Below are 72,089 nucleotides of genomic sequence, written 5' to 3' on the forward strand. Positions count from 1 at the left end.
CTTCGTGAAGATCCATTTATTCTCGATGGCTTGCCGATCATCGGGCAAGTCAACCAAAGTCCATACTTTGTTCTCATACATGGATCCCATCTCAGATTTCATGGCCTCAAGCCATTTTGCGGAATCTGGGCTAACCATCGCTTCTTCATAGTTTGTAGTTTCATCATGGTCAAGTAACATGACTTCCAGAACAGGATTACCATACCACTCTGGTGCGGACCTTACTCTGGTTGACTGATGTCTACTACACAACCTTCTTCTTGTAGACGTTGTTGGGCCTCCAAGTGCAGAGGTTTGTAGGACAGTAGCAAATTTCCCTCAAGTGGATGACCTAAGGTTTATCAATCCGTAGGAGGCGTAGGATGAAGATGGTCTCTCTCAAGCAACCTTGCAACCAAATAACAAAGAGTCTCTTGTGTCCCCAACACACCCAATACAATGGTAAATTGTATAGGTGCACTAGTTCAGCGAAGAGATGGTGATACAAGTGGTATATGGATAGTAGATAAAGGTATTTGTAATCAGAAATTATAAAAACAGCAAGGTAACTAATGATAAAAGTGAGCGTAAACAGTATTGCAATGCTAGGAAACAAGGCCTAGGGTTCATACTTTCACTAGTGTAAGTCCTCTCAACAATAATAACATAATTGGATCATAAAACTATCCCTCAACATGCAACAAAGAGTCACTCCAAAGTCACTAATAGCGGAGAACGAACGAAGAGATTATGGTAGGGTACGAAACCACCTCAAAGTTATTCTTTCCAATCAATCTGTTGGGCTATTCCTATAAGTGTCACAAATAACCCTAGAGTTCATACTAGAATAACACCTTAAGATACAAATCAACCAAAACCCTAATGTCACCTAGATACTCCAATGTCACCTCAAGTATCCGTGGGCATGATTATACGATATGCATCACACAATCTCAGATTCATCTATTCAACCAACACAAAGGACCTCAAAGAGTGCCCCAAAGTTCTACCGGAGAATCATGACGAAAACGTGTGCCAACCCCTATGCATAAGTTCATGGGCGGAACCCGCAAGTTGGTCACCAAAACATACATCAAGTGAGTCACGTGATATCCCATTGTCACCACAGATATCTACGGCAAGACATACATCAAGTGTTCTCAAATCTTTAAAGACTCAATCCGATAAGATTACTTCAAAGGGGAAACTCGATTCATTACAAGAGAGTAGAGGGGGGAAGAAACATCATAGGATCCAACTATAATAGCAAAGCTCGCGATACATCAAGATCGTATCAACTCAAGAACACGAGAGAGAGAGAGAGAGATTAAACACATAGCTACTGGTACATACCCTCAGCCCCGAGGGAGAACTACTCCCTCCTCGTCATGGAGAGCACCGGGATGATGAAGATGGCCACCGGAGAAGGATTGCCCCTTCGACAGGGTGCCGGAACGGGTCTAGATTGGTTTTCGATGGCTACGGAGGCTTCTGGCAGCGGAACTCCCGATCTATTGTGCTCTCTAGAAGTTTTACGATATGTAGGTATATAAAGGGGTGGGCGCGCCCCCTACCCTAGTGAGCACCTCCTTCATCGTCTGACGTAGGGTCCAAGTCTATCCGGTAGGTTTCCTTCCAAAAATAACTTCTCCAGTTGATTTCGTTCCGTTTCGACTCCGTTTGATATTCCTTTTCTTCGAAACACTGAAATAGGCATAAAACAACAAATCTGGGCTGGGCCTCCGGTTAATAGGTTAGTCCCAAAAGTAATATAAAAGTGGATAATAAAGCCCAATATTGCCCAAAACAGTAGATAATATAGCATGGAGCAATCAAAAATTATAGATACGTTGGAGACGTATCAAGCATCCCCAAGCTTAATTCCTGCTCGTCCTCGAGTAGGTAAATGATAAAAAAAGAATTTTTGATGCGGAGTGCTACTTGGCATAATTTCAATACAAATCTTCTTAATTGTGGTATGAATATTCAGATTAGAAAGATTCAAGACAAAAGTTTATATTGACATAAAAATAATAATACTTTAAGCATACTAACAAGGGTGCTCCTGGATGTTTTTAGGGTATATGGAGATATATAGGCGGAAGAAGTACGTCAGGGGGGCACGAGGGGCTCACGAGGGTGGAGGGCGCGCCCAGGGGGGTGGGCGCGCCCCCCTGCCTCGTGACCTCCTCGCAGATCCCCCGACGTGCACTCCAAGTCTTCTGGGCTTCTTTCCTTCCAAAAGTGAGTTCCGTGAAGTTTCAGGTCAATTGGACTCTGTTTGATTTTCCTTTTCTTCGAAACCCTAAAATAGGCATAAAACAACAAATCTGGGCTGGGCCTCCGGTTAATAGGTTAGTCCCAAAAATAATATAAAAGTGGAAAATAAAGCCCAATATTGCCCAAAACAGTAGATAATATAGCATGGAGCAATCAAAAATTATAGATACGTTGGAGACGTATCAAGCATCCCCAAGCTTAATTCCTGCTCGTCCTCGAGTAGGTAAATGATAAAAAAGATAATTTTTGATGTGGAATGCTAGTTGGCATAATTTCAATGTAATTCTTCCTACTTGTGATATGAATATTCAGATCCGAAAGATTCAAGACAAAAGTTCATATTGACATAGAAATAATAATACTTCAAGCATACTAACTAAGCAATTATGTCTTCTCAAAATAACATGGCCAAAGAGAGCTATCCCTACAAAATCATATAGTCTGGCTATGCTCCATCTTCACCACACAAAATATTTAAATCATGCACAACCCCGATGACAAGCCAAGCAATTGTTTCATACTTTTGATGTTCTCAAACTTTTTCAATCTTCACGCAATATATGAGCGTGAGCCATGGACATAGCACTATAGGTGGAATAGAATGGTGGTTGTGGAGAAGACAAAAAGGGAGAAGATAATCTCACATCAACTAGGCGTATCAACGGGCTATGGAGATGCCCATCAATAGATATCAATGTGAGTGAGTAGGGATTGCCATGCAACGGATGCACTAGAGCTATAAGTGTATGAAAGCTCAACAAAAGAAACTAGTGGGTGTGCATCCAACTCGCTTGCTCACGAAGACCTAGGGCATTTTTAGGAAGCCCATCATTGGAATATACAAGCCAAGTTCTATAATGAAAGATTCCCACTAGTATATGAAAGTGACAACATAGGAGACTCTCTATCATAAAGATCATGGTGCTACTTTGAAGCACAAGTGTGGTAAAAGGACAGTAGCATTGCCCCTTCTCTCTTTTTCTCTCATTTTTTTATTTTTTTATCTGGGCCTTATCTTTTTTTATGGCCTGTTTTTTTTATTTGGGCTTATTTGGCCTCTTTTTTTATTTATTTTTCGTCCGGAGTCTCATCCCGACTTGTGGGGGAATCATAGTCTCCATCATCCTTTCCTCACTGGGACAATGCTCTAATAATGATGATCATCACACTTTTATTTACTTACAACTCAAGAATTACAACTCGATACTTAGAACAAGATATGACTCTATATGAATGCCTCCGGCGGTGTACCGGGATGTGCAATGATGCATGAGTGACATGTATGAAAGAATTATGAATGGTGGCTTTGCCACAAATACAATGTCAACTACATGATCATGCAAAGCAATATGACAATGATGAAGCGTGCCATAATAATGGATTGGTGGAAAGTTGCATGGCAATATATCTCGGAATGGCTATGGAAATGCCATAATAGGTAGGTATGGTGGCTGTTTTGAGGAAGGTGTATGGTGGGTTTATGGTACCAGCGAAAGTTGCGCGGTACTAGAGAGGCTAGCAATGGTGGAAGGGTGAGAGTGTGCATAATCCATGGACTCAACATTAGTCATAAAGAACTCACATACTTATTGCAAAAATCTATTAGTTATCGAAACAAAGTACTACACGCATGCCCCTAGGGGGATAGATTGGTAGGAAAAGACCATCGCTCACCCCCGACCGCCACTCATAAGGAAGACAATCAATAAATAAATCATGCTCCGACTTCATCACAAAACGGTTCACCATACGTGCATGCTACGGGAATCACAAACTTCAACACAAGTATTTCTCAAATTCACAACTACTCAACTAGCATGACTCTAACATCACCATCCTCATATCTCAAAAACAATCATCAGGCATCAAACTTCTCATAGTATTCAACACACTCATAAGAGAATTTTATTATTCTTGAATACCTAGCATATTAGGATTTTAAGCAAATTACCATGCTATTTAAGACTCTCAAAATAATCTAAGTGAAGCATGAGAGTTCATCTATTTCTTCAAAATAAAACTACCACCATGCTCTAAAAGATATAAGTGAAGCACTAGAGCAAATGACAAACTACTCCGAAAGATATAAGTGAAGATCAATGAGTAGTTGAATAGTTATGCAACTATGTGAAGACTCTCTAACATTTAAGAATTTCAGATCTTGGTATTTTATTCAAACAGCAAGCAAAGCAAAATGACATTCTAAGAATGGCAAACATCATGTGAAGAAGCAAAAACTTAGGATCAACCGAAACTAACCGATAGTTGTTGAAGAAGAAAGGTGGGATGCCAATCGGGGCATCCCCAAGCTTAGATGCTTGAGACTTCTTGAAATATTATCTTGGGGTGCCTTGGGCATCCCCAAGCTTGAGCTTTTGTGTCTCCTTAATTCCTCTCATATCACGGTCTCCCTAAATCTGAAAAGCTTCATCCACACAAAACTCAACAAGGACTCGTGAGATAAGTTAGTATAAACCATTGCAAAAACCTTATCATACTCTACTGTAGAAAATCACTAAAATTATTATTCAACATTTCATACTAAATGCCTCTGCATATTTAATAGTCCTATCCTCAAATAGAATCATTAAAGAAGCAATCATATGCAAACAATGCAAACATAACAGCAATCTGCCTAAATGGGATAGTCTGTAAAGAATGCTGCAACATCCATACTTCCCTAACTCCAAAAATTATGAAAGAAAATTCCCACTGCAGTAAATTTATCAGATCTTAATATTCAAAAGGTTTCAACATTTTATCACATTCTGAATTTTCTAGGGAATTATTGCAACAGCGGTAAACTTTCTGTTTTCAAACAGCAACATGTATACTTGTAACATAGGCATAGTAAAGGCTATCAATGCCACTTTTATTGAAGTAAAATATGAAAAACATTGTTCTAAATAACATCAAGAAAATCCTAACAAAATAAATTGACGCTCCAAGCAAAACACATATCATGTGGTGAATAAAAATATAGCTCCAAGTAAAGTTACCGATGGAAGTGGACGAAAGAGGGGATGCCTTCCGGGGCATCCCCAAGCTTAGGCTCTTGGCTATCCTTGAATATTACCTTGGGGTGCCTTGGGCATACCCAAGCTTAGGATCTTTCCACTCCTTATTCCATAGTCCATCGAATCCTTACCCAAAACTTGAAAACTTCACAACACAAAACTTAACAGAAAACTCGTAAGCTCCGTTAGTATAAGAAAATAAATCACCACTTCAAGGTACTGTAATGAACTCATTATTTATTTATATTGGTGTTAAACCTACTGTATTACAACTTCTCTATTGTTTATAAACTATTTTACTAGCCATAGATTCATCAAAATAAATAAACAACACATGAAAAATAGAATCTGTCAAAAACAGAACAGTCTGTAGTAATCTGGATCAAACGTATACTTATGGAACTCATAAAATTCTCAAATAAATTGCTGGACCTGAGTAATTTATCTATTAATAATCTTCAAAAATAATTAACTAAATATCACTCTCCAAATAAAAATGGCATCAATTCTCGTGAGCGCTAAAGTTTCTGTTTTTTACAGCATGACCGCAAAGATTTTCCCCAAGTCTTCCCAACGGTTCTACTTGGCACAAACACTAATTAAACACATAAAACCACATCTAAACATAGGTTAGATGGATTATTTATTATTAAACATGAACAAAAATCAAGGAGCTAAAATAAAATTGGGTTGCCTCCCAACAAGCGCTATCGTTTAACGCCCCTAGCTAGGCATGATGATTTCAATGATGCTCAAGAATTGAAACATAAAGAGAGCATCATGAAGAATATTACTAGCACATTTAAGTCTAAACCACTTCATATGCATAGGGATTTTGTGAGCAAACAACTTGTGAGAACAAGAATCAACTTGAATAGGAAGGTAAAACAAGCATAAATTCAAAACTTTAAGCACATAGAGAGGAAACTTGATATTATTGCAATTCCTACAAGCATATAGTCCTCCCTCATAATAATTTTCAGTAGCATCATGAATGAATTCAACAATATAACCAGCACCTAAAGCATTATTTTCATGATTTACAAGCGTAGAAATTTTATTACTCTCCACATAAGCAAAATTCTTCTCATTCGGGATAGTGGGAGTATCATAAGAGACTTGGATACTATAAATTGTTTCCACATTAAAAGAGTAATGTTCAGAAAAGGGGTAACCATAATCATGACAAGTTTTATAAATATAATCCTCACTAATTTTTATAGCATATGTGTCATCACAATAATTATCATAAGTAGGAGGCATGTTATTATCATTATAAATTTGCATATCAAAACTTGGGATACTAAAAATATCATCTTCATTAAGCGTAGCATCCTCAATCTTGGGACAAACATTAATTGCAGCAAATATATTCTCAAAAACATCATCTTCATCATAGCATCCCCAAGCTTGGGCCTTTTCATATTATAAGCATAATCACTCTCATCATTAATAGTATGGATAGCACCAATAGTATAGCAATTATCATATTCTTCCAAGCAAGTGCCAAAAAGATTTTCAAGATCATAAGAAGTATCATTATCTTCCACAATTATATTTTCATGAGGCACAATAGTAATAGGAGCATCACTATTTTGGAGAGATATCTTTTTACCTCTCTTCCTTTTTCTTTTCTTCTTCTTCACCACATCATGTGTGGGTTCAATCTTCTTTTTGGAGCTCCTTATTAATGAGATTGGTTGAATAGGAGGCTCATCCTCGTTACCTGATTCATCATAAGAAATAATAGGAGGATATTGGGAAATCTCTTCCCTTTCATTAGTATTCTCTTCATCCTCTATTTGTTTTCTTTTCTTTATGTAATTGGCAATATAAGGATTTTCAATGCAGTTCACCGCACAATACATATAAATTTTCTCTAGATCAAAATGAAGAACCTTATCAAGGGAAAATTTTGGAATATCCTTAGTTATACTTTAATTTCTTCATAACCCAAGAGCAAACTAAGTTCATTATGATGTGCAAGGGAAATCAAGTCATCACAATTTTTGGACACGATACAATCATGAAACAATTTGCATTGGGTACTAAAATGATCACGTTCATTGCAAAGTTCACAAGTAGGGCTAAGAAAAAATAAATTTTCAGCACATTCATCTAGCTCTTCTTGCAACAATTTGGTTTCTAAGTACTCATGCCTCTTGCAATATCTATCTTCCCTATTTGGTGTGTCTTGCAAACCCAATGTACTCCACAAAAATTGACATGTTTATAGGACACATTTTCATCATAACTAGTGCAATCATCATTAGTACTATGGATATTCAAGGAGTTCATACTAACAACATTGCAATCATTAAAATATTTAGTGCCAGACATTTAATATATTTCTTCTTCTAGCACTTGAGCACAATTTTCCTTTCCATCATACTCACGAAAGATATTAAAAAGATGAAGCTTATGAGACAAATTCAATTCCATTTTTTATAGTTGATAAATTAAACTAGCGATAAAACAAGAAACTAAAAGACTCGATTGCAAGATCTAAAGATATACCTTCAAGCGGTAACCTCCCCGGCAACGGCGCCAGAAAAGAGCTTGATGTCTACTACACAACCTTCTTCTTGTAGACATTGTTGGGCCTCCAAGTGCAGAGGTTTGTAGGACAGTAGCAAATTTCCCTCAAGTGGATGACCTAAGGTTTATCAATCCGTAGGAGGCGTAGGATGAAGATGGTCTCTCTCAAGTAACCCTGCAACCAAATAACAAAGAGTCTCTTGTGTCCCCAACACACCCAATACAATGGTAAATTGTATAGGTGCACTAGTTCGGCGAAGAGATGGTGATACAAGTGGTATATGGATAGTAGATAAAGGTATTTGTAATCTGAAATTATAAAAACAGCAAGGTAACTAATGATAAAAGTGAGCGTAAACAGTATTGCAATGCTAGGAAACAAGGCCTAGGGTTCATACTTTCACTAGTGTAAGTCCTCTCAATAATAATAACATAATTGGATCATAAAACTATCCCTCAACATGCAACAAAGAGTCACTCCAAAGTCACTAATAGCGGAGAACAACGAAGAGATTATGGTAGGGTACGAAACCACCTGAAAGTTATTCTTTTCAATCAATCCGTTGGGCTATTCCTATAAGTGTCACAAACAACCCTAGAGTTCGTACTAGAATAACACCTTCAGATACAAATCAACCAAAACCCTAATGTTACATAGATACTCCAATGTCACCTCAAGTATCTGTGGGCATGATTATACGATATGCATCACACAATCTTAGATTCATCTATTGAACCAACACAAAGGACCTCAAAGAGTGACCCAAAGTTCTACCGGAGAATCACGACGAAAACGTGTGCCAACCCCTATGCATAAGTTCATGGGCGGAACCCACAAGTTGGTCACCAAAACATACATCAAGTGAGTCACGTGATATCCCATTGTCACCATAGATATCCACGGCAAGACATACATCAAGTGTTCTCAAATCTTTAAAGACTCAATCCGATAAGATTACTTCAAAGGGGAAACTCGATTCATTACAAGAGAGTAGAGGGGGAAAGAAACATCATAGGATCCAACTATAATAGCAAAGCTCGCGATACATCAAGATCGTATCACCTCAAGAACACGAGAGAGAGAGAGAGATCAAACACATAGCTACTAGTACATACCCTCAGCCCCGAGGGAGAACTACTCCCTCCTCGTCATGGAGAGCATCGGGATGATGAAGATGGCCACCAGAGAAGGATTGCCCCCTCCGGCAGGGTGCCGGAACGGGTCTAGATTGGTTTTCGATGGCTACGGAGGCTTCTGGAGGCGGAACTCCCGATCTATTGTGCTCCTGGATGTTTTTAGGGTATATGGAGATATATAGGCGAAAGAAGTACGTCAGGGGGGCCACGAGGGGCTCACGAGGGTGGAGGGCGCGCCCCCCTGCCTCGTGACCTCCTTGTAGATCCCCCGACATGCACTCCAAGTCTTCTGGGCTTCTTTCCTTCCAAAAATGAGTTCCGTGAAGTTTCAGGTCAATTGGACTTCGTTTGATTTTCCTTTTCTCCGAAACCCTAAATAAGGCATAAAACAGCAAATCTAGGCTGGGCCTCTGGTTAATAGGTTTGTCCCAAAAATAATATAAAAGTGGAAAATAAAGCCCAATATTGCCCAAAATAGTAGATAATATAGCATGGAGCAATCAAAAATTATAGATACGTTGGAGACGTATCATTGACCTACGAAGTTCGGTAGTAACTTGATCTGAAGTTTCATGATCATCATCATTACCTTCCTCACTAATTGGTATAGGTGTCACAAGAACCGGTTTCTGTGATGAACTACTTTCCAATAAGGGAGCAGGTACATTTACCTCATCAAGTTCTAATTTCCTATCACTCACTTATTTCGAGAGAAACTCCTTCTCTAGAAAGGATCCATTTTTAGCAACAAATGTCTTGCCTTCAGATTGTGATAGAAGGTGTACCCAATAATTTCCTTTGGGTATCCTATGAAGACACATTTCTCTGATTTGGGTTCGAGCTTATCAGGTTGAAGCTTTTTCACATAAGCATCACAGCCCCAAACTTGAAGAAACGACAACTTTGGTTTCTTGCCAAACCACAATTCATAAGGCGTCGTCTCAACGGATTTTGATGGTGCCCTATTTAACATGAATGCAGCCGTCTCTAAAGCATAACCCCAAAACGATAGCGGTAAATCTGTAAGAGACATCATAGATCGCACCATATCTAGTAAAGTATGATTACGACGTTCGGACACACCATTCGCTGTGGTGTTTCGGGTGGCGTGAGTTGCGAAACTATTCCGCATTGTTTCAAATGTAGACCAAACTCGTAGCTCAAATATTCTCCTCCATGATCAAATCGTAGAAACTTTGTTTTCTTGTTACGATGATTTTCCACTTCACTATGAAATTCTTTGAACTTTTCAAATGTTTCAGACTTATGTTTCATTAAGTAGATATACCCATATCTGCTCAAATCATCTGTGAAGGTGAGAAAATAACGATACCTGCCGCGAGCCTCAATATTCATTGGACCACATACATCAGTATGTATGATTTCCAACAAATCTGTTGCTCGCTCCATAGTTCCGGAGAATGGCGTTTTAGTCATCTTGCCCATGAGGCATGGTTCGCAAGTACCAAGTGATTCATAATGAAGTGATTCCAAAAGTCCATCAGAATGGAGTTTCTTCATGCGCTTTACACCAATATGACCTAAACGGCAGTGCCACAAATAAGTTGCACTATCATTATCAACTCTTCATCTTTTGGCTTCAACATTATGAATATGTGTATTACTACTATCGAGATTTAACACAAATAGACCACTCTTCAAGGGTGCATGACCATAAAAGATATTATTCATATAAATAGAACAACCATTATTCTCAGATTTCAATGAATAACCGTCTCGCATCAAACAAGATCCATATATAATGTTCATGCTTAACGCTGGCACCAAATAACAATTATTCATGTCTAAAATTAATCTCGAAGGTAGATGTAGAGCTAGCATGGCGACTGCGATCACATCGACTTTGGAACCATTTCCCACGCGCATCGTCACCTCGTCCTTAACCAATCTTCGCTCAATCCGTAGTCCCTGTTTCGAGTTGCGAATATTAGCAACAGAACTAGTATCAAATACCCAGGTGCTACTTTCGAGCTCTAGTAAGGTACACATCAGTAACATGTATATCGCAGATACCTTTGTTCACTTTGCCATCCTTCTTATCTGCCAAATACTTGGGGAAGTTCCGCTTCCAGTGACTAGTCTGTTTCCAGTAGAAGCACTCAGTCTCAGGCTTAGGTCCAGACTTGGGTTTCTTCTCCTAAGCAGCAACTTGCTTGTCGTTCTTTTTGAAGTTCCCCTTCTTCTTCCCTTTACCCTTTTTCTTGAAACTGGTGGTCTTGTTGACCATCAACACTTGATGCTCCTTCTTGATTTCTACCTCCGCAGCCTTTAGCATTGCGAAGAGCTCGGGAATTGTCTTATCCATCCCTTGCATATTATAGTTCATCACGAAGCTCTTGTAGCTTGGTGGCAGTGATTGAAGAACTCTGCTAATGACACTACAACAGGAAGATTAACTCCCAATTGAGTCAAGTGATTATGGTACCCAGACATTCTGAGTATATGTTCACCGACATAACTATTATCCTCCATCTTGCAGCTGTAGAACTTATTGGAGACTTCATATCTCTCAATCCGGGCATTTGCTTGAAATATTAACTTCAACTCCTGGAACATCTCATATGCTCCATGACATTCAAAACGTCATTGAAGTCCCGGTTCTAAGCAGTAAAGCATCGCACACTGAACTATTGAGTAGTCATCAACGCGCGACTGACAGGCATTCAAAATGTCTGTAGTTGCCAGCGCAGGTGGTACACCTAGCGGTGCTTCCAGGATGTAACTCTTTTGTGCAGCAATGAGGATAATCCTCAAGTTACGGACCCAGTCCGTGTAATTGCTACCGTTATCTTTCAACTTTGCTTTCTCAAGGAACGCATTAAAATTCAACGGAACAACAACATGGGCCATCTATCTACAACAACATAGACAGGCAAAATACTATCAGGTACTAAGTTCATGATAAATTTAAGTTCAATTAATCATATTATTTAAGAACTCCCACTTAGATAGATATCCCTCTAATCATCTAAGTGATCATGTGATCCAAATCAACTAAACCATAACCGATCATCACGTGAAATGGAGTAGTTTTCAATGGTGAACATCACTATGTTGATCATATCTACTATATGATTCACGCTCGACCTTTCGGTCTCAGTGTTCTAAGGCCATATCTGCATATGCTAGGCTCGTCAAGTTTAACCTGAGTATTCTGCGTGTGCAAAAATTAGCTTGCACCCGTTGTATAAGAACGTTGAGCTTATCACACCCGATCATCACGTGGTGTCTCGGCACGACGATCTTTTACAACGGTGCATACTCAGGGAGAACACTTGTACCTTGGAATTTTTAGTGAGAGATCATCTTATAATGCTACCGTCAATCAAAGCAGAATAAGATGCATAAAGGATAAACATCACCTGCAATCAAATATAAGTGATATGATATGGCCATCATCATCTTGTGCCTTTGATCTCCATCTCCAAAGCACCGTCATGATCACCATCATCACCGGCGCGATACCTTGATCTCCATCGTAGCATCGTTGTCATCTCGCCAACTATTGCTTTTACGACTATCGCTACCGCTTAGTGATAAAGTAAAGCAATTACATGGCGATTGCATTTCATACAATAAAGCGACAACCATATGGCTCCTGCCAGTTGCCGATAACTCTATTACAAAACATGATCATCTCATACAATAAAATATAGCATCATGCCTTGACCATATCACATCACAACATGCCCTGCAAAAACAAGTTAAACGTCCTCTACTTTGTTGTTGCAAGTTTTACGTGGCTGCTACGGGCTGAGCAAGAACCGTTCTTACCTACGCATCAAAACCACAACGATAGTTCGTCAAGTTAGTGTTGTTTTAACCTTCAACAAGGACCGAGCGTAGTCACACTCGGTTCAACTAAAGTTGGAGAAACTGACACCTGCCAGCCACCTGTGTGCAAAGCACGTCGGTAGAACCAGTCTCGCGTAAGCGTACGCGTAATGTCGGTCCGGGCCGCTTCATCCAACAATACCGCCGAACCAAAGTATGACATGCTGGTAAGCAGTATGACTTGTATCGCCCACAACTCACTTGTGTTCTACTCGTGCATATAACATCTACACATAAACCTGGCTCAGATGCCACTGTTGGGGAACGTATTAATTTCAAAAAATCCTACGCACCCGCAAGATCATGGTGATGCATAGCAACAAGAGGGGAGAGTGTCGTCCACGTACCCTCGTAGACCGTTAAGCGGAAGCGTTATGACAACGCGGTTGATGTAGGCGTACATCTTAACGATCGACCGATCCTCAGTACCGAACGTACGGCACCTCCGCATTCAGTACACGTTCAGCTCGGTGCCATCCCACGAACTCACGATCCAGTAGAGCTCGAGGGAGAGTTTCGTCAGCACGACGGCGTGGTGACGATGTTGATAAAGCTACCGACGCAGGGCTTCACCTAAGCACCGCTACGACATGACCGAGGTGGATTATGGTGGAGGGGGGCACCGCACACGGCTGGGAGAGATCAATGATCAACTTGTGTGTTCTAGGGTGCCCCCTGCACCCGTATATAAAGGAGAAAGGGGGGAGGCCGGCCGGCCCTGTAGGGTGCACCAGGAGGAGGAGTCCTCCTCATAGTAGGAGTAGGACTCCCCTCTTTCCTACTCCTACTAGGAGGGAGAAAGGAAGGGGGAAGGAGAAGGAAAGGGGGGTGTCGGTGTCAAAACCGGCGGATCTCAGGTAGGGGGTCCCGAACTGTGCGTCTAAGGCGGATGGTAACAGGAGGCAGGGGACATGATGTTTTACCCAGGTTCGGGCCCTCTTGATGGAGGTAAAACCCTACGTCCTGCTTGATTATTCTTGATAATATGAGTAGTACAAGAGTTGATCTACCACGAGATCGGAGAGGCTAAACCCTAGAAGCTAGCCTATGGTATGATTGTATGTTGTCCTACGGACTAAAACCCTCCGGTTTATATAGACACTGGAGGGGGCTAGGGTTACACAAGGTCAGTTACAAAGGAGGAGATATACATATCCGTATTGCCTAGCTTGCCTTCCATGCCAAATAGAGTCCCATCCGGACACGGGATGAAGTTTTCAATCTTGTATCTTCATAGTCCAACAGTCCGACTGTCCAGAGACCCCCTAATCCAGGACTCCCTCAGTAGCCCCTGAACCAGGCTTCAATGACGATGAGTCCGGCGCGCAGTGTTGTCTTCGGCATTGCAAGGCGGGTTCCTCCTCCAAATACACCATGGAAGAATTTGAATACAAGGATAGTGTCCGACCCTGCAAAATAAGTTCCACATACCACCGTATAGAGAATAATATTTCCACAAATCCAATCTGCTGACATGTTTTGGCAGCATGACATCATGCCATGGCCCGGTAATTATTCGAACCGTTTTTCCTTAACCAGCCCCGCACATAACGCGAGGCTGTTTCTTGACACGTCTTGTCAAAGCAGAGATCGTGTTCCCCTTATCATGGGATCCTCATTAATACGGGCGTGGGTAACCCAACCGTGCCTAGGACTCATAGATTTTAGGCAAGTCCCAAACGGCCACGAGGAGGACGCTTGATATTCACCCTCTTTATAAAGGGACAAAGCTTTTACTTCTTCCCTCCCGTGCTCAATCGAATCCTTCCCCCGCCTCGAGTTCTAATACCCAATGCCCAAGTCAGGTGCTTCGGACCTTCAATCATGTCCGGATCCAGCCTTCAAGGCCGGTGGATGCCCTCCTCCGTCACGGAGGAGGATATCAAGAAGTTGAGGGAGGCCAGATACCTGACCGCCGAAATTTCGCATAGGCTGCCCGCCAGAGGGCAGGTCATCCCTACTCCCGAATCCAACGAGAGCGTTGTGTCCGTCTCCCACTTCCTCCGAGGACTAGGCCTCACACTGGATCCTTTTGTTAGGGGTCTTATGTTATATTACGGGATGGATTTTCATGACCTAGCCCCGGATTCCCTCCTTCACATATCGTCATTTATTTTCATTTGCGAGGCCTTCCTCTGCATTACCCCTCACTTCGGCCTGTGGCTCAAGACCTTTGATGTGAAGCCGAAGATGGTCGAGGGGCAGTACGCAGCGTGCAAAGGTGCTATAATAAGCAAAATTGCTGGCGCTCCATGGCCGAAGGGCTCCTTTCCAGAGGTGTCCGGACTGTGGCAACAAGAGTGGTTTTACGTCACAGCTCCCGGAAGTGCCAAGTGGGTAGCCGCCCCCACCTTCCACTCGGGCCCTCCACCACAACTGATGTCATGGATCAGCAGGGGGCTGAGCTGGGGACCAGCCAAGGATGTGCCCATACTGCAGAGCCGCATCCGAGATCTCTTCGAGGGAGATTTTAGTCTAGTTATGGTGATGCAAGTCATGCTGGTTCGTCGAGTCCAGCCTTGCAAATGCCGGCCCCTCCGCATGTGGGAATTCAACCCGGAAGGACCGCGCACTATTCAGAATTTCCTCGGCCTGACGCACGAGGAGATGTACAAATCATTCTTTGGACCCCAAATAGAGTGTCCGGACACTACCGAGGATGTGGGCCTGAGTAGCAACCGCACCGCAGCCCAAGTAAGTAATCCCATGGCCGAACACACTGTCCTTTTCTTTATCATGACATCATTCTGAAGAATCACTCTTTGACCAGGACTGGATAACAAAGGCGAAGATGATCCGGTGTCCGGCCCCCCTTCCTGAAGGCTTGGACAATCCGGTGCTGGAAAAGATGCTCGAGCCAGCACCTTGCCTGGTTCCCTCAAAGGAAGATGAAGGGGGGAATAAAGAGGGCGAAAGCGGGCCTCCACCGCTACCTATTCCAACCGAGGGAATGTGCGTCTCCGTGAGGGCGGACAACCCAGGGGAAGAATCTGACATTCTCTCGCCCCAGGGAAGGAAGAGGACTACCTCTGAAGATCCGGAAACCAAGGTTTCCAAACGGGAGAAGAAATCTCCACCAGAGGGTCCTGCCTCGGAGGGTGCTCTTGCCGCATAATGTCCGCGCGGGGATCAGCCCTCTAATGAGCTGTAAGTAATCAAAAAGTACTTAATAGTGAAGATATCCTACCTTACTTCTGAGGAAAAATAACTAAAGCGTTTATCTTATAGTTCGGATCTTAGCCCTTCTCAGCAGAGCTCGTCTTCGGGGGATCTTCTTCCGGAGATGATGGAGAGCGAAACGCCTCCCCCGGACTCCCCAGCTCAAGAAGCGGGCGGCCTTGAAGTGTCGTCGCGGAGGGTCTCTCCGGATCCGGCGAGGCCAGAAGACAATCCTATGGCCACCCGAAGTCCCCAGTATCCGGCTCTTGAAGAGAGCAACCAAAAGAGTCCGACACCATGTGGTATGCGGTCGGACATACTGAGGGATCTGCTAGAGCGAGCGACTATCTCAGAAGAGCACCGTGCGTTGATGGGTACGGTGGTTGAAAGGATTTCGTCCGTCGAAAGCGGGTTGCATGAAGCCTTTATGAGTCTACTGACGGGTTTTGAGGAACGTGAAATGATGTACATTTTTGACAGTACCGCACATTTTAAGGTGTGCCCTGTGTAGATAGTAGCCCCTGAGACTCTGGTTGTCGTCGAGAACGGCGGAAAACAGAGGATCGTAGTCCCAGGTAATAACCAGACCGCCTTTATGTGTAGGTGGTTAAAGCTCCGATGGCTAGCCGGACTGATGGGTTTGCCGGACTAAAGTGGCAACTGGATGCGGCAGATGCCGACATTGTGCTTGTCAACAAGCAGCTTGACGAGGCTCAGGGTGAGTGATTTTTCTGGTGATCGTCACATAATAAGAGCAGCATGATGCCAGTATCTTTAATATGTTGTGACTGCAGATGGAGCTGCCACCATGGAGGCCCATCGGGTGGAGCTTGCCCGAGCCAAGGAGCAAGTAAGGAGTAGTAATGCGGCCGCTTTAAAGGCGGCCGAAGAGTTAAGAGCCGAAAAGGCCGCGCATTGCGAGAGCAAAGAGAAAATGGCCAAGATGGATGTAAAGTTAAAAGACACTGCCGACCGTTGCCAGCTTCTTGAAGAAGAAAACCGGGCGAAGGCGACGGACCTGGAAAAGGCCATGATAGAGACCAAAGACACCCGCTCTGCGATGAGAGCAAAGAAGGAGGAGCTGCATCAAGCCGGGGATATCGCGGCTGGGAAACCCTTCATGCTGCGGAGGAAGTTTGGAGATCCTCAGTATGCCCCTCTGGACCGGCTGTGGAGTTCGGCGGACGCATATCTGGACTTGGTGGCGAGTGCTGTCGATGCGGCCGAATACTTCCGAGATCAAACAGATCATGAAGTGGACAAGCTATTCTGGTCACAATTTAATATTCCAGAGCCTCTGCTTCCATTGACTGATCGGCTTGCCGAATGGGCCGAGCTGAATAGATTGTCCGGACTCGCCATGAGGTATGTTGTGGATCATCTGTGGTCGGAAAGGCCATAGCCGAACAACTATTTTAGTTTGGTGCAGCAGTTCCTTGGTGCGGTGCCGCGCATTAATGCGATGAAGAGGTCGGCGTGCATAGAAGGCTCGCGGATGGCCCTTGCCCGTGTCAAAACATACTAGGCGGAGATGGATGCCACCACTGTCGTGGCGCAGGGTTCGGCCATAGGCCAAGTGGCCGCGGAGCACTATTTTGAAGAAGTTCTTGAAGGCGCTCGTTCGATAGAGGCCCAGTGCTCGAAGAATATTATGTTTGAATGACATGTATTCCCATTGTAAAAACAATGTTTTATTAAGTTTATCAAGGCTCTATTTATACTTTTGCCCGAAAGTATTATGATGCCTCTTGTGCGGCCGTTTATGTATATATGTATATAACCTGAAAGATTGCAGTCGTCGGCTTCAGCCCCCATGCATATAATGCGGGGGTGTTCACAGAAGACGCATGTTCACACTTGATCCAACGTCTTGGTCCATTAAGGAGGTGATAGCACAGCGAACTAGACAACCGGACTATAATGCTTTACCACTTTCACTTAGCTAGAGGAGTTTGACAGTGGGGCTACTATATAGCCCCTGGTGGCTCCGCACTCATCCAAATTCGGGGTGCGTACATGCCTGGCCGGGAAACGGCCCTTCGTTAAGGCGGAGGAATCCCAAAGATTCCAGTAGGTCATCGAGTGGTTGACCAGTCTCACGTATATCATGACAGTCAGTTTTCGGCTTTCTCTACTGAGGTGCTCGTCCGGATGAACCAGGGCACAATCGCAGTAGTTCTCCTGGTGCCGCCTTAGCCGATAGAGCGGAACATAAGGCAGCAAAACACAGGAGCCGGGCAAACCCAACATTTGACCAAAGACATGATTCGGAGCTGATGCATATAAGGCCAAACTCGCGACGCCGAACACTCCCTAAGGTATTCGGTCTTTTTGGTGTAAACCGGGCCTAAACAGTGCCCTTTGTAATAAGCCCCTGGTGTCCAGGTACGTGCAATATTCTGACGTGGCCACATGCCAATACGTTAGCATCCTTCTCAATTGTACTGAGAATCCGGGGGATGTGTATCAACAGGAGACAGTAAAAAAGGTTTACGCAGGGTCTTAATCTAAAAAGAATCCTTGGAACGGGTCCCTGCTGCACGTCTGCGCCTGTGTCTCCGTTGTGCCGTATCCTAGACGAGTGTAGCACGATGGTCATTTGTAAAAGAGAGGAACTTAGTTGAAAAGTTGTCATGCAAAAAGGTAGGTTGTACAAAAGAAAATATGTACAGTTCAAGATGAGTAAAGTTGAGCCTAATTTCCACTTGTTTGCGCGCGTTGAGCCCCTTGTATTGTAATAGGGGTATAGCCATCAAACCTGTATCAATTACATATAACTGCGCTAGACTCGTCCAACCGTGTCCGTGGTCTTAACGACCTGTCAGATGCTTTAGTTAGTGAGGCCGTTTAGTGTGCGGCTGCCTCGGCTGCCGAGGCAGCCGCACGGTCTTCCGCGCGCAAGGAGCGCTCAATATCTCCATTTACTGTAATGATGCCGCGTGGACCGGGCATCTTAAGCATGAGGGATGCATAATGCGGTATTGCGTTAAAGTGAGCGAAAGCTTCGCGTCCGAGTAGTGATTGGTAGCCGCTTTGGAACGGAGCGATGTGGAAGGTTAATTTTTCGCTGCGGAATTTATCGGGGAAGCCGAATATAACCTCTAGTAGCAGGGAGCCCATGCAAATGGGCTTATGGGCCTGGTGTTACTCCTTTAAAGGTAGTGTTGCTATGGCTAATTTTTGCTGCGTCTTATCCCCATGTTGCGGACTGTGTCCTGATATATCAGGTTTAGACTGCTGTCGCCGTCCATCAGGACTCGTGTGAAGTGGCATCCATCAATTATTGGATCTAATGCCAAGGCAGCCCATCCTGCACGCGGACACTTGCTGAGTAATCCCGATGGTCAAAAGTGATCGGCTGGGACGACCAGTGGCAGAACTCCGCGGTGATAGGCCCTGGGGCATGTGTCTCTGGGAGTGCCGCTTTGTTTATCCCCTTTATCATGTATAACACGTTGACTGTTTTGACTTCTGGTGGGAATTTCTTCTGTTCCCCAGTGCTTTGCTTGCGAGGCTCGTCCTCGTCTTCGCTTGGTGTATCCTTCCCCTTATGTTCGGTGTTGAGCTTGCCGGACTGCTTGAAGACCCAACATTCTCTATGGGTATGATTTGCAGGTTTGTCGGGGGTACTATGGATCTGACATATTTGGTCCAGAATCTTGTTTAGGCTGGATAGTTCGTCTATGTTGCCTTTGGAGGGCGGCTTTTGCTGACCTGGCCGAGAGCTTCTGAATTCGGCGTTTACCGATGTGCTCTTCGAGCTGTCTTCTTTATTCTGGCGCTTGTTTTTGCTGCGTCGTGATTTCTCGTTTCCGTCCCTGACTTCGGATGTACTTGGGTCACTGGTGCTGCATCGGGCTAACCAGCTGTCCTCGCCCGTGCAAAAGCGGGTCATGAGGCTTGTTAATGCTGCCATTGTTCTCGGCTTTTCTTGGCCAAGGTGTCTGGCAAGCCATTCGTCTCGAACGCTGTGCTTGAAAGCTGCTAAGGCTTCAGCGTCCGGATAGTCTACTATTTGGTTCTTCTTAGTGAGGAACCTGTTCCAAAGCTTTCGGGCTGACTCTCCTGGCTATTGAGTTATATGACTTAAATCGTCTGCATCCGGTGGTCAGACATAGGTCCCTTGAAAATTTACCCGAAAGGCGTCTTCGAGCTCTTCCCAGCTTCCAATGGAGTTTTCGAGGAGGCTTTTAAGCCAGTGCCGAGCTGGCCCTTTGAGCTTGAGGGGTAAGTACTTGATGGCGAGGAGATCGTCTCCTCGAGCCATGTGGATATGGAGGATATAGTCCTCAATCCAGACCCCAGGGTCTGTTGTTCCGTCGTACGCCTCTATGTCTACGGGTTTGAATCCCTCTGGAAATTCATGGTCCAACACCTCATCGGTGAAACATAGGGGGTGTGCGGCACCCCTGTATTTGGGTGTACCGTGGTGTTCAGATGTTTGTTGTGTTGTATTGCATACTGGAGCGCACTTGCGTGGCCCGTATATGGATCTGGTTGCGCCGTCCTTTTGATGCGAGCCCTCGCGTGGATAGCGTACTGGCTTATGTGTGGCATCGTTTGCGGCTCTATATTGGCCGCGAGGTCGTCTATCCGACCGTATGGCCGTTTTATTTTCTAATTGCGGGGGATCTAAGGTGTGTGTCTTGCTTCGGGTAGCTCTTGGTGTGGCGATTACCGCCGTAGTTCGCTGCAATGTTGAGTACTTCACTCCATCTGATTCTGAGTGTGTCTTGCACAGCCCTAAGCCTTTGCTTCTGCTTTTTCAGACTCCTTGTAGTGGCAACAAGCCTTTGATGGGCATTCTGTTGCTCCGGGCGCCTGTCCGGTGTGATATCGTCCGGACTGTTATCTTCGACGGAGTCAGGTTGTTCGGTTTGATTCTCCGTGTTTCCCTGGTTGGGCGATGGTTCACCCTACTCTATCGCTGGGTCTATGTGACCACTGTTTCTGCCGAGGCAGGATTTGGAGCGGCGCTTACGCTGCCACTTTGACTGCTTCTCGAGGGAACAACCCTTCGTTGCGTCCTTTCATTCCTCGTCATCGTTTTCTTTGGGTGTGTCCACCATGTATACATCATATGATGAGGTGGGCGTCGAGTGCCCTGTGGGCAGTGGTTCCTATTCGTCTCCTGCATCGTCGTCCATACCGTCGATGTCTTCGGAGTCGAGATCGAGCATGTCGGTCAAATCGTCGACAGTGGCTACTAAGTGGGTGGTGGGTGGGCGGCGAATTTCTTCGTCATCCGCACCCCAATCCTGCTGGACATAGTTCGGCCAGGACTCTCCTGACAAGGAGAGATACCTTAATGAGTTCAGTATGTCGCCGAAGGGCGAGTGCTAAAAGATATCCGTGGAGGTAAACTCCATGATCGACGCCCAATCGGATTCGATGGGCATGGGCGCAGGCGGTTCAGAGTCCGTGGCCGGGGAAGGATCCGGCAGAGTGGCATCGCGGCTCTCGTGAAGGGTAAGGTCGATATTTGGCTCGATCGCCGATGAGAGTGCGGCCTCCATGGCGGGGTCTATCCACCCGCCCATGGAAGGCACAGCTGGCTCCGAACTGAGGGTCGGAGCGGCTGCCGGCGTGATCTCCTGGACATTGTCTGATGGCAGAGCTAAATCATGCTCATCGTGGCCGTGTGGTGCACTAGGCAGGGGCTCGAATCCGTCGAAGATCAAGTCTCCGTGGATATTGGCCGTGTAGTTTAAGCTTCCAAACCTGACCTGATGGCCAGGGGCGTAACTCTCGATCTGCTCCAGATGGCCAAGCGAGTTGGCCCGCAGTGCGAAGCCGCCGAATACAAAGATCTGTCCGAGGAGAAAAGTCTCACCCTGGACTGCATCGCTATCGATGATCGAAGGAACCATCAAGCCTAACGGCAACGACACATAGGAACTCTCAATGAAAGCACCAATGTCGGTGTCAAAACCAGCGGTTCTCGGGTAGGGGGTCCCAAACTGTGTGTCTAAGGCGGATGGTAACAGGAGGCAGGGGACACGATGTTTTACCCAGGTTCGAGACCTCTTGATGGAGGTAAAACCCTACGTCCTGCTTGATTATTCTTGATAATATGAGTAGTACAAGAGTTGATCTACCACGAGATCGGAGAGGCTATACCCTAGAAGCTAGCCTATGGTATGATTGTATGTTGTCCTACGGACTAAAACCCTCCGGTTTATATAGACACCGGAGGGGGCTAGGGTTACATAAGGTCGGTTACAAAGGAGGAGATATACATATCCGTATTACCTAGCTTGCCTTCCACGCCAAATAGAGTCCCATCCGGACATGGGATGAAGTCTTCAATCTTGTATCTTCACAGTCCAACAGTCCGCCCAAAGGATATAGTCCGGCTGTCCGGAGACCCCCTAATCCAGGACTCCCTCAGGGGGCGCCCCCCTTCCTAGTCCAATTCAGAGTAGAGGGGGAGGGGGCACGCGGCCTGCCCTGGCCGGCCTCTCTCTCTCTCTCTCCACTAGGGCCCAACAAGGCCCATTAACCCCCGGGGGGTTCCGGTAACCCCTCCGGTACTTCGGTAAAATCCCGATTTCACCCGAAACTCTTCTGGTGTCCAAATGTAAGCTTCCAATATATCAATCTTTATGTCTCAACCATTTCGAGACTCCTCGTCATGTCCCTGATCATATCCGGGACTCCGAACTACCTTCGGTACATCTAAACATATAAACTCATAATACCGATCGTCACAGAACTTTAAGCGCGCAGACCCTACGGGTTCGAGAACTATGTAGACATGACCGAGACATGTTTCCGGTCAATAACCAATAGTGAAACCTAGATGATCATATTGGTTCCTACATATTCTACGAAGATCTTTATCGGTCAAACCGCATAACAACATACGTTGTTCCCTCTACATCGGTATGTTACTTGCTCGAGATTCGATCATCGATATCTCAATACCTAGCTCAATCTCATTACTGACAAGTCTCTTTACTCGTTTCGTAATGCATCATCCCGCAACTAACTCATTAGTCACATTGCTTGCAAGGCTTATAGTGATGTGCATTACCGAGAGGGCCCAGAGATACCTCTCCGATAATCGGAGTGACAAATCCTATTCTTGATCTATGCCAACTCCACGAACACCATTGGAGGTACCTGTAGAGCACCCTTATAATCACCCAGTTACGTTGTGACGTTTGGTAGCACACAAAGTGTTCCTCCGGTATTCGGGAGTTGCATAATCTCATAGTCATAGGAACATGTATAAGTCATGAAGAAAGCAATAGCAGTAAACTAAACGATCAAGTGCTAAGATAACAGAATGGGTCAAGTCAATCACATCATTCTCCTAATGATGTGATCCCATTGATCAAATGACAACTCATGTCTATGGCTAGGAAACCCAACCATCTTTGATCAACGAGCTAGTCAAGTAGAGGCATACTAGTGACACTATGTTTGTCTATGTATTCACACATGTATTATGTTTCCGGTTAATACAATTCTAGCATGAATAATAAACATTTATCATGATATGAGGAAATAAATAATAACTTTATTATTGCCTCTAGGGCATATTTCCTTTAGGAACCACTTCCGGTGACCCGGTATCACCGGAACACTTTCGGTGTCCAAATACCATTGTCCTATATATGAATCTTACCTCTCGACCATTTTGAGACACCTCGTCATGTCCGTGATCTCATCCGGGACTCCGAAAAAATTTCGGTCATCAAATCACATAAGTCATAATACAAATCATCATTGAGAGTTAAGCGTGCGGACCCTACGGGTTCGAGAGCTATGCAGACATGACCGAGACACATCTCCAGTTAATAACCAACGGCGGAACCTAGATGCTCATATTGGCTCCTAAATATTCTACGAAGATCTTTATCAGTCAATCCGCATAACAACATACGTTGTTCCCTTTGTCATCGGTATGTTACTTGCCCGAAATTCGATCGTCGGTATCCTCATACCTAGTTCAATCTCGTTACCGGCAAGTCTCTTTACTCGTTTCGTAATGCATCATCCCATAACTAACTCATTAGTCACATTGCTTGCAAAGCTTATAGTGATGTACATTACCGAGAGGGCCCAGAGATACCTCTCCGATACTCGGAGTGACAAATCCTAATCTTGATCTATGCCAACTCAACAAACACCATCGGAGACACCTGTAGAGCATCTTTATAATCAACCAGTTACGTTGTGACGTTTGATAGCACACAAGATGTTCCTCCGGTATTCGGGAGTTGCATAATCTCATAGTCAAAGGAACATGTATAAGTCATGAAGAAAGCAATAGCAATAAAACAAAACGATCATTATGTTAAGCTAATAGCTGGGTCTTGTCCATCACATCATCCTCTAATGATGTGATCCCGTTAATCAAATGACAACACATGTCTATGGCTAGGAGACTTAACCATCTTTGATTAACGAGGTAGTCAAGTAGAGGCATACTAGGGACACTCTATTTTGTCTATGTATTCACACTTGTACTAAGTTTCCTGTTATTACAATTCTAGCATGAATAATAGATATTTATCATGATATAAGGAAATATAAAATAACAACTTTATTATTGCCTCTAGGGCATATTTCCTTCAGTCTCCTACTTGCACTTGAGTCAATAATCTAGTTCACATCGCCATGTGACTTAACACTGATAGTTCACATCGTCATGTGATTAACACCCATAGTTTACATCGCCATGTGACCAACACCCAAAAGGGTTTACTAAAGTGTGACCATGTTTTGCTTGTGAGAGAGGTTTAGTCAATGGGTCTGCCACATTCAGATCCGTATGTATTTTGTAAATTTTTATGTCTACAATGCTCTGCACGGAGCTACTTGTAACGCCCTCGATGCGGCTATATCTCCCACGTGTCGAAGCACGACTTAGAGGCATAACCGCATTGAAAGCAATGTCGCAAGTGAGGTAATCTTCACACAACCCAGGTAATACATAAGGAAAAGAGATACATAGTTGGCTTACAATCACCACTTCACACAATACATGAATATAGCATCACAACAATCAAATACAATCAAGGTCCGACTACGGAACCAAAATAAAAGAAGAACCCCAAAAGCGACAAGGTCCCCCGATCGACCCCAACTGCGCTCCACTACTGATCAACTAGAATGAAACAACACAAAGGACAAGATCTTCATCGAGCTCCTCCTGAGCTTGGTTGCGTCATCTGCACGGACTCATCGGCACCTGCAAGCTGGTTTTGAAAGTATCTGTGAGTCACGGGGACTCAACAATCTCACACCCTCGCGATCAAGACTATTTAAGCTTATGAGTAAGGTAAAAGGTATGAGGTGGAGCTACAGCAAGCGACTAGCATATATGGTGGCTAAACATACGCAAATGAGAGCGAGAAGAGAAGGCAAAGCACGATCGAGAAACTATGATCAAGAAGTGATCCTAGAACAACCTACGTCAAGCATAACTCCAACACCGTGTTCACTTCCCGGACTCCGCCGGAAAGAGACCATCACGGTTACACACGCGGTTGATGCATTTTAATTAAGGTCAACTTTGGGTTTTGTACAACCGGACATTAACAAATTCCCATCTGCCCATAACCGCTGGCACAACTTTTGAAAGTTCAAATCCCTCTAGGGGTGTCCCAACTTAGCCCGTCACAAGCTCTCACGGTCAACGAAGGATATTCCTTCTAGTGGGAAGACCCGATTAAACTCAGAATCCCGGTTACAAGACATTTCGACAAGGTAAAACTAAACCAGCAACACCGCCCGAATGTGCCGACAAATCCTGATAGGAGCTGCACATATCTCTTTCTCAGGGCACACTCAGATTGTCCAAGGTACGGGTAGGCCAGCCCAGAGTTGCCCCTGGTGGCCACCGGCAGCTGACAGGTTGGACCAACACTCAGAGGAGCACTGGCCCGGGGGGGTCAAAATAATGATGACCCTTGAGTCTGCAGAACCCAAGGGAAAGAAAAGGCTAGGTGGTGAATGGTAAAACAAATGTTGGGCATTGCTGGAGGAGTTTTATTCAAGGCGAACTGTCAAGGGGTTCCCATTATTACCCAACCGCGTAAGGAACGCAAAATCCGGGAACATAACACCGATATGACGGAAACTAGGGCGGCAAGAGTGGAACAAAACACCAGGCATAAGGCCGAGCCTTCCACCCTTTACCAAGTATATAGATGCATTAATTAGATAAGATATATTGTGATATCCCAACAAGTAAACAACGTTCCAACAAGGAACAACATCTCCATGTTCCAACAAGGAACAAACTTCAATCTTCACCTGCAACTAACAACGCTAGAAGAGGGGCTGAGCAAAGCGGTAACATAGCCAAACAACGGTTTGCTAGGACAAGGTGGGTTAGAGGCTTGGTTTAACAATATGGGAGGCATGATAAGCAAGTGGTAGGTATCATAGCATAGGCATAGCAAAAGAGCGAGCATCTAGCAAGCAAAGATAGAAGTGATTTCGAGGGTATGGTCATCTTGCCTGAAATCCCGCTAGGAAGAAGAACGAGTCCATGAAGAAGACAAACGGACATAGACGAACAGTTCCTCACAACGCGACATTAACGGAACCAACCCGAAGAAGCAACACCGGAAAGAAGCACACAACATAGTAAACAAACATCACATAAGCATGGCACGATGCACAACCAAGTATGATGCATGTCCGGTTTAAAGAAGCATGGCATGGCAAAGTGCAACAAACAACCCTACAAATTAAGTGGAGCTCAATATGCAACTCTATTGCATATTGACGAAACACCACATGACTTGTTTAGATTCGATCTCGTTTATGTACCCAACAATATTAAATGTTGTTAAACATGGCAAGAGGGTGAAGCAAAGCAAAACTACCTATCTAGTCAAGTTTAAATGAGGTCGGAAGCAACGAACAACAATTCCGGTAAATCCCCATATGCATATTTTAGATTTGGTGCGGTTCTGCCCTAAGCCATATTTTATAGTTGGTAATCATGCAAAATGATGTCACCATGTTAAGCTAGCAAAATTCTACCCCATATACATATAAAGTTTATTAAAATCCGAGTTACGCTTATTTAGTTATGAAATAAATCATTTTAGTATGGCATAGGGGCAAATTTAAACAAACATCATTTTAAACATTTTGAACATGGATGAAAGTTGGTATTATGAATCTAGAGAAAATTCTAAGCAAGTTTCATATATAACTTATTTTAATCCGATGCATGGTTTGTGAGATATTAAATGCATGAACAAGAGGGTCTTTTCTGCAAAACTGACGTTCTCTGGGAAAAATAGGAAAACGTACTATGTAAAAAAAATAGGATATGGGCCGGATCTGGTTGGAACTGGGCCGGACTGGAGCTACAGGAACTTGGGAGGCTCACCATGGGCTCTTGGCCCGGTCGGTGGAGGAGGTAGGCCGGCTTGGGGCGCTGGTCAACACGAGCGATAGCACGCGGCTCTCGAAACAGGGGTCGAGCGCTGCGAGCGCTACTCGACCTGAAGCAGGGGACGCAGGGAAGCAGGGGCGCGGGACTTGGCGCGATGCAAAGAGATGGAGGTCGACGGCAACACTTGGCGGCAGGGATGACTGGATCCGAGCAGGTCGCCGGATGGAGCGGGGTCGGCTGCACCGCTGCAGAGTGCTCCTGGGGCTCCACAATTTAGGGCGGTCCGGCGGAGATGCGGGACCCGGGCGGTGCGAGGCGAGGCTCCAAACGACGAAGGGCGCTGCAAGGAGACGGGCATCCATGAGCTCGGGCAGGAGAAGGAGGGTCGAGGAGGTCCTACGGTGGTGCTGCCAGCGTTGTGCTAGACTCCGGTGAGGCGGAGAGGCAGGGGACGGAGCGGCAAGAGTTCGAGGCCATGGCGACTCGACGGCGGTGCTGCAGCTTCGAGGCGTCGGAGCTCCCTGTACGAGCAGACAGAGAGAGAGATGTGAGGGAGAGGGAGAAGAATGGAAGGAGGGAGAAGAGGCGCGAGGCTCATCTGGTGGTCAACGCCGATGGCGCAGGACAGCGTCGGGCACGGGGTTGGGGTCCGGCAGTGGTGCAGGTCCATGGCGCGGGGCGGGGCATGGAGGAGCTCCTCTCCTCCGGATCGAACTGAAAGGATAAGGCAGCGGGGTGCTGGTCTCTGACGAGGCCGGTCGAAGACGGCGGCCTCAGGCAGGGAGCTCGGGCTCCTGGAACGAGAGGGGCGTGGGAAATCTGGCGCCGTGGTGCTCTGCTCCCCAGCGAGCTTAGGCGAGGTCAGGGGGATGCATGGGCGCGTGGGGCTGCTGGAGAGGTGGAGTGGTGGAGATTGGCCGATGGCTGAAATCGAGGAGAGGCGGTGGCAGCTGCGATCTGGTTGGGTGGAGAAGGATCGGGAGGGATCCCGATGTGGAAAAGGACTGGCGGCGGCTGGGAGGATGGGACAGGGCTCCTAAAATCTAGGGTTAGGCCGGTAGGTGGTCTATTTATAGATAGAGGAGAAGGTTTAGGGTCTCACCAATTTAGATCCGACGATCCGAAAAATAGGTTAGGGAAAACAAATAAGAAACCGAAGATATTTAGGGGATGATTGGAGATGATCCGGATTCATCGGTAACGACAGTCCGGGTCGGGTCCGGGACAGCTTTCGGACGCGCGTGAGGGGTTCGATGCATTGTGCAGAGAGGGTTTCGGGGCCTGGCGGTTGTCAGCGGACTGTGCAGAAGGGCTCGAGCTAAGAGAAGAAAAGAGAGAGAGAGGCCCGGCGACTGTTTTCGGAGACCGAAAACGTCGGACGTTAGACCGACTATATTGTCGCTATAGTTAATCGTTGGGGCATCAAACGAACTCCGAATGCAATGAAACTTGGCAGGCGGTCTATCTACACTATAATAAGACCACACGTCAACTTTCAACCCAAACCGAGAACATTTTCCGGCCACTTATAAAATACTATTTCGGACATGCCGCGGGCGCGTGCAAGTGTGGTTGGGCTCCGAACGGACAACAGAGAGAACTCGGAGGCCAGGACGGATGCAAGTTTTGAAAACATGATGATGCAATGCACATGATGACATGACAAGATGCAACATGCAAGCGAATGACATGGCAACAACAACGAATAACTGAAAGACACCTGGCACATTGGTCTCGGGGTGTTACAACACTCCACCACTACGAGAGGATCTCGTCCCGAGATCTAGAATGGCACCGGAGGGAAACGGAAGAGGAAGAGGAGAGGTAAAACTAAGTTGCTTCTTTGACAAACGAGTGAAACCACGAACCTTGAAGAGGTTAAGCCACTTCGAGAAAAGAATACAACGGAGATAAATGAAGTTGAAAGCACTCCGTTAGCAAAGAGGAACAAGGAAGAACAACTTCGGTCAGCACTCCGGTTGAAAAGTGATACAAGACTTGATAAGATGAAAAGAACTTGAGCAGATGACACGACACTTCGGTTAAATGGATAAGCAAAAGAAAGAAGCATGATTTTGACAGAACAAAATGATGGGTTGAAAAGAGCAACATCGCAATGCCTCCGGAAGAGAGAAATAGAAGATAGATCATTGAGATAAAAGAATGTAGAAGAAAAAGCCAACTTCTGCCACAAAAGAGTTTGAAAAGGCATCTTTAGGAGAAGGGTCGAACGGAGTTGTTGGAAAAACAACAACGAAAGGAATAATCTTGGTATGGTCTTATGGAATACATCTCAAATTATGAGGTGACAACCTGCCACTCACGGGAAAAAGAATTGGATTGGTATGAACAAGGAGACAAGAAAGTATTTCACAGGGAGGATAAAGAAGAGCTTAGGTCCTTTATAAGCACCATAATTAGCCACAATCCTTAGGGAAAGTTTTAGGCAGAATATAACCCAAGATAACTCCAATGAAGAGATTGATGGATTTACAATACCCCATTCTTAACAACCTGTGAATCATGAAACATGAACTCAAATATCAAGAATGATGTAAAACCACCTCCAATGATATGGTAGAAAGAAATGCACTCCGGATTGCAAGATGAAGAAAGCTTGAGCTCCTTAGAAAAGAAACTCAATGAAAAACTTCTAGACGGAAATAAATCCTTGATGAACCATCATGTAGAGCCTCCATGAAGAACTCCGGTAATAAAAGAATGATCAAACGAAATGAAGGATGAAAAGAATAAGGTTGAAGCCTTGCAATGATAAGATGGATCTTCATGATGATGAAAGCTTGGAACTCCGGGAAAAGAAAAGATGAAACAAATGAAACTGAGAATTTGATAAGCCTCCGGAATAAGGAATTAATCTCTTGGATGAAACAAGAATAAGAATTACATTATGCTTCTCCTTCATCAATTAAATTGATGACAATCAACGGATTTGGCATATTACTTATTCTCGTAGAAAAGATTAAGAGAGATAAGGCGCCAACTTGAGAAGGTCTTCAACGAACCACCGGTGGAACCGAAACAACGAATGAATTGATATGATGAACGAAGGAAGACAAAATCTTGGAAGAACCACCGTAAGAATTTGGAAGAATGAATAGATTGATATGATAACCAAGGAAGAGAACTCTTGAACGAATCACCTTAAGAATTTGAATGAACGAAGTAAAGATAAAGAAATATCGGGAAGAATTAGAAAATAAACGAAGATGCTTGAGAGAATTTAGATCCATGAGAACAAAGAGATCACGAGCTGGTTAGAGGAAAAAAACTTGAATGATGCACCGGTAAGATTTAGAGAATGAGAGCTGAAAGCTGAGAATGAATAAACCTGAATTGATGGCCTCCGGATAATCAAACTGAAAAGACTCATGAATTACTCTGGATGGGTGAAAAGAAATACTCACAACCGAAACAATTATGGGAGGATGGCAGAGAATGGGGCAAGATTTAAAAGAAACTCTTCTTCGGTCTTCAAAATCTGAGAATGACGATGAGAAGCACCACCAAATTGTTGAGATACTCCGGGATGAAAAATGGAAGGTTGAGCCAACGATGAAAAGAATTTAACCGATCTTGGAGAAAGACATTTGACTGATGAAATATTCATTCTTACGTCAAGCTTCGAAAAGAATTTGAGGATAGCTCCGGGAAAATAAGAAGAGTCAGGTAAGATCCTGGGAAAAGACCTGTGGGTTAGGGCCCACTCAAAAGAAACACCGTAGAATGATTTAAAGGAGAGATTGCACCGGTTGAATTAGATGACTTGAATGAGATAACAACCTCGAAAGATCTTGAATGAATGCAGAGTGGAAAACACAAATCTTCGAGATATCTTGAGCACTCCGGAACAAATGAATAGCGAGAGGTGAATGATTAAGAGGTGCACCGTTATGATAAGGCATTTGAAACGAGGAAAAATATATGACCAACACCGAAAGCTTGAATTGGTTCCATCGGAGAAGAAAACGACTGATGAGAGACGAACTTGAAGCTTCGTTAGCATCTTCCCGAGAATCATCGGATAAGAATATTGATGGAAAAGGAATGGAGAAGCTTCCTATCAATAAAAGGATACTTGAATAAGAAATCTGAGTCCTCGAAGAAGAAGGGTGGGTGGGTGGGAAAAACAAAGACAACTTGGAACGGATGAAACAAACACCGTTGAGAAGACTTGAGTTGATCTTGCGAATGTTGAAATGATCGGATCCAATTGAAAAGAAACAACACCGGTTGAAAATGATTTACATGACAATCTCGATTATCAAGAAGGATTAGTATTCACATCGGAGTATGAGAACACCATTTGGGAAAGGTATGGAATCAACACTTGACATTGAAGCAACTCGAATACCACAACTCCAAACAAAAACAGAGGATTGGCTTGCAGAATAAGCCGGAACAAACATATGATAGAGATTTCGCCCGAAGTTTTCATGGTGGGGCCTACACAGGCTCGATCGTACAACACCATCATGTACAAGGTAGTGCACATGACATACGAAGCATCCCCGAGTCGGCATAGCCAAGGACTCTTTAAGACACAACGAGACCACTGTAAGACCAACCGTGAATAGGGGGACCATTAGACGTCGAACCCCAATTTCATATCATACATCTGTCGAAAAGATATCCTAAGAGCTACTTGAATTCCCACTTATAAACTCCCGAAACTATCCGATTATGCAATCAGGTGTTGGGGATACAGGGGAAGCATAATATCTCACCCAAAACTAGCAAATCCTACATCCAGCTGTATCCATCCTTCAACACATAACCAAGAAACCTTCGGAAATCATCTACCTCAACCTTCGAAAAGCATCCGTTATACAAGTTATGGCAATACTCCCGAACTCCCACCCTAGTACTGGGTGGCGTCGAGGTTATCTCACCAACAACTGCATAAAAGAGATTTTCGATGTCGGTGAACTAAACTCAGGTATTCCAGAACTGCAACGATAAAATTGTGACGACAACACCTCGGAGCTCAACTCCCCGGGACACTGCCACAACCCCTAAATGTCAGGAGGCACCAAGAACAATGTTCTCGTCACAAAACCATCGGAACGATTCCAAGATACCCGTGTGATCCTAAATTTTTTTTAGTGAAATTTGAGAAGAGAAGAGACAAAACTCTATGTCAGGATGCCTTACCAGGGCGATGAAGGGACTGGGGAGTAAAAAGAATTTCTAAACTCTCCGATATATAATTCCTAAATGACTCAAAACATTTTTCTAGACTCAACTCGGCTGCTAGTTCGATCAAGCAACGGGGCTCCTAAGGTCGGGGAAGGCTCTGATACCAACTTGTAACGCCCTCGATGCGGCTATATCTCCCACGTGTCGAAGCACAACTTAGAGGCATAACCGCATTGAAAGCAACATCGCAAGTGAGGTAATCTTCACACAACGCATGTAATACATAAGGGAAAGAGATACATAGTTGGCTTACAATCGCCACTTCACACAATACATGAATATAACATTACAACAATCAAATACAATCAAGGTCCGACTACGGAACCAAAATAAAAGAAGAACCCCAAAAGCGACAAGGTCCCCCGATCGACCCCAACTGGGCTCCACTACTGATCAACTAGAACGAAACAACACAAAGGACAAGATCTTCATCGAGCTCCTCCTGATCTTGGTTGCGTCATCTGCACGGACTCATCGGCACCTGCAAGCTGGTTTTGAAAGTATATGTGAGTCACGGGGACTCAGCAATCTCACACCCTCGCGATCAAGACTATTTAAGCTTATGGGTAAGGTAAAAGGTATGAGGTGGAGCTGCAGCAAGCGACTAGCATATATGGTGGCTAAACATACGCAAATGAGAGCGAGAAGAGAAGGCAAAGCACGACCGAGAAACTATGATCAAGAAGTGATGCTAGAACAACCTACGTCAAGCATAACTCCAACACCGTGTTCACTTCCCGGACTCCGCCAAAAAGAGACCATCACGGTTACACACGCGGTTGATGCATTTTAATTAAGGTCAACTTCGGGTTTTCTACAACCGGACATTAACAAATTCCCATCTGCCCATAACCGCGGGCACGGCTTTCGAAAGTTCAAATCCCTGCAGGGGTGTCCCAACTTAGCCCATCACAAGCTCTCACGGTCAACAAAGGATATTCCTTCTAGCGGGAAGACCCGATCAGACTCGGAATCCCGGTTACAAGACATTTCGACAAGGTAAAACTAAACCAGCAACACCGCCCGAATGTGCCGACAAATCCTGATAGGAGATGCACATATCTCTTTCTCAGGGCACACTCAGATTGTCCAAGGTCCGGCGGAGATGCGGGACCCGGGCGGTGCGAGGCAAGGCTCCAAGCGGCGAAGGGCGCTGCAAGGAGACGGGCATCCATGAGCTCGGGCAGGAGAAGGAGGGTCGAGGAGGTCCTGCGGTGGCGCTGCCGGTGTTGTGCTGGACTCCGGTGAGGCGAGAGGCAGGGGACGGAGCGGCAAGAGTTCGAGGCCATGGCGACTCGACGGCGGCGCTGCAGCTTCGAGGCGTCGGAGCTCCCTGTACGAGCAGACAGAGAGAGAGATGTGAGGGAGAGGGAGAAGAATGGAAGGAGGGAGAAGAGGTGCGAGGCTCATCTGGTGGTCAACGCCGATGGCGCAGGACAGCGTCGGGCACGGGGTTGGGGTCCGGCAGTGGTGCCGGTCCATGGCGCGGGGTGGGGCATGGAGGAGCTCCTCTCCTCTGGATCGAACTGAAAGGAGAAGGCAGCGGGGCGCTGGTCTTTGACGAGGCCGGTCGAAGACGGCGGCCTCAGGCAAGGGAGGTCGGGCTCCTGGAACGAGAGGGGCGTGGGAAATCTGGCGCCGTGGTGCTTTGCTCCCCAGCGAGCTCAGGCGAGGTCAAGAGGATCCATGAGCGCGTGGGGCTGCTGGAGAGGTGGAGTGGTGGAGATTGGCCAGTGGCTGAAATCGAGGAGAAGCGGTGGCAGCTGCGATCTGGTTGGGTGGAGAAGGATCGGGAGGGATCCCGATGTGGAAAAGGACTGGCGGCGGCCGGGAGGATGGGACAGGGCTCCTAAAATCTAGGGTTAGGCTGGTAGGTGGTCTATTTATAGATAGAGGAGAAGGTTTAGGGTCTCACCGATTTAGATCTGACGATCCGAAAAAAATAGGTTAGGGAAAACAAATAAGAAACCGAAGATATTTAGGGGATGATTGGAGATGATCCGGATTCATCGGTAACGACAGTCTGGGTCGGGTCCGGGACAGCTTTCGGACGCGCGCGAGGGGTTCGATGCACTGTGCAGAGAGGGTTTCGGGGCCTGGCGGTTGTCAGCGGATTATGCAGAAGGGCTCGAGCTGAGAGAAGAAAAGAGAGAGAGAGAGGCCCGGCGACTGTTTTTGGAGACCGAAAACGTCCGACGTTAGACCGACTATATTGTTGCTATAGTTAATCGTTGGGGCATCAAACAAACTCCGAATGTGATTAAAATTGGCAGGCGGTCTATCTACACTATAATAAGACCACACGTCAACTTTCAACCCAAACCGAGAACATTTTCCGGCCACTTATAAAATACTATTTCGGACATGCCGCGGGCGCGTGCAAGTGTGGTTGGGCTCCGAACGGACAACGGAGAGAACTCGAAGGCCGGGACGGATGCAAGTTTTGAAAACATGATGATGCAATGCACATGATGACATGACAAGATGCAACACGCAAGCGAATGACATGGCAACAACAACAAATAACTGAAAGACACCTGGCACATCGGTCTCGGGGCGTTACACTACTCTAGCTAAATGCTCCCACTTTCAATATGTATCCAGATCGAGACTCAGAGTCATCCAGATTGGTGTCAAAGCTTGCATCGACATAACTCTTTACGACGAACTCTTTATCACCTCCATAACGGAGAAATATTTCCTTAGTCCTCTAACGATAATTTTGACCAACTGATACGTCTCCAACGTATCTATAATTTTAGATTGCTCAATGCTATATTATTTACTATTTTGAATGTTTATGGGCTTTATTATACACTTTTATATCATTTTTGGGACTAACCTATTAACCCAGATCCCAGTGCTAGTTTCTGTTTTTACCCTGTTTTAGGGTTTCGAAGGAAAGGAAAACCAAACGGAGTCCAATTGACCTGAAACTTCATGGAACTCATTTTTGGAAGGAAAGAAGCCCAGAAGACTTGGAGTGCACGTCGGGGGATCTGCGAGGAGGTCACGAGGCAGGGGGGCGCGCCCACCCCCCTGGGCGCGCCCTCCACCCTCGTGAGCCCCTCATGGTCCCCCTGACGTACTTCTTCCGCCTATATATCTCCATATAACCTAAAAACATCCGTGAGCATAATCGATCAGGAGTTCCGCCGCCAGAAGCCTCCGTAGCCACCAAAAACCAATATAGACCCATTCCGGCACCCTGCCGGAGGGGGAATCCCTCTCCGGTGGCCATCTTCATCATCCCGGTGCTCTCCATGATGAGGAGGGAGTAGTTCTCCCTCGGGGCTGAGGGTATGTACCCGTAGCTATGTGTTTGATCTCTCTCTCTCGTGTTCTTGAGATGGTACGATCTTGATGTATCGCGAGCTTTGCTATTATATTTGGATCCTATGATGTTTCTTCCCCCCTCTACTCTCTTGTAATGAATTGAGTTTCCCCTTTGAAGTTATCATATCAGATTGAGTCTTTAAAGATTTAAGAACACTTGATGTATGTCTTGCCGTGCGTATCTGTGGTGACAATGGGATATCACGTGATTCACTTGCTGTATGTTTTGGTGATCAACTTGCGGGTTCCGCCCATGAACCTATGCATAGGGGTTGGCACACGTTTTCGTCGTGATTCTCTGGTAGGAACTTTGGGGCACTCTTTGAGGTCCTTTGTGTTGGTTGAATAGATGAATCTGAGATTGTGTGATGCATATCGTATAATCATACCCACAGATACTTGAGGTGACATTGGAGTATCTAGGTGACATTAGGGTTTTGGTTGATTTGTGTCTTAAGGTGTTATTCTAGTACGAACTCTAGGGCTGTTTGTGACACCTATAGGAATAGCCCAACAGATTGATTGGAAAGAATAACTTTGAGGTGGTTTCGTACCCTACCATAATCTCTTCGTTCATTCTCCGCTATTAGTGACTTTGGAGTGACTCTTTGTTGCATGTTGAGGGAAAGTTATGTGATCCAATTATGTTATTATTGTTGAGAGGACTTACACTAGTGAAAGTATGAACCCTAGGCCTTGTTTCAACACATTGCAATACCGTTTACGCTCACTTTTATCGCTTGCTACCTTGCTGTTTTTATAATTTCAGATTACAAATACCTTTATCTACTATCTATATACCACTTGTTTCACCATCTCTTTGCCGAACTAGTGCACCTATACAATTTACCATTGTATTGGGTGTGTTGGGGACACAAGAGACTTTTTGTTATTTGGTTGCAGGGTTGCTTGAGAGAGACCATCTTCATCCTATGCCTCCTACGGATTGATAAACCTTAGGTCATCCACTTGAGGGAAATTTGCTACTGTCCTACAAACCTCTGCACTTGGAGGCCCAACAACGTCTACAAGAAGAAGGTTGTGTAGTAGACATCAAGCTCTTTTCTGGCGCCGTCGCCGGGGAGGTTAGCACTTGAAGGTATATCTTTAGATCTTGCAATCGAGTCTTTTAGTTTCTTGTTTTATCACTAGTTTAGTTTATAAAAGAAAATTACAAAAAAATGGAATTAAGGTTACCTCATATGCTTCATCTTTTTAATGTCTTTCGTGAAAATAAGGATTCTGATAATTGTGCTCAAGTGCTAGAAAAAGAATGCATTAGAATGTTTGGCACTAAATATTTGAATGATGAGCATGATTGCAATGTTGTTAGTATGAATTCCTTGAATATCTATGAAGCTAATGATATGCAAAGCCACAAGCTTGGGGAAGCTATGTTTGATGAAGATGATATTTTTTGTCCCCCAAGTTTTGATGAGCAAATTTATTATGATGAAAGCATGCCTCCTATCTATGATGACTATTGTGATGACACGTATGCTTTAAAGAATAATGATAACAATGAAACTTGTCATCTAGATTTCAATTTTCAATCCCATGATAGTTACTTTGTTGAGCCCACTAGTATTCATGAGAAGAATTTTGCTTATGTGGAGAGTAGTAATTTTTCTATGCTTGTAGATCATGAAAAGAATGCTTTAGGTGCTGGTTATATTGTTGAATTCATTCATGATGCTACTTAAAAATATTATGAGGGAGGAACATATGCTTGTAGAAATTGCAATAATAACAAGTTTCCTCTATATGTGCTTAAATTTTTTGAAGTTTTGCTTGCTTTGCCTTCCTATGCAAGTTGACTATTGTTCCCACAAGTTGTTTGCTCACAAAATCCCTATGCATAGGAAGAGGGTTAGACTTAAATGTGCTAGTCATATTCTTCATGATGCTCTCTTTATGTTACAATTCTTATCTTTTATGTGAGCATCGTTGAAATCATCATGCCTAGCTAGGGGCGTTAAACAATAGCGCTTGTTGGGAGGCAACCCAATTTTATTTTTGTTCCTTGCTTTTTGTTCCTGTTTAGTAATAAATAATTCATCTAATCTCTATTTATATGTGGTTATATGCTTTTAATTAGTGTCTGTGCCAAGTAGAACCTTTGGGAAGACTTGGGGAAAGTCTTGTTGATCATGCTGTAAAAAACAGAAACTTTAGCGCTCACGAGAACTGCTGCCATTTTTATTTGGAGAGTGATATTTAGTTAATTCTTTTTTCAGATGATTAATAGATAAATTACTCAGGTCCATAAATTTATTTGGAAATTTTATGAGTTCTAGAAGTATACGTTTGATCCAGATTACTACAGATTGTTCTGTTTTTGACAGATTCTGTTTTTCGTGTGTTGTTTGCTTATTTCGATGAATCTATGGCTAGTAAAATAGTTTATAAACCATAGAGAAGTTGGAATACAGTAGGTTTAACACCAATATAAATAAATAATGAGTTCATTACAGTATCTTGAAGTGGTGATTTATATTCTTATACTAACGGAGCTTACGAGTTCTCTGTTAAGTTTTGTGTTGTGAAGTTTTCAAATTTTGGGTAAGGATTCGATGGAATATGGAATAAGGAGTGGCAAGAGCCTAAGCTTGGGGATGCCCAAGGCACCCCAAGGTAATATTCAAGGACAACCAAGAGCCTAAGCTTGGGGATGCCCATGACACCCCCAAGATAATCCAAGGACACCAAAAAGTCAAAGCTTGGGGATGCCCCAGAAGGCATCCCCTCTTTCGTCCACTTCCATTGGTAATTTACTTGGAGCTATATTTTTATTCACCAACATGATATGTGTTTTGCTTGGAGCGTCTTGTATTATTTGGGTCTTTGCTTGTTAGTGTGCCACAATCATCCTTGCTATACACACCTTTTGAGAGAGCCATACATGAATTAGAATTTGATAGAATACTCTATGTGCTTCACTTATATCTTTTTGAGCTAAGTAGTTTTGCTCTATGTGCTTCACTTAGATCTTTTAGAGCACGGTGGTGGATTTGTTTTAAAGAAACTATTGATCTCTCATGCTTCACTTAAATTATTTTGAGAGTCTTAATAGCATGGCAATTTGCTTAATAGTAACATGCTTGGTATTCAAGATTTGTGAAACTTTCTTTTGAGTGTGTTGAATACTAAGAAACGTTGGATGCTTGATAATTGTTTTGAGATATGGAGGTAGTAATATCAAAGTCATGCTAGTAGAGTAATTGTGAATTTGAGAAGTGATTGAGTTAAAGTTTGCAAGTCCCGTAGCATGCATGTATGGTAAACGTTATGCAACAAGTTTGAAACATGAGGTGTTATTTGATTGTCCTCCTTATGAGTGGCGGTCGGGGACGAGCGATGGTCTTTTCCTACCAATCTATCCCCCTAGGAGCATGCGCGTAATACTTTGGTTTTTGATGGCTTGTAGATTTTTGCAATAAGTATATGAGTTCTTTATGACTAATGTTGAGTCCATGGATTATACGCACTTTCACCCTTCCATCATTGCTAGCCTCTACGGTACCGTGCATTGCCCTTTCTCACATTGAGAGTTGGCGTAAACTTCGCCGGTGCATCCAAACCCCGTGATATGATACGCTCTTTCACACATAAACCTCCTTATATCTTCCTCAAAACAGCCACCATACCTACCTATTATGGCATTTCCATAGCCATTCCGAGATATATTGCCATGCAACTTTCCACCATCCAGTTTATCATGACACATTCATCATTGTCATATTGCTTAGCATGATCATGTAGTTGACATAGTATTTGTGGCAAAGCCACCGTTCATAATTTTTTCATACTTGTCACTCTTGATTCATTGCATCTCCCGATACATCGCCGAAGGCATCCATATAAAGTCATACTTTGTTCTAGTATCGAGTTGTAATCATTGAGTTGTAAATAAATAGAAGTGTGAAGATCATCATTCAATAGAGCATTGTCCCCCCAAAAAAGAGAAAGGCCAAAGAAAAAAAGAAGGCCCAAAAAAAGAGAAAATAAATAAAAAGGGGCAATGCTACTATCCTTTTTTCCACACTTGTGCTTCAAAGTAGCACCATGTTCTTCATATAGAGAGTCTCTTGAGTTATCACTTTCATATACCAGTGGGAATTTTCATTATAGAACTTGGCTTGTATATTCCAACAATGGGCCTCCTTAAGTGCCCTAGGTCCTTGTGAGCAAGCAAGTTGGATGCACACCCACTTAGTTTCTTTTGTTGAGCTTTCATACATTTATAGCTCTAGTGCATCCGTTGCATGGCAATCTATAACGCCCTCGATGCGGCTATATCTCCCACGTGTTGAAGCACGACTTAGAGGCATAGCCGCATTGAAAGCAATGTCGCAAGTGAGGTAATCTTCACACAACCCATGTAATACATAAGGGAAAGAGATACATAGCTGGCTTACAATCGCCACTTCACACAATTACATGAATAAAGCATTACATCAAACAGATACAATCAAGGTCCGACTACGGAACCAAAATAAAAGAAGACTACCCCAAATGCTACACAGATCCCCTATCGACCCCAACCGGGCTCCACTACTGATCGACTAGAACGAAACAACACAAAGGACAAGATCTTCAACGAGCTCCTCCTTGAGCTCGGTTGCGTCATCTGCACGGTATCCTCGGCACCTACAAGCTGGTTTTGGAAGTATCTGTGAGTCACGGGGACTCGGCAATCTCGCACCCTCGTGATCAAGACTATTTAAGCTTATGGGTAAGGTAAAGGTATGATGTGGAACTGCAGCAAGCGACTAGCATATATGGTGGCTAACATACGCAAATGAGAGCAAGAAGAGAAGGCAAAGCGCGATCGAGAAACTATGATCAAGAAGTGATCCTAGAACAACCTACGTCAAACATAACTCCAACACCGTGTTCACTTCCTGGACTCCACCGGAAAGAGACCATCACGGTAACACACGCGGTTGATGTATTTTAATTAAGATCAACTTTAGGTTTTCTACAACCGGACATTAACAAATTCCCATCTGCCCATAACCGCGGGCACGGCTTTCGAAAGTTCAAAACCCTGCAGGGGTGTCCCAACTTAGCCCACCACAAGCTCTCACGGTCAACGAAGGATATTCCTTCTAGCGGGAAGACCCGATCAGGCTCGGAATCCCGGTTACAAGACATCCTCGACAATGGTAAAACAAGTCCAGCAAGACCACCCGATGCGCTGACATCCCGATAGGAGCTGCACATATCTCGTTCTCAGGGCAACACCGGATAAGCAATCCGTACAACTAAAACAAGCCCTCGAGTTTCACTAAGGTGGCGCTGCAAGGGGCTCTAGTTTGGACCAACACTTAGACAAGCACTGGCTCGGGGGGGTTAAAATAAAGATGACCTCAGGATGCGCGACTCCCAAGGGAAAAAGGCTAGGTGGCGAATGGTAAAACCAAGGTTGGGCCTTGCTGGAGGAGTTTTATTCAAAGCGAACTGTCAAGGGGTTCCCATTATAACCCAACCGCGTAAGGAACGCAAAATCCGGGAACATAACACCGATATGACGGAAACTAGGGCGGCAAGAGTGGAACAAAACACCAGGCATAAGGCCGAGCCTTCCACCCTTTACCAAGTATATATATGCATTAATTAAATAAGAGATATTGTGATATCCCAACAAAATATCCGTGTTCCAACATGGAATAAGCTCCAATCTTCACCTGCAACTAACAACACTATAAGAGGGGCTGAGCAAAGCGGTAACATAGCCAAACAACGGTTTGCTAGGACAAGGTGGTTAGAGGCTTGGCTTCATAAGATGGGAGGCATGATAAGCAAGTGGTAGGTATCGCAGCATAGGCATAGCAAAAGAGCGAGCAACTAGCCAGCAAAGATAGAAGTGATTTCGAGGGTATGATCATCTTGCCTGAGATCCCGCAAGGAAGAAGAATGAGTCCATGAAGAAGACAAACGGACAAAGTCAAACGAATCCTCACAAACGCGACGTTATCAGAACTAACCCGAAGAAGCAACACCGGAAAGAAAGCAAACAACATGGTAAACAACCACCACATAAGCATGGCATGATGCACAACCAAGTATGATACATGTCCGGTTTAAATATGCATGGCATGACAAAGTGCACAAACAAAACTACAAATTAAGTGGATCTCAATATGCAACGAGTTGCATATTGACGGACACCACAATAATTATTTAGTTCGCTCTTGTTTATGTACCCAAAAATATTAAATGTTGGTTAGCATGGCATGGGTGAAGCATAAAAGAAACTATCTAACTAAGCAATTTAAATGGGGCCAGATATAACAAACAACAAATCTGTTAAATCCCCATATGCATTAGTAATTTAAAAGCAAACAACAATTTAAACATTTTAATTGTTGTTATTATGATGTGAATGACATGGACAAGTTTATGCAATTTTTATTAAAATTTGACAAGAGCATTATGAAGCATTTGTCACCGTGGTGGAAAGGAAAGGGGTGCCACGGCAACGATAACGAAAACGGTGCCACGGCAGCGTTCCGGTTCTGGTAACTCGAGTGAGATACCGATGCAAAGGAGAAATGTGCGGATGCGTGCAAAAGATGGTGGGGCGCTCCCGGATTCCGGGTGTCCCATGAGACGATGGTAACAAGGCAAAAGAGGGGCAACGTGCATCGACAATTCGAACACGGTTCGAACATGAGCATCTCAAACATCACAAGCATTCGATCACGGATGTCGTCTTGATGGTTATACCTTCGAAGCGTGTGTTCTCGGAGCGGTTCGGGTCAAGCAGTGTAGTCGTTCACGATCGCCGTGGGAAGTAGTGGTACTCGGCGATGGTAGAGGAAGTAGTTGTTCACATGACGGTAGTCGAACTTGACGGTTCCGTTACACGGGTCTTCGGCAACGGTAGTGGTACCCATTTTGTAGTCGTGCACATTCCGTAGATGTTCGAGGTCACGGCGAGGATCTTGACGTCCACGGTTCTTCAAGGGTCGATGGTACATGTTCTATAGACGTTCGGGCGGCGGTAGTGATACACGTTTAACGTCGACGGTAGTTGTTTACGGTTCGTAGACGAACTTGGCGTATCCGTGCAGTGGTCGAACTTGAGGTGGTCCCGGACCGGCTGGACTTGGCGCATCCGACAGCAAAAGTATACAAACGGGTTCGGTGGTGACTATGAGGAATCCAACTATGTGGCACTCGGCATCGAGGTCCCGCAGCGCAACAGTGACAGGAGGCAGGCCCTAACAGGGATGAAACAAGGCGGACATAGGCGGAGGGGAACGCGACGAGGCGGGCGGTCGCGACAGCGGCTCACTCGCCGGCAACTGCTGGAGACGGAGGTCGGGGCAGATGGAGCTTCTGCTCCGGCGATGCAGCGGCGCAGGGAATGGAGGGAGGTGCTGCTCCGGGCGCTCGACGGCGTCTCCGGTGAGAACTGAGTCGAGGCAGGGGTTCGGCGGCCATGAGTTGGTCTCCTGTTACAGAGAATAAGAGAGATGAGAGGTGGAGGAGGGAAAGAGAAGGAGGGAGAGGCGTGAGGGAAGGTGCCTTGGAGGTCGAGGTCGGCGGGAACGGCGCGCAGGCTTATCCGGGCGGAGGCACGCGGGATCCCGCCGGCGGCGTGGCCTGAGATGACGGCGCCATGGGGATTGGTCCCCTGGACGCGCCGTGCGATGCTGGAAGAAGCAACAACGGGGTTTGCGGAGAGGCGACATGGAGGAGGAGCTGGCGGCGCTAGGAGAACCAGAGGGAGAGGGTCAAGGGAATCGGCTGGAGCACGGGGATCGAGCGGATGGGGCGCTGCGTGGGAGATGGGGCTTCTGGCGGCGCTAGAGGAGGAGACGAGGGAGAGGTATCGATCGTGATGGGGTTGCGCTAGGGTTAGGTGGCTGGGCTGTGGGATGCCCTGGCCAAATGGGCCAGCGCGGTGGAGACTGGTTGGCCGGCCTGGGCCTAGGGATGGGCCCTAGAGGCAAGCCTGCTGGACTCCTCTCTCTCATTTCTAAAACAGAAAAAACAAAGAAGAGAAGAAAAAGGAAGGAGGTGATAGGGGAAGAAGTTGGACATAATTTCCTTGGACTCACAAAAATGTGAGGAATTTAAATAAAATGGCAAGAGGGTTTTTGGAGAACAATAGATTCGCACATGTTGAATTTAATTCAACATGTTTGAATTTTGAAACCCATTCGAAAGGACTCTAAAAGGGCTGAGATTTTTAGAGGAGCCTCGATAAAAGAGATGAGAAATATAGGCAAGGTTTGAAGGTCAAACTCGAAGAGGAATAGACATGGAAAATATTTTGCACATGTGTTATGGGTGATACCAAATTATTGGAATATAATTTATATAGCTCCCTAAAATATTGGGAGAATATGTTTTAAAGAGTAATCACCATAGTGAATATCCCTCGATTTAAATGGACCGAAGATCCATGCAATTTATTTAGTTGAGTTAAGAAAAGAAATGACATGATGCAATGCACATGATGCAAAGATCAATGCAATGAGCCAAACAAAACACACAACGAAACCCGGAAACCCTGGAAGGCATCTGAAGCTCCGGTCTTGGGGCATTACACAATCCCTACTCCTTGCATTAACATCAATCGATGGGCATCTCCATAGCCCATTGATTAGCCTCGTTGATGTGAGACTTTCTCCTTTTTGTCTTCTCCACATAACCCCCATCATTATATTCTATTTCACCCATAGTGCTATATCCATGGCTCATGCTCATGTATTGCGTGAAAGTTTATGAGTTTGAAATTATTAAGGTATGAAACAATTGCTTGGCTTGTCATCGGGGTTGTGCATGATGAGAGCATTCTTGTGTGACGAAAATGGAGCATGACTAAACTATATGATTTTGTAGGATGAACTTTCTATGGTCATGTTATTTTGAGAAGACATAATTGCTTAGTTAGTATGCTTGAAGTATTATTATTTTTATGTCATTATGAACTTTTGTCTTGAATCTTTCGGATCTGAATATTCATACCACAATTAAGAAGAATCACATTGAAATTATGCCAAGTAGCAGTCCGCATCAAAAATTCTGTTTTTATCATTTATCTACTCGAGGACGAGCAGGAATTAAGCTTGGGGATGCTGATACGTCTCCAACGTATCTATAATTTTTGATTGCTCCATGCTATATTATTTACTGTTTTGAATGTTTATGGGCTTTATTATACACTTTTATATCATTTTCGGGACTAACCTATTAACCCAGAGCCCAGTGCCAGTTTTCGTTTTTACCCTGTTTTAGGGTTTCGAAGAAAAGGAAAACCAAACGGAGTCCAATTGACCTGAAACTTCACGGAACTCATTTTTGGAAGGAAAGAAGCCCAAAAGACTTGGAGTGCACGTCGGGGGATCTGCGAGGAGGTCACGAGGCAGGGGGGCGCGCCCACCCCCCTGGGCGCGCCCTCCACCCTCGTGAGCCCCTCGTGGCCCCCCTGACGTACTTCTTCCGCCTATATATATCTCCATATACCCTAAAAACATCCGTGAGCACAATAGATCGGGAATTCCGCCGCCAGAAGCCTCCGTAGCCACCGAAAACCAATCTAGACCCGTTCCTGCACCCTGTCGGAGGGGGAATCCCTCTCTGGTGGCCATCTTCATCATCCCGGTGCTCTCCATGACGAGGAGGGAGTAGTTCTCCCTCGGGGCTGAGGGTATGTACCAGTAGCTATGTGTTCGATCTCTCTCTCTCTCTCTCTCTCTCGTGTTCTTGAGATGGTACGATCTTGATGTATCGCGAGCTTTGCTATTATATTTGGATCCTATGATGTTTCTTCCCCCCTCTACTCTCTTGTAATGGATTGAGTTTCCCCTTTGAAGTTATCTTATCGGATTGAGTCTTTAAAGATTTGAGAACACTTGATGTATGTCTTGCCGTGCGTATCTGTGGTGACAATGGGATATCACGTGATTCACTTGATGTATGTTTTGGTGATCAACTTGCGGGTTCCGCCCATGAACCTATGCATAGGGTTGGCACACGTTTTCGTCGTGATTCTCCGGTAGGAACTTTGGGGCACTTTTTGAGGTCCTTTGTGTTGGTTGAATAGATGAATCTAAGATTGTGTGATGCATATCGTATAATCATACCCACGGATACTTGAGGTGACATTGGAGTATCTAGGTGACATTAGGGTTTTGGTTGATTTGTGTCTTAAGGTGTTATTCTAGTACGAACTCTAGGGCTGTTTGTGACACCTATAGGAATAGCCTAACGGATTGGTTGGAAAGAATAACTTTGAGGTGGTTTCGTACCCTACCATAATCTCTTCGTTCGTTCTCTGCTACTAGTGACTTTGGAGTGACTCTTTGTTGCATGTTGAGGGATAGTGATGTGATCCAATTATGTTATTATTGTTGAGAGGACTTGTACTAGTGAAATTATGAACCCTAGGCCTTGTTTCAACACATTGCAATGCCGTTTACGCTCACTTTTATCGCTTGCTACCTTGCTGTTTTTATAATTTCAGATTACAAATACCTTTATCTACTATCTATATACCACTTGTTTCACCATCTCTTCGCCGAACTAGTGTACCTATACAATTTACCATTGTATTGGGTGTGTTGGGGACACAAGAGACTCTTTGTTATTTGGTTGTAGGGTTGCTTGAGAGAGACCATCTTCATCCTACGCCTCCTACGGATTGATAAACCTTAGGTCATCCACTTGAGGGAAATTTGCTACTGTCCTACAAACCTCTGCACTTGGAGGCCCAACAACGTCTACAAGAAGAAGGTTGTGTAGTAGACATCACCAACGTCCAGTGATCTACTCCTAGATCACTATTGTACTCCCTTGCCAAACTCAGGGCAAGGTATACAATAGGTCTGGTACACAACATGGCATACTTTATAGAACCTATGGCTGAGGCATGGGAAATGACTTTCATTCTCTCTCTATCTTTTGTTCTGGTCGGGCTTTGAGTCTTACTCAACTTCACACCTTGCAACACAGGCAAGAACTTCATCTTTGACTGTTCCATTTTGAACTACTTCAAAAAACTTCTCAAGGTATGTACTCATTGAAAGAACTTATCATGCGTCTTGATCTATCTCTATACATCTTGATGCTCAATATATAAGCAGCTTCACCAAGGTCTTTCTTTGAAAAACTCCTTTCAAACACTCCTTTATGCTTTCCAGAAAATTCTACGTCATCTCCGATCAACAATATGTCATTCACATATACTTATCAGAAAGCCTGTAGTGCTCCCACTCACTTTCTTGTAAATATATGCTTCACCACAAGTCTGTATAAAACTATATGCTTTGATCAACTCATCAAAGCGTATATTCCAACTCCGAGATGCTTGCACTAGTCCATAGATGGATCGCTGGAGCTTTGCACACTTTGTTAACACCTTTAGGATCGAAAAAACCTTCTGGTTGCATCATATACAACTCTTCTTTAAGAAATCCATTAAGGAATGTAGGTTTGACATCCATTTGCCAAATTTCATAAAATGCGGCAATTGCTAACATAATTCGGACAGACTTTTAAGCATCGATACAAGTGAGAAAATCTCATCGTACTCAACACCTTGAACTTGTCGAAAACATTTTTGCGACAATTCGAGCTTTTTAGATAGTAATACTACCATCATCGTCCGCCTTCCTCTTGAATATCCATTTATTCTCAATGGCTCGCCGATCATCAGGAAAGTCAATCAAAGTCCATACTTTGTTCTCATACATGGATCCTATCCTGGATTTCATGCCCTTAAGCCATTTTGCGGAATCTGGGCTCATCATCGCTTCCTCATATTTTGTAGGTTTGTCATGGTCAAGTAACATGACTTCCAAAACGGGATTACCGTACCACTCTGGTGCGGACCGTACTCTGGTTGACCTACAAGGTTCGGTAGTAACTTGATCTGAAGTTTCATGATCATCATCATTAGCTTCCTCACTGATTGGTGTAGGAATCAAAGGAACTGATTTCTGTGATGAATCAATTTCCAATTCGGGAGAAGGTACAATTACCTCATCGAGTTCTACTTTCCTCCCACTCACTTTTTTGAGAGAAACTCTCTTTCTAGAAAGGATCCATTCTTAGCAATGAATATCTTGCCTTCGGATCTGTAATAGAAGGTGTAACATCCCAATTTTCAATTTGGATGTTATACATAAGTCATCATATGCATATCATATTTTTATTTGCATTTGGTTGTGATCCTAGAAATCTTAAGCAACTCAAGGACCCAATGAGAGAGTTGGACGTTTCACAAATTTTCATATTTGAAGGATTAATTTGATTTTAATATTTTCCCCTCCAATTATTTTAAATAATAAAAATAAATGAGAGAAGATAAAATGACTTCTTTAACTACAGAGAAATATTGGAGAAGAAATTTTAAAATCAAATTATATTTTTATTCATATTTTATTTGCTATTTTATTTGAATTAGAGAAAAACTTGCATTTTGGAAAACTGCATTTTAGGCCAGAAAAATGTTCATCTTGTCCTAAATATTAGGTTTGGACGGTGAAAATTGTTTCTGGTATTTTTAGAATTTGTATTATATTTTATTAGGATTTTTATTCACGACGAAATTTATTTTAAAAAAACTCTGTCGGACCAAACTGGGCCAGAGGCCCAGCCGAGCGCCGCCGCCTCCCACTCGGAGTCCCGGTCGCCGCCGCCCCCTCCCGCAAGCAAGCACCCCCATCCCCTTTATAAGGTGTGCCACCCCCGCCGCCTCCTCCACCTCGCCAGCCGACGCCAGCCACCGCCGCCACCAGCCACCACGCGCTGCCAACGCCACCCGCTGCCGCCAGCCACCGCTACCGCCGGAGCCCCCACCTCGCCTCGCCAACGCCGCCGGATCCCGCCGCCCCGCCGTTGACCTCGCCGCCGCCGTTGACCGGTACAAAAACTGTTCGGTTTTCTTTGGTTTTTTTCTGGTTTAGATTAGATCGGTTTTTTAGGGTTCGCTAATTAGCGAACGTTCACTCGTTAGATCGTTTTAAAGAATGGTTTTCATTTGTTTGACTTTTCTTTTTAGTTTTAATTTTCGGCTAGGGACCTATCCGCGAATACTTTTATCATAGATTAGTCCCTAAACTTCAAACCCACATTACTTTTTGCTCGTTTATCCAAATCCAGTGAAACAAACGCCAAAATCTTACTCTTGATCCCCTCTTTATAGACAATCAACTTGAACATGGTTTTGACAATTTAAAATTTGGTTTCAAGCACATTTGGATTCAATCTTCTTTTGATCATAGTTTGAGTTTCGTAACTCCGATTTGATTGATTATTTTTGCAAATCGAAGCTCTTCTCTTGAACTTTCTATTTGGATCTTTTATCTTGAGTTTTACCTTTTCATCTTATGCTTGAGTGCTTATGTATGCTATTGTTTGTTCACGATAGAGTTTTCGGAGTGCGAGGCTTGCTACTATGAATCGCTAGGGTTCTCAGATCGTCAGCAAGGCAAGTAACACTTTGATCGTATCCTTTAATACCTAGTTTTTATGCATTAGTTTCAACCCTCAAACATTGCATGAGTAGGATCTGTTAACATGTGGGTTTTGGGAAGTAGTTGATGAGGTAGGAATCTATTGCCCTTTCATATTCAAACCCCTGGGTGTTACTACGTTATGCTTATATTGCTATGCTATTCTCGTAGACGTGGATTGGTTTGAGAGATTCATGAAAGATGTGAGAGTTATCGTTTACTAAGGTTTAACTTAAGGTGGCTACTTTAATACACATCTGGGTGGATTGGTTGGGGCACCCTGGAGCACCTAGTGGTTGTCCGGACACCTGGAGCAATCTTCCGTGTGCATCCACAAGCCATTACGGGCTCTGGCATAGTTGAGTAAGTTGTAGGAAACCTTTCCATGATGGGCTAGCATATGTAGGGGATTGTAGGTGTACCGGCCTATCTATCGGTTAAGGGGACCTCTTCGGAAAGACTGTGTCTCGAGTCATCCGTTTCTCAAACACCATGCAGTGCGAGAAATAGAACGGAGGAGACCGAGTCTTGTGCAAAAAAGTGCTCAAACCTCTGCAGAGTGTACAAACTAATCATGGTTTGCCGTGTCCCCGTTTATGGACATCTTGAGTATCCTGTACTTGAATTATTAGTTTGATCTCGTCACTTTACTTAATTAATTTGTTGGGTTATAACTATTATTTTGGGATTGAGTTGGAGGAACCTTCTCAATGATTTCAAAAAACTTTGTAGTTAAATAAAATATATTCCTTTGTTGTAGGGAAAAACTAGCTTTATGCAAATGATAACCATAGAGCCTCCACCATCCATATATGCATGTAGTTATAGTTGTTATTTGTTCATTGCTCTTTAGTGTTATGTTGCCAGCATATTCCATGTGCTGACCTACACAGGCTGCAATGTATTATGTTGCAGAGTTTTGAGAAAAAGAGTAAGGTGCGCTAGGTCGTTGTCATGCACTCAGTTTTGCCGTGGAGTTGGATGGACTCTACTACCTTCGAAGCTTCCATTGTTATCTTATTTAGATGGCCTTCAGCCATATTATTGTAGTAAGTTCTCTTTTGAGACATTCGATGTAAGAAGTGTGTGATTGAACTCTATTATAAATCCTCGAGTACTGTGTGTGTCAGCAATACCGATCCAGGGATGACACTTAAACACAGAGACTTGACAGTCTGAGGTCGGTTCGCTACAAGATGGCATCACACCACACGCCGACTGTAGGACACGACCACTAGGATAAGCCATAGGACACAATTATGTACTAATTTCTGACTCTTCTCCATTTTCTACTCTATAGACGGCGGACCCAAGGAACAAGTTTGCTCAACTGGATGACGACACCCCTTTCGGACGACATTTGAAGGAAGGCACTAGGTACCTGAGAATCGGAATACCAAGCTTCATCGGGACCTACACCGCCACTCTACCTGAAGAAGAGCGCTGTACAATTCAAGTACATGTTCGAGGAAGGACATTCACACCAGTTACTGAGCCCATAGAGTTTTCTTTGATGCACCAACCTGGAGTCTAGGAAAGAGCATGGCTGCCCAAATCGCCATGGGACGCATTGGCGAGGTATACCACAAGGATCTTAAGGACACCATCTACTAGATATGTGGACGCCGAGATGAGCAATGGGAGATGATTTGCACCAGGAGGGATAAGTCCATTGCAGCCTACATCCAGGAGTTAAACCAGCACATTCATCGTCAGGAGAACCAGATGTGCGCCAGCATGATAGACATGAAGAAAGTGATGACCAAAAACATGGATCTAGAAGAGGAACTCAAGTCTACACGCGATGGATATGAAGAAGAAATTGCAGTACTACTGGAGAAGAATGAAGACCTAAAGAAGAAGCTAGGAATATTAATGGGAGATCCCAAACCCGAGAAGGACAACCACCCTGAAGACTACATCATAATCGACGACACCGACTCCGACCCTGATAGTGATGATGATTATGAAGACGAAGCTGGAGCGGATATCATGGAGTCTTCCACCGATCAAAATTTCTAGTCAACCACCATATTACTATTAGTATCCCCCATGTATATAGTAATAGTCCGAGTATTTTGTAACGATAGTTTAGATTGATTGTATGACCTTGTTTGAATTGAGTGGTCTGTAATGAATGTGTTTGTCTCATGTGCATATGGGTAGTGCCTCTCTTTAGACCTCACTCTATTCTATTCTCACCCCTCTAAACCTATCAGATGCCTCCGAGACGTGACCCCGGATTTGTCTTCCCACCGGAGCTCACTCAGTTGATCTAACAGCAGAATGCCTTGATGTAGTTGCTAGTCCAGAACCAAGGCAACGACAACAACAACCCACCGCCACCACCTCCAGTTGACAACTTAGCCCATTTTCTGAGGTTGAATCCGCCGGTGTTCTCTAGTATCACTGAGCCGATTGTTGCTGATGGTTGGCTCTGCAGGATTTGAAGGGAGCTGGCCACCGCAGGTTGCACAGATGTTGAGAAGGTGCGCTTTGCCACACACCAACTGGATGGACCCGTAGCCTCATGGTGGGAGAATTACGCAGCCACTTTCCCCATAGCTAATGTCACCTGGGATTAGTTTCAGCAAGCATTCTGCACTACACATGTCTCAGCTAGAGCTATGAGCATGAAGAAGCGTGAGTTTCGCAACTTACGCCAGGGAAACCATACCGTGGGGCAGTACATGGATGAGTTCAGTAAGTTAGCTCGTTACGCCCCAGATGATGTGGCCATAGATGCCGCAAAGCAGGAGAATTTATGGAAGGGCTAAATGATGAGCTGAGTATGCAGTTGATGGTGGCAACATTCACTAACTATCAGGAGTTGGTAGACAGGGCTCTTATGATTGAAGGCAAGCAACAGCAGATAAAGAGCCGCAAAAGGAAGTATGGACAGGGGAAGTACAACTTTGGAGCTCAGCAAAAACCTCATTTTACCCCAACTCGGGAGGACATACCCATCATAACCATGGAGGCCATACTCACAATGGAGGGAGTTCACATAACCACAATGGCCCCAAGAATGGTAATGGGAATGGAGGAAACAACGGTCAGAACCGTTTCAACCCCACTACACCCGCCAAGAAGGATCTGAGTCACATTACTTGTTTCAAGTGCGGGAAGACTGGACACTACTCCACTGAATGCCCTGAAGCAAAGAATAGAAATGGCAATGGAAGTTCTGGGAAGAAGCCCAGCCCTTTCACCAGAGGACAGGTGAACCACGTTAACATGGAGGAAGTCGAAGAGCAGCCTGATGCAGTTATCGGTAAGTTTTTGATTAAGTCATTTACTGCTACTGTTCTTTTTGACACTGGTGCATCGCATTCATACATATCGAGGGGATTTGTGGATAAGTATATGTTGCCCACCAAAGCCCTTAAGACAGCTATGTTAGTAAGCTCACCTGGAGCAGAGTATATGGCAAACCGAGGATGTTTTCAGATGCCATTGACCATAGGTAGGCATGTTTTCCCCTCAGACCTAATAATTTTGGAGTCACGAGGATTGGATGTGATACTAGGCATGGATTGGCTATCGATGTATGGATGAAATATCGATTGTGCTAGTAAGTCAATTCTCCTCACCACCCCTGAGGGAAAAATGATCAAGTATGTATCTAGGCATGCGCTAAGGAGGACCCAAGTAAATTCACTCTCGGGAGTTGTTCAGGAAGAAGTGTCTATTGTGAAGGATTACCTGGATGTATTTCCAGAGGAATTACCAGGCATGCCACCAGATCGAGACATAGAATTTTTAATAGAGCTACTGCTAGGCACCGGACCAATATCGAAGAGAACGTATCGGATGCACACAAACGATCTGGAAGAAGTTAAGAAGCAGATTAAGGAGTTACTGGAGAAAGGTTATATTCGACCAAGTTCATCACCATGGGGAGCCCCAGTGCTCTTAGTTGAGAATAAGGATGGATCGTTGAGAATGGTTGTTGATTATCGGGCATTGAATGAAGTGACAATCAAGAACAAGTACCCACTGCCGATGATCAATGATTTGTTTGACTAACTGCAGGGAGCCAAAGTATTCTCCAAGATCAATCTTCGATCAGGATACCACCAGCTGAAGATCCGAGAACATGATATACCTAAGACATCTTTTACCACAAGGTATGGGCTATATGAGTACACGGTCATGTCTTTTGGATTGACTAACACCCCTGCCTATTTTATGAGTATGATGAATAAGGTGTTCATAGAGTTCTTGGATAAGTTTGTTGTGGTGTTCATTGATGATATATTTGTGTACTCAAAGAATGAAGAGGAACACAAGGAACAGTTGTGCTTAGTTCTCGAGAAGCTCAGGGAATATCAGCTATATGCTAAGTTCAGCAAGTGTGAATTTTGGTCGAAAGAAGTTGGATTTCTTGGACATGTTATATCAGGAGAAGGTATAGTAGTAGACCCTACCAAGGTTCAGTCTATCACTGAGTAGTTGGCACCCACCTCAGTTGGGGAGATCCGCAGTTTTTTGGGACTCGCGGGATACTATAGGAGGTTCATTGAGATTTTTTCCAAGATTGCGAAACCCATGACAGAGATGTTGAAGGACACCAAGTTCAAATGGATAGAGGAATGTGAGGCCAATTTTCAGGAGTTGAAGAAATGTTTGGTTACAGCCCCAGTGCTGATTCTTCCGGATATACGCAAGGATTTCCAAGTTTATTATGACGCTTCTCGCTTGGGACTTGGAGGTGTACTTATGCAAGACAGAAGAGTTGTTTCATATGCCTCACGTCAGCTTTGACCTCATGAGTTGAATTATGCCAAGCATGATTTGGAGTTAGCAGTCGTAGTGCATGCAATCAAGGCCTGGAGACATTTTCTTATTGGAAACCGTTGTGATGTATACACGGACCAAAAGAGTTTGAAGTATATTTTCACACACAAGGAGTTGAATCTCAGGCAGAGGAGATGGTTGGAGCTAATAGAGGATTATGATATGAAGCTACATTATCATCCAGGAAAGGCCAATGTCGTAGCAGTCGCTTTGAGCCGCAAGAGTTATGTCAATACTCTCGTAAGCGGAGGATTACCGCAGGAGTTAGTCGACGATATCAAGGAACTTTGTTTGGAGATAGTTCCAAGAGGATTTGTTGCAGCAATGGAGGTTGAGTCTATGTTACTGGGAAGGATTCGAGAAGCTCATAAGGATGATAAGGAAATTCCTAAGATAAAGGAGAAGATGAGCAAAGAAAAGGCCAAAGGTTTTCATGAGGATGAGCATGAAACTTTATGGTTTGGGGATCGTATTTATGTGCCCAATGATGCGGAGATCAGGAAGTTAATACTTCAGGAGGCTCATGACTCACCATACTCGATTCACCCCAGAAACACCAAGATGTATTTGGATTTGAAGGAATGTTTCTGGTGGACCGGTATGAAGAAGGATATTGCCGAGTATGTAGCAGTATGTGATGCATGTCAGACAGTTAAGGCAGAACACCAGAAGCTAGCAGGATTACTTCAGCCTATGTCGATACCCGAATGGAAGTGGGATAAACTTGGCATGGACTTTATCACCGGATTACCCAAGACACGATCAGGATATGATTCTATATGGGTAGTAGTAGATTGCTTGACCAAAGTGGCTCACTTTATCCCCGTGAAAACCACCTATACGAGTGCAAAGTTGGCTAAGATATATATGACCAGGATCGTATGTCTGCATGGAGTTCCAAGGACCATCGTATCAGATAGAGGAACACAATTTACCTCGAAGTTCTGGAATCAGTTGCACCAGACTTTGGGTACCAGGCTAGAGTTCAGTACAACCTTTCATCCGTAGACAGCTGGACAGACCGAGAGAGTCAATCAGATTTTGGAGGACATGTTGAGAGCTTGTGCGCTAGATTATGGATATAGTTGGGATGTTAATTTGCCCTACGCAGAGTTCTCATGCAACAACAGTTATCAGGCTAGTTTGAAGATGGCCCCTTTCGAAGCTTTGTATGGAAGGATGTGTAGGACACCATTGATGTGGGACGAAGTTGGAGACCGTCAGTTGTTTGGACCAGATTTAATCAAGGAGTCTGAAGAGAAGGTTAAGCTGATTCGTGATAGACTGAAGGTAGCTCAGTCCAGGCAGAAGAGTTATGCTGATACTAAATGCAAGGAGGTAGTCTATGAAATCGGAGACAAAGCATATCTTCGTGTGTCACCACTGCGAGGAGTTAAACGATTTGGAGTTAAAGGAAAGTTAGCCCCAAGATTTGTAGGACCATATCGAGTTTTGGAACGTATGAGAGAAGTGGCCTACAAGTTGGAGCCCGAAGGATTGTCAGGAGTTCACGATGTATTTCACGTTTCCCAGTTGAAGAAGTGCCATGCAGAGATGGCCGATGTTCCTCTGAGAGATACAGTGCCCCTGGAAGCAATTCAGTTGGAGAGTGACCTAACCTACGAGGAGAAACCAGTCAAGATTCTCGAGTTTGCCAGCCAAGTTACACGCAGCAAGGTTATCAAGTTTTGCAAAGTTTAGTGGAGCCACCATTCCGAGGAGGAAGCCACCTGGGAACGAGAGGAAGACCTACGGAAAGATCACCCACACCTATTTCCTAGCCAACCCGAATCTCGAGGACGAGATTCATCTTAAGGGGGGTAGGTTTGTAACATCCCAATTTTCAATTTGGATGTTATACATAGGTCATCATATGCATATCATATTTTTATTTGCATTTGGTTGTGATCCTAGAAATCTTAAGCAACTCAAGGACCCAAGGAGTGAGTTGGAGGTTTCACAAATTTTCATATTTGAAGGATAAATTTGATTTTAATATTTCCCCTCCAACTATTTTCAATAATAAAAATAAATGAGAGAAGATAAAATAACTTCTTCAACAAAAGAGAAATATTGGAGAAGAAATTTTAAAATCAAATTAAATTTTTATTCGTATTTTATTTGCTATTTTATTTGAATTAGAGAAAAACTTGCATTTTTGAAAACTGCATTTTAGGCATGAAAAATGTCCATCTTATCCTAAATATTAGGTTTGGACGGTGAAAATTGTTTCTGGTATTTTTAGATTTTTTATATTTTGTTAGGATTTTTATTTGCGGCAAAATTTATTTTAAAAAAACTCCGTCGGACCGCCCCCTCCCGCAAGCAAGCACTCCCGGCCCCCTTTATAAGGTGCGCCACCCCCGCCACCTCCTCCACCTCGCCAGGCGCCGCCAGCCACCGTTGCCGCAGCCGCCGATGCCGCTAGCCGCCGCCGCGTGCTGCTGCCGCCAGCCACCACTGCCGCCGGAGCCCCCACCTCGCCTCGCCGATGACGCCGGATCCCGCCGCCCCGCCGTTGACCTCGCCGCCGCCGTTGACTGGTACAAAAACCATTCGGTTTTCATTCGGTTTTTTTCTCTGGTTTTGGTTAGATCGGTTTTATTTTTTTAGGGTTCGCTAAATAGCGAACGTTCACCGGTTAGAACATTTTAACAAACGGTTTTCGTTCGTTAGCCTCTATTGGCGAACGTTCGTTTGTTAGACTTTTCTTTTTAGTTTTAATTTTCGGACAGGGACCTATCCATGAATACTTTATCACATATTAGTCCCTGAACTTCAAACCCTCGTTACTTTTTGCTCGTTCATCCAAATCCAGTGAAACCAATGCCAAAATATTAGCCTTGATCCCCTTTCCAGATAATCAACCTAACATGGTTTTGACAATTTAAAATTTGGTTTCAAGAAGATTGTGAATTCGATCTTCTTTTCATCGTAGTTTGAGTTTCGTAACTCCGATTCGATTGATTCTTTTTGCAAATTGAAGCTCTTCTCTTAAACTTTTTGTTTGGATCTTTTCTCTTGAGTTTTAACTTTGCATCTTATGCTTGAGTGCTTATGCATGCTATTTTTTGTTCACGATAGAATTTTTGGAGTGCGAGACTTGCTACTACGAATCGCTAGGGTTTTCAGATCGTCAGCAAGGCAAGTAACACTTTGATCATACCTTTTAATACCTAGTTTTTATGCATTAGTTTCAACCCTCAAACATTGCATGAGTAGGATCTGTTAACATGTGGGTTTTGGGAAGTAGTTGATGAGGTAGGAACCTATTGCCCTTTCATATTCAAACCCCTGGGTGTTACTACGTTATGCTTATATTGATATGCTATGCTCGTAGACGTGGATTGGTTTGAGAGATTCATGAAAGATGTGAGAGTTATTGTTTACTAAGGTTTAACTTAAGGTGGCTACTTTAATACACATCTAGGTGGATTGGTTGGGGCACCCTGGAGCACCAAGTGGTTGTCCGGACACCTGGAGCAATCTAGTGTTGTCCTAGGATATCCCGGAGTACCCATGTGATCATCCTATGGTTTGCCACCCAGGATCAAATGGATCATAAGATTATTCATGCTAGAAACTTCCGTGTGCAGCCACAAGCCATTATGGGCTCTGGCATAGTTGAGTAAGTTGTGGGAAACCTTTCCATGATGGGCTAGCAGATGTAGGGGATTGTAGGTGTACCAGCCTATCTATCGGTTAAGGGGACCTCTTCGGAAAGACTGTGTCTCGGTCATCTGTTTCTCAAACACCATGTAGTGCGAGAAATACAACGGAGGAGATCGAGTCTTGTGGGGAAAAGTGCTCAAACCTCTGCAGAGTGTACAAACTAATCATGGTTAGCCGTGTCCCCGGTTATGGACATCTTGAGTATCTGGTACTTGAATTATTGGTTTGATCTCATCAATTTACTTAATTAATTTGTTGGGTTATAACTATTATTTTGGGATTGAGTTGGAAGAACCTTCTCAATGATTTCAACAAACTTTGTAGTTAAATAAAATATATTCCTTTGTTGTAGGGAAAAACTAGCTTTATGCAAATGATAACCATAGAGCCTCCACCAGCCATATATGTATGTAGTTATAGTTGTTATTTGTTCGATGCTCTTTAATGTTATCTTGCCAGCATATTCCATGTGCTGACCTACACAGGCTGCAACATATTATGTTGCAGAGTTTTCAGACGAAGATTAAGGTGCGCTAGGTCATTGTCACGCACTCTGTTTTGCCGTGGAGTTGGATGGACTCTACTACCTTCGAAGCTTCCGCTGTTATCTTATTTAGATGGCCTTCAACCATATTATTGTAATAAGTTCTATTTTGATACATTCGATGTAATAAGTGTGTGATTGAACTCTGTTATAAATACTCGAGTACTGTGTGTGTCAGCAATACCGATGCAGGGATGACACTTAAACATAGAGACTTGACCGTCTGTGGTCGGGTCGCTATAGAAGGTGTACCCAATAGTCTCCTTTGGGTATCCTATGAAGACACATTTCTCTGGTTTGGGTTCAAGCTTATCAGGTTGAAGCTTTTTCACATAAGCGTCGCATCCCCAAACTTTAAGAAACGACAGCATAGGTTTCTTGCCAAACCATAGTTCATACGGTGTCGTCTCAACGGATTTAGACGGTGCCCTATTTAACATGAATGTGGTTGTCTCTAATGCATAACCCCAAAATGAGAGTGGTAAATTGGTAAGAGACATCATAGATTGCACCATATCTAATAAAGTACGGTTACGACATTGGGACACACCATTATGTCGTGGTGTTCCAGTTGGCGTGAGTTTGTGAAACTATTCCACATTGTTTTAATTGAAGGCCAAACTCGTAACTCAAATATTTGCCTCTATGATCAGATCGTAGAAACTTCATTTTCTTGTTACGATGATTCTCCACTTCACTCTGAAATTCTTTGAACTTTTCAAATGTTTTAGACTTGTGTTTCATCAAGTAGATATTTCCATATCTTGTCAAATCATCTGTGAAGGTCAGAAAATAACGATACCCGCCGCGAGCCTCAACAATCATCAGACCACATACATCGGTATGTATTATTTCCAATAAGTCACTGGCTTGCTCTATTGTTCCGGAGAACGGAGTATTAGTCATCTTGCCCATGAGGCATGGTTCCCAAGCATCAAAATGATTCATAATCAAGTGATTCCAATAGTCCATCCGCATGGAGTTTCTTCATGCGCCTTACACCAATATGACCTAAACGGCAGTGCCTCAAGTATGTTGCACTATCATTATCAACTTTGCATTTTTTGGCATCAATATTATGAATATGTGTATCACTATGATTGAGATTCAATAAACCATTTATATTAAGTGTATGACCATAGAAGGTTTTATTCATGTAAATAGAACAACAATTATTCTTTGACTTTAATGAATAACCGTATTGCAATAAACATGATCCAATCATATTCATGCTCAATGCAAACACCAAATAACATTTATTTTAGGTTCAACACAAATCCCGAAGGTAAAGGGAGTGTGCGATGGTGATCTTATCAACCTTGGAATCACTTCCAACACACACCATCACCTCGCCCTTAACTAGTCTCTGTTTATTTTGCAACTCCTGTTTCGAGTTACTACTCTTAGCAGCTTAACCAGTATCAAATACTGAGGGGTTGCTATAAACAATAGTAAAGTATACATCAATAACATGTATATCAAATATACTTTTATTCACTTTGCCATCCTTCTTATCTGCCAAGTATTTGGGGTTGTACCGCTTCCAGTGACCATTCCCTGTGCAGTAGAAGCACTCAGTTCCAGGGTTAGGTCTAGCTTTGGGCTTTTTCACAGGAGTAGCAACTTGCTTGCCATTCTTCTTGAAGTTCCCTTTCCTTTCCTTGCCCTTTTACTTGCAACTAGTGGTCTTGTCAACCATCAACATTTGATGCTTTTTCTTGATTTCTACCTTCGCGATTTCAGCATCGCGAAGAGCTTGGGAATTGTTTCCGTTATCCCTTGCATATTATAGTTCATCACGAATGTTGAGGCATATCTCTCTTGAGGTAGTTTTGGTGATTGATGACAACATGTTTGCGAACTAATCATGTGCTTTGAGTAGTTCACAGATTCATCCTTGGCACGAGACGTTTTCTTCCCTTCGGAGTGTCATTCAAGACAGTGTAGCTCTTCCGTTTCTCTTTTGGTGGAATAGTGGCATAGAGGGCACCGTACTATCAAGAGGGGGTCCGCTGGGGTATTGCATGGGTGGAATCAACACATACACGTCAGCTTCTCACCCTCCGAGCTCTTCCACTTCTTTGGAGAGATCTCTTCTCTTTTCTGTGTCCTGTCTGGGTTCCAGCGGTAGTACCGCGCAACCCAGCGGTAGTACTGTTGAGGAGTCACAAGCGGCAGTACCGCCCAAAGCGGTAGTACTGCCCGTGACTCCACAGCAGTACTACCGCTGGCCTACCTGGCACCACCACCTCGTCCTCAGCCTCGATGGAGAGATCTTCTCTCTCTCTTCTGTGTCCCAGCGGTAGTACCGCCGAAGGGTCACAAGCGGCAGTACCGCTCCGCAGCGGTAGTACCGCCCGTGACCCCGCTGCTGTACTACCGCTGGACTGTCTGGCTCCTACCACCTCGACTCGAGGGCTCTTTTTCTCGTGTCGGGTTCAGTGATAGTAGAGGCGGTAGTACCGTTTCGGAGTGGTAGTACCGCCCTAACCACCGCGGTAGTGTCGTGCTGGGTCCACATCCCTGCTGCTCTTCTCTGCGCGGCAGTACCGCTCGCTGGAGCGGCAGTACCGCTGGCTCAGCGGTAGTACCGCCCCCTTTAGCGGTACTACCACCCTGTGCGGTGCTGGTTGGTGGGGCAACGGTTGGATTGTTGCCCCCACTATAAAAGGGGGTCCCCTTCTTCTCCTTTGACTTACCTCTTCCCCCTCAAGCTCCATTAATGCTCCAAGCTCCATTTTCGCCCGATCTATCTCTCTAGCCAATCAAACTTGTTGATTTGCTCGGGAGTGGTTGAGAAGGCCCCGATATACACTTCCACCAAGGGATTTTCGATTCCCCCACTCATCCCTAGCGGATCTTGTTACTCTTTGGTGTTTGAGCACCCTAGACGGTTGAGGTCACCACGGAGCCATAGTCCATTGTGGTGAAGCTTCGTGGTTTTGTTGGGAGCCTCCGATTAAGTTGTGGAGATTGCCCCAACCTTGTTTGTAAAGGTTCGGTTGCCGCCTTCAAGGGCACCAATAGTGGAACCAGGGTATCTCGCACTGTGTGAGGGCATGAGGAGAATACGGTGGCCCTAGTGGCTTCTTGGGGAGTATTGTGCCTCCACACCGCTCTAACGGAGACGTACTTCCCCTCAAAAGGAAGGAACTTAGGTAACACATCCTCGTCTTCACCGGATCCACTCTTGGTTATCTTTTACCTTTACTTGTGCAAGCTCTTTAGTGTTACTTCTCTTGCTTGCTTGTACGCTTGTTGTTATTGCATCATATAGGTTGCTCACCTAGTTGCACATCTAGACAACCTACTTTGATGCAAAGTTTAATTTGGTAAAGAAAAGTTAAAAATTGGTAGTTGCCTATTCACCCCCCCTCTAGTCAATCATATCGATCCTTTCAATTGGTATCAGAGCCTCATCTCTTTATTAAGGACTTTACCATCCAAAGAGTATGGTTGATACCGTAGACGGTGTGGAGGAACACTCCGGTGTGAATCCGACCTCGTCTACGGGCGATGGGGGAACCTCGGTCTCTCATGAGGAGTTCAATGTGGCCTTGGAGACATTGAAAACCTCCATGACGATCGAGGTTGAAAGCATGTTTACTAAATTTCTTGAGGGGCTTAAACTATCCACCGCACTGTTAAAAGTGGGTGACCCCACCGACAAGGTGACGGATGCTATCCCCGACAAGAGGGAAGCTAGTAGTGAAAAAGACTCCTTCTTCTAGTGGTAAAAATGGCACTGGCATCTTTGCTCATGTGGAACCACCACTTGTTTATGGTGGACCAGTTCCGTCTACTCATTTGAATCATGCCGGTCCTCCCCCTAAGATTGTGAAAAATGAGGACTTTGATTCTTGGGTTTACCGCTTTAAACGTCATTTAAATCATGTGAACACTAACCTTTGGAGAATCATTGAAGAAGGTTTCTATCCGGATGATTCAAGCAACTTCACTCCTCGAGAAGCCGCGGATAATCAATTCAATGAGAATGCTCTCTTCATCATTCAAGATGCAATCCCACCCGAAGACCAACCTCATCTTCGGCCCTTCGCTTTGGCCAAAGACGCATGGATTTGTGTTGTCTCCATCTACCGGGGAAGCGCAAGCATTCAACGCTCCAATTATGAAGTGGTGCAAGATGAGGCCGATGAGTTTGCAATGAAAGAAGATGAAGAACCTCGTGAGCTTTATCGGAGGGTAACTAAACTCGCGGTCTCACTCCGAGATCACGGGAGCAAGGACACGGATGACAATTGGATCAAGCGCAAATTACTCAAGGCAATGATGCCCTACCACAAGGCCGTGTCCTCCACCATTCGTCAAAGACCGGACTTCCACACTTTGACCTCAAGCGAAGTGTTGGATGAGTTTGTGGCCATGAACATTTTGGACAAGACCGCCGACAATGCGGTGCTTCGTTCTCAAAGGGCAAAGAAGCCCAACCTTGCATTGAAGGCCAAGCTCTCCGTTGAAGAAGAAGAAGAGGAAGAAGAGGAGAGCAACCCCGAGGATACGAAGTATGCTTATCATGAACACATGGCACTCGCTTCAAGGTAATTTTGGAGCAAAAAAACTCGAGGCCAAACTTTAACAAGAACAACTCAAGTGGCACGAAGAGCAAGCAACGTGTAAGGACTTGCTACAATTGTGGCAACGTGAGTCATTTTGTTGCGGAGTTCCCGTATGAGAAGAGGGAAGAAATGGTGGCAAGCTCATCCGAAAGGACAAGGCCAAGTCGTTCCCCAACAAGAGCAACTTCACCAAGAAGACTCCTCCCAAGGCATTGGTGGTACAAGAAGAGTACAATGAGGATGACGACGATGATGAAGGTGATGAGTCAGTTGCCATGGCCTCCATTGCCATTGCGACGACTCCACGGGTGTCCCTCTTCGACTCACCCAATGAGAGCATCACCGCCAAATGCCTCATGGCTAAAGCCACCAACAAGGTAACCCCCAACATCAAAACTACCATCATTAATCATCCTTCTCCGATAGATAGCATTAATGAACTTGAGGGAGCGAATGTGGAGACTAATGAGTTTGAGGCCTTTATGGGCAAACTTAAGGGAAAATCCAAGAAGCACTTTGTTGCTCTCTTGGAACAACTTGGTGAAGCCAATGACATGATCGAGGCTCATGAAGACACCATCACTAAGATGGAAGAGCATAGTCGTGACTATGCCGATGAGATTTCGGATCTTTCCAATGCTCTTGAGGAAGAGTGTGGTCTTCGTTTGGCTCTTGAGGAGTCACACAACGTTGATCATGCTAAGTTAAAGAAAGATTATGATCATGTCCTCATTGTTTCTCATGTGCTAAACTCCGAGAAGGCCGAACTTGAGGTTGATCTTGCTAGACTCAAAGAGGAGTTTGATCTACTTGACAAGGCTCACAAGGTCTTGAAGGGTGCTCATGCTAGCCTCAAAGAGTCTCATGATCAACTTCAAGTAAAGCTAACCAAGGAAAAAGCCACTTTTCCTCGTATGATGTTAATTGATAATGCAAATGCTACTAACCCGTGTTGTGAGCATGTGCATCTCGTTGAGGAGAATGCTAAACTAAAGGGGCAACTTGAGAGAGATCTTGCGACTTGCATACAAGGCAAGAAGAACCTCAACGACCTCTTGATCAACCAAAAGGGAGTTGTGGCCAAGGAAGGGGTTGGGTACGTGCCCGACTCCAAGAACAAGAAGAAGAATGACAAGACCAAACGACCTCCTCCTCTCATGCAAACCTTTGTGAAGGAGGGAGAGAGTGCCTCCGAGGAGAAGAAGAAGAACAATGAGAAGGGTGGCATTGTCAAAAAGGGCAATGCCACTCCTCGCATCAAAGCCGGCAACTTTAATCCTTCATATGTGTTATGCCGTGCTAGTGATGGGCATGTCTATGCCAAATTCATTGGCTCTCCTCATGAATACATTGAATGGTCTATTTGGGTTCCAAAGACCCTTGTTACTAACTGTTGGAAATATGCCCTAGAGGCAATAATAAATTGATTATTATTATATTTCCTTGTTCATGATAATCGTTTATTATCCATGCTATAATTGTATTGATAGGAAACTCAGACACATGTGTGGATACATAGACAACACCATGTCCCTAGTAAGCCTCTAGTTGACTAGCTCATTGATCAATAGATGGTTACGGTTTCCTGACCATGGACATTGGATGTCATTGATAACGGGATCACGTCATTAGGAGAATGATGTGATGGACAAGACCCAATCCTAAGCATAGCACTAGATCGTGTAGTTCGTATGCTAGAGCTTTTCTAATGTCAAGTATCATTTCCTTAGACCATGAGATTGTGCAACTCCCGGATACCGTAGGAGTGCTTTGGGTGTGCCAAACGTCACAACGTAACTGGGTGGCTATAAAGGTACATTACAGGTATCTCCGAAAGTGTCTGTTGGGTTGGCATGAATCGAGACTGGGTTTTGTCACTCCTTCTAAACGGAGAGGTATCTCTGGGCCCACTCAGTAGGAAATCATCATAATGTGCACAATGTGATCAAGGAGTTGATCACGGGATGATGTGTTACGAAACGAGTAAAGAGACTTGCCGGTAACGAGATTGAACAAGGTATCGGGATACCGACGATCGAATCTCGGGCAAGTATCGTACCGCTAGACAAAGGGAATTGTATACGGGATTGATTAAGTCCTTGACATCGTGGTTCATCCAATGAGATCATCGTGGAACATGTGGGAGCCAACATGGGTATCCAGATCCCGCTGTTGGTTATTGACCGGAGAGTCATCTCGGTCATGTCTGCATGTCTCCCGAACCCGTAGGGTCTACACACTTAAGGTTCGGTGACGCTAGGGTTATAGAGATATTAGTATGCGGTAACCCGAAAGTTGTTCGGAGTCCCGGATGAGATCCCGGACGTCACGAGGAGTTCCGGAATGGTCCGGAGGTAATTATATATGGGAAGTCTTGTTTTGGTCGCCGGAAAAGTTTCGCGCATTATCGGTATTGTACCGGGAGTGCCGAAAGGGTCCCGAGGGTCCACCGGGTGGGGCCACCTGCCCTGGGGGGCCACATGGGCTGTAGGGGGTGCGCCTTGGCCTATATGGGCCAAGGGCACCAGCCCCAAGAGGCCCATGCGCCAAGAGTCAAGGAAAAGGAAGAGTCCTAAAAGGGGAAGGCACCTCCGAGGTGCCTTGGGGAGTAGGGACTCCTCCCTGGCCGCACCCTTCCTTGGAGGAAGGGCCAAAGGCTGTGCCCCCCCCTCTCCCTTGGCCCTATATATAGTGGGGGAAGGGAGGGCAGCAATACCTAAGCCCTGGAGCCTCCCTCTCCCTCCCATGACACATCTCCCTCCTCCCACAGCGCTTGGCGAAGCCCTGTTGGAATCCCGCTACTTCCACCACCACGCCGTCGTGCTGTTGGATCTCCATCAACCTATCCTCCCCCCTTGCTGGATCAAGAAGGAGGAGACGTCGCTGCTCCGTACGTGTGTTGAACGCGGAGGTGCCGTCCGTTCGGCGCTAGGATCATCGGTGATTTGGATCACGACGAGTATGACTCCATCAACCCCGTTCTCTTGAACGCTTCCACGCGCGATCTACAAGGGTATGTAGATCCACTCCTCCCTCGTTGCTAGACGACTCCATAGATAGATCTTGGTGACACGTAGGAAAATTTTGAATTTATGCTACGTTCCCCAACAGTGGCATCATGAGCTAGGTCTATGCGTAGTTTCTATGCACGAGTAGAACACAAAGTAGTTGTGGGCGTTGATTTTGTTCAATATGCTTACCGTTACTAGTCCAATCTTGATTCGGCGGCATTGTGGGATGAAGCAGCCCGGACCGACCTTACACGTACTCTTACGTGAGACTGGTTCCACCGACTGACATGCACTAGTTGCATAAGGTGGCTAGCGGGTGTCTGTCTCTCCCACTTTAGTCGGATCGGATTCGATGAAAAGGTTCCTTATGAAGGGTAAATAGCAATTGGCATAGCACATTGTGGTCTTTGCGTAGGTAAGAAACGTTCTTGCTAGAAACCCATAGCAGCCACGTAAAACATGCAAACAACAATTAGAGGACGTCTAACTTGTTTTTGCAGGGTATGCTATGTGATGTGATATGGCCAAAAGGATGTGATGAATGATATATATGATGTATGAGATTGATCATGTTCTTGTAATAGGAATCACGACTTGCATGTCGATGAGTATGACAACCGGCAGGAGCCATAGGAGTTGTCTTAATTTATTTATGACCTGCGTGTCAACATAAACGTCATGTAATTACTTTACTTTATTGCTAAACGTTAGCTGTAGTAGTAGAAGTAATAGTTGACGAGACAACTTCATGAAGACACGATGATGGAGATCATGATGATGGAGATCATGGTGTCATGCCGGTGACAAGATGATCATGGAGCCCCAAGATGGAGATCAAAGGAGCTATATGATATTGGCCATATCATGTCACTATTATTTGATTGCATGTGATGTTTATCATGTTTTTTCATCTTGTTTACTTAGAACGACGGTAGTAAATAAGATGATCCCTCATTAAAATTTCAAGAAAGTGTTCCCCCTAACTGTGCACCATTGCGAAAGTTCGTCGTTTCGAAGCACCACGTGATGATCCGGTGTGATAGATTCTTACGTTCACATACAACGGGTGTAAGACAGATTTACACACGCGAAACACTTAGGTTGACTTGACGAGCCTAGCATGTGTACAGACATGGCCTCGGAACACAAGAGACCGAAAGGTCGAGCATGAGTCGTATGGTAGATACGATTAGCATGAAGATGTTCACCGATGTTGACTAGTCCGTCTCACATGATGATCGTACACGGTTTAGTTGACTCGGATCATGTAATCACTTAGATGACTAGGGGGATGTCTATCTGAGTGGGAGTTCATAAGATGAACTTAATTATCCTAAACATAGTCAAAAGGTCTTCGCAAATTATGTCGTAGCTCGCGCTTCAGTTCTACTGTTTAGATATGTTCCTAGAGAAAATTTAGTTGAAAGTTGATAGTAGCAATTATGCGGACTAGGTCCGTAAACTGAGGATTGTCCTCATTGCTTCATAGAAGGCTTATGTCCTTAATGCACCGCTCAGTGTGCTGAATCTCGAACGTTGTCTGTGGATGTTGCGAACATCTGACATACACGTTTTGATGACTACATGATAGTTCAGTGCGTAATGCTAAATGGTTTAGAATTGAGGCACCAAAGACGTTTTTGAAATGTCGCGAAACATATGAGATGTTTTGAGGGCTGAAATTGGGATTTCAGGCTCGTGCCCACGTCAAGAGGTATAAGACCTCCGACGATTTTCTTAGCCTGCAAACTAAGGGAGAAAAGCTTAATTGTTGAGCTTGTGCTCAGATTGTCTGAGTACAACAATCGCTTGAATCGAGTGGGAGTTGATCTTCCAGATGAAATAGTGATGGTTCTCCGAAGTCATTACCACCAAGCTGCTAGAGCTTCGTGATGAACTATAATATATCAGGGACATATATGATAATCCTTGAGATATTCGCGATGTTTGACACCACAAAAGTAGAAATCAAGAAGGAGCATCAATTGTTGATGGTTGGTGAAACCACTAGTTTCAAGAAGGGCAAGGGCACGAAGGGATACTTCATGAAACGGCAATTCAGCTGCTGCTCTAGTGAAGAAACCAAGGTTGAACCCAAACCCGAGACTAGGTGCTTCTGTAATAAGGGGAACAGCCAGTGGAGCAGAATTACCCTAGATACTTGGTAGATGAGAAGGCTGGCAAGGTCGATAGAAGTATATTGGATATACATTGTGTCATTGTGTACTTTACTAGTACTCCTAGTAGCACCAGGGTATTAGATACCGGTTCGGTTGCTATGTGTTAGTAACTTGAAATAAAAGCTACGGAATAAACGGAGACTAGCTAAAAGGTGAGATGACGATATGTGTTGGAAGTATTTCCAAGGTTGATCAAATATCATACGCTCCCTCTACCATCGAGATTGGTGTTTGCGTTGAGATAGAGATGATTGGATTATGTCTATCGCAATACGGTTATTCATTTAAAGAGAATAATGGTTACTCTGTTTATTTGAATAATACCTTCAAATGGTCTTACACCTGAAATGAATGGTTTATTGAATCTCGATCGTAGTGATACACATGTTCATAGTAATGATAGTACCACCTACTTGTGGCACTGCCACTTAAGTCATATCGGTATAAAACGCATGAAGAAGCTCCATGTTGATGGATCTTTGGGCTCACTTGTTTTGAAAGGTTTGAGACATGCGAACCATGTCTATTGGTGTATATGCATGAAGAAACTCCATGCAAATGGACCGTTTGGACTCACTTGATTTTGAATCACTTGAGACATGCAAATCATACCACATGGGCAAGATGACTGAAAGCCTCATTTTCAGTAAAATGGAACTAGAAAGCAACTTGTTGGAAGTAATACATTTTGATGTGTGCAGTCCAACGAGTGCTGAGGCATGTAGTGGATATCGTTATGTTCTTACTTCACAGATGATTTGAGTAGATGTTGAGTATATTTACTTGATGAATCACGAGTCTGAATTATTGAAAGGTTCAAGTAATTTCAGGGTGAAGTTGAAAGATCGTCGTGACAAAAGGATAAAAGATCTATGATATGATCATATGGATGAATATCTGAATTACGAGTTTGGCACAGAATTAAGACATTGTGGAAATTGTTTCACAACTAATACAACCTGGAACACCATGGTGTGATGGTGTGTCTGAACATCATAACTGCACCCTATTGGATATGATGCATACCATGATGTCTCTTATTGAATTACCACGATAGTTTATGTGTTAGGCATTAGAGACAACCACATTCACTTTAAATAGGGCACCACGTAATTCCGATGAGATGACACCGTATGAACTATGGTTTAGAGAAACCTAAGCTGTCATTTCTTAAAAGTTTGGGGCTGCGACGCTTATGTGAAAAGGTTTCAGGCTGATAAGCTCGAACCCAAAGCGGATAAATGCATCTTCATAGGACACCCAAAACAGTTGGGTATACCTCCTGTCTCAGATCCGAAAGCAATAAGGGATTGTTTCTAGAATCGGGTCCTTTCTCGAGGAAAAGTTTCTCTTGAAAGAATTGAGTGGGAGGGTGGTGGAGACTTGATGAGGTTATTGAACCGTCTCTTCAACTAGTGAGTGGCAGGGCACAGGAAGTTGTTCTTGTGGCACCTACACCAATTGAAGTGGAAGCTTATGATAGTGATCATGAAACTTCAGATCAAGTCACTACCAAACCTCGTGGGATGACAAGGATGCGTACTACTTCAGAGTGGTACGTAATCCTGTCTTGGAAGTCATGTTGCTAGACAACAATGAACCTACGAGCTATGGAGAAGCGATGGTGGGCCCGGATTCTGATAAATGGCTCGAGGCCATAAAATCCGAGAGAGGATCCATGTATGAAAACAAAGTGTAGACTTTGGGAGAACTACTTGATGGTCGTAAGGCTGTTAGGTACATATGGATTCAAAAGGAAGACAGACAATGATGGTAAATGTCACCATTAAGAAAGCTCGACTTGTCGTTAAGATGTTTCCCGACAAGTTCAAGGAGTTGACTACGATGAGACTTTCTCACACGTAGCGATGCTAAAAGTCTGTTGGAATTATATTAGCGATTACTGCATTATTTATGAAATCTTGCAGATTAGATGTCAAAACATTGTTTCCTCGACGATTTTCTTGAGGAAAGGTTGTATGTGATACAAACCGGAAGGTTTTGTCAATCCTGAAAGATGCTAATAAGTATGCAAAGCTCCAGCAATCCTTCTAGGGACTGGAGTAAGCATCTCGGAGTTGGAATGTACGCTTTGATGAGATGATCAAAGATTTTGGGTTTATACAAAGTTTATGAGAAACTTGTATTTCCAAAGAAGTGAGTGGGAGCACTATAGAATTTCTGATGAGAATATGTTGTTGACATATTATGGATCAGAAATGATGTAGAATTTCTGGAAAGCATATAGGGCTATTTGGAAAGTGTTTTTCAATGGAAAGCCTGGATTAAGCTACTTGAACATTGAGCATCAAGATCTATAAGGATAGATCAAAACGCTTAATGGTACTTTCAAATGAGCACATACCTTGACATGATCTTGAAGGTGTTCAAGATGGATCAGTCAAAGAAGGAGTTCTTGCCTGAGTTGTAAGGTATGAAGTTAAGACTTAAAGCTCGACCACGGCAGAAGAAAGAGGAAGGACGAAGGTCGTCCCCTATGCTTTAGACGTAGGCTCTACAGTATGCTATGCTGTGTACCGCACCTGAAGTGTGCCTTGCCATGAGTCAGTCAAGGGGTACAAGAGTGATCCAAGAATGGATCACAGGACAGCGGTCAAAGTTATCCTTAGTAACTAGTGGACTAAGGAATTTTCTCGATTATGGAGGTGGTAAAAGAGTTCGTCGTAAAGGGTTACGCCGATGCAAACTTTGACACTAATCCAGATTATTTTGAGTAGTAAACTGGATTCGTATAGTAGAACAGTTATTTGGAATAGCTCCAAATGTAGTGTAGTAGTTGCATCTACAAGATGACATAAGAAATTTGCGAAGTACATACGGATCTGAAAGATTCAGACCCATTGACTAAAACCTCTCTCACAAGCAAAACATGATCAAACCCAGAACTCATTGAGTCTTAATCACATGATGATGTGAACTATATTATTGACTCTAGTAAACTCTTTGGGTGTTAGTCACATGGGGATGTGACCTTGAGTGTTAATCACATGGCGATGTGAACTAGATTATTGACTCTAGTGCAAGTGGGAGACTGTTGGAAATATGCCCTAGAGGCAATAATAAATTGATTATTATTATATCTCCTTGTTCATGATAATCGTTTATTATCCATGCTATAATTGTATTGATAGGAAACTCAGATACATGTGTGGATACATAGACAACACCATGTCCCTAGTAAGCCTCTAGTTGACTAGCTCGTTGATCAATAGATGGTTACGGTTTCCTGACCATGGACATTGGATGTCATTGATAACAGGATCACATCATTAGGAGAATGATGTGATGGACAAGACCCAATCCTAAGCATAGCACTAGATCGTGTAGTTCGTATGCTAGAGCTTTTCTAATGTCAAGTATCATTACCTTAGACCATGAGATTGTGCAACTCCCGGATACCGTAGGAGTGCTTTGGGTGTGCCAAACGTCATAACGTAACTGGGTGGCTATAAAGGTACATTACAGGTATCTCCGAAAATGTCTGTTGGGTTGGCACGAATCGAGACTGGGATTTGTCACTCCGTGTAAACGGAGAGGTATCTCTGGGCCCACTCGGTAGGACATCATCATAATGTGCACAATGTGATCAAGGAGTTGATCACGGGATGATGTGTTACGAAACGAGTAAAGAGACTTGCCGGTAACGAGATTGAACAAGGTATCGGGATACCGATGATCGAATCTCGGGCAAGTATCGTACCGCTAGACAAAGGGAATTGTATACGGGATTGATTAAGTCCTTGACATCGTGGTTCATCCAATGAGATCATCGTGGAACATGTGGGAGCCAACATGGGTATCCAGATCCCGCTGTTGGTTATTGACCGGAGAGTCATCTCGGTCATGTCTGCATGTCTCCCGAACCCGTAGGGTCTACACACTTAAGGTTCGGTGACGCTAGGGTTATAGAGATATTAGTATGC

The sequence above is a fragment of the Triticum dicoccoides genome, chromosome 3A, assembly GCF_002162155.2.
Source record: "Triticum dicoccoides isolate Atlit2015 ecotype Zavitan chromosome 3A, WEW_v2.0, whole genome shotgun sequence".
NCBI lineage: Eukaryota > Viridiplantae > Streptophyta > Magnoliopsida > Poales > Poaceae > Triticum > Triticum dicoccoides.